The sequence below is a fragment of the Pan troglodytes genome, chromosome 14, assembly GCF_028858775.2.
Source record: "Pan troglodytes isolate AG18354 chromosome 14, NHGRI_mPanTro3-v2.0_pri, whole genome shotgun sequence".
Lineage (NCBI taxonomy): Eukaryota > Metazoa > Chordata > Mammalia > Primates > Hominidae > Pan > Pan troglodytes.
The window spans coordinates 112087626-112143588 of NC_072412.2; the positions used below are offsets into that span (position 1 = coordinate 112087626).

The 55963-nt window shown below is 41.5% G+C and overlaps 1 protein-coding gene across 2 annotated transcripts; it reads right to left on the reverse strand.

Annotated features, from left to right (window-relative positions):
* Nucleotides 1-6477: 6477 nt before the first annotated feature.
* Nucleotides 6478-52289, reverse strand: EFNB2 (ephrin B2). 2 transcript variants are annotated; one of them, XM_001134800.8, is made up of 5 exons: nt 51470-52289; nt 29171-29454; nt 12444-12536; nt 11612-11725; nt 6478-10159 (listed from the first exon to the last, which is right to left on the reverse strand). In XM_001134800.8, exons 1-5 carry the CDS (start codon nt 51589-51591, stop codon nt 9771-9773), a joined length of 1002 nt encoding a protein of 333 aa, XP_001134800.1. In that variant the 5' UTR covers nt 51592-52289; the 3' UTR covers nt 6478-9770. The 2 variants fall into 2 exon arrangements, with proteins under 2 accessions (XP_001134800.1, XP_054521517.1); XM_054665542.2 differs by lacking the exons at nt 6478-10159; nt 11612-11725; nt 12444-12536 and adding an exon at nt 23524-23721.
* Between the last annotated feature and the right edge of the window lie 3674 nt (nt 52290-55963).

A 55963-nucleotide genomic window follows, 5' to 3' on the forward strand; every position in this document is an offset into this window, starting at 1 on the left:
ACTTACCAAAAATACATGGCATAAAACAGTATTTCTGATGTGATCTCTATAGAGATCATTTAGAAACACTATTTATATGCAAGTGTGTGCATATATCATTTTTCTGAACAGATAGACAAGACTGATTATGCCAGTGCTTACTTTGAGAAATGGAGGAGGGGATGGAAAAGGAATCATAATTTTTAATCAGATAAAGTTATAGTGTTATTTTTACCCACATTTTTAAAAAAACCTAAAAAGATAAATTTAATAGATTAGATAGTAGATTATATTATGAAATGCTTGTACATTTTCTCAAGACTGATAATGGCATTGTGGTTATACAAGAGGGTTTCATCTTCCGAGATGCTGAAATGTGGGAAGAAAGTATTGTGAGATCTGAAAATTCTTCAGCCAAAGAATGTGTGTACACATCCATATACACACATACACACATACTGATGTATATAGAAACACACAGAGCATGCGCATATGTACAAAGTGCTGATTATTGACTCTACATAGAAGACAGCTGGGAGTTCATTGTTCTGTCTTTCAACTTTCCTGTATATCTGAAAATTTCCAAAGTAAAATACTAGGAAAAATAAAAAGAACCAAAGGGATAAAAAGCACATCACCTGCAAACAGAAAGCTCCACAGATCTCCAGTCTCCCTACCTTAGGGCTCTGCAGAGTTCATAGGTAGACATACTTGAATGTCAGAAATCAGATATTGATATCCAAAACCAAGAAGCATCACAGAACACGCGGGTGCCGATGGTCTGCAGTAGAAAAGTTTTCCAAAAGGATTTCTGTTTGCTGCTATAAAAAGCTGGGGTGACCTTATAAAGCATTGCCAGACTCTTCGAACTGCCTAATCACTGTTGTAATAGTAGTACCTGCTTGGCCGGCGGTGCTGGTTAAAAAATTCTATTGCCATATTTCAAACACTTTTCTGGAATCTGTTCTTAAAGTTAGCATAATTGAGACTCAAAAACAATGCACAGGGGATGAAAAGCCATGTGGCTTTAATCCATGTTCTCGTGGTCCCTGAGGCGATGGTGACTCAGGGAGAGAGCATGTCCCACCAGGCCATCTTTAGGAGGTCAGGACTTGCTATGCCACCTTTCCGATGGACAGCTGCCTCTCCCTGTGGTTAACGTCCACAACACACGAGGCTTTATGGGCTCCACTCATTGTGTTGCACACAAACGTTAATGCCTCCCACTTTTTCAGCAACTGTTTGCAGCAAAAAACCCAGTCCCGGCAGCGCGGCCTCAGTGGGAGCTTCAGAGACCAAACTATCAAGGTATATTTTCCATTGTTTAGCAAAGTACCCGATAGTTTTGGAGACGGAGAATGGTGCTTCCACCATGCTTAAGCAGACTTTTTTTTTTTTTTTTTATAAGCCCATGTGTGACTGCTACACAGAATACGAACTTCTGACACAGGCACTCCTGGAAAATGTTTTTCATCTTTTCCTGACACCCAGCCAACAGTGTGGAGGAATAAACTGGTGTAAGTTGAAGTGTAATTAATGCCGTCATTATTTTTATCTGAAATATTTAAGGGAGTTGGTAGGAGACCCTTATCTTTTCCCTCCCCTTTTACAAAGACGGAAGTTAAGAGGCAGGGACCTGGGTTTATGCAGGAGGAGCCCCGCGTCTGCTCGTCTGAAATGCTTATGCTGCACGTAGCTTGTAGGTCACTTTGACAAACACCCCAGATACTCAGACTTCCTTTTTTTCCCTACTGTTTTTGGGTCCAGGGCTAACTACTGTTAGCGGACATAAAGTTCTCTGCAATTCTTTCCTCAGAACCAGCTACCAGAAAACTACCAATTATAGCCAAGAAACAGTCTTTCAAATACACATACACATTGTAATGTGGGCTGGAAACCAGTTGGAAACTTTTTGATTTGCCCTTTAAGGCTGGAGGCAGGCACTTGAGGCAAACTCCTAAGACGTTCTGAAGAGCAGAACAGCGATTCTAAATTTAGCATCTTAACCAGCCAGTCGGCATATATGTAATGAAAGATTTAAAAGGAAAGAAATTGAACTGGCAGTAACAGAAGATACAGGTGGATGAAAAGACAGCTACAAATAGACAAACACCTTCCTAAAACAATGCCCAAGGAATTCAGACCTAGAGCAGCTGTAAGCCTTCTTCCTTCCTTTCTCACCTGCATCCAAGATGCCTAATTGCTATTCATGAGGTTTTAAAATTGCTAACTGGACCGTGAGTTCCCTCATAGGAGGAATCCTGTCTTTCATGTTATAATCTCTAATATTCAGCACACTGCCTGGTAGATAGTAAGTGCTAAATAAATGATGTTATATGAGTGGACAAATTAATGTGTGTGTGTGTGTATGCATGCATGCATATGTGTGTGTGTATGCATGCATGCACATGTGTGTGTGTTCATTATATGAAGCTTCTAGACTTATCAATAAGCAAGAATCTGCTTAGGTGAGCTCATTTTGAGTGTCTCAGGCCCATCTAATAAAAAGGTGCTAGCTGAGGGTGACTGAAACCAGTGCTGGCTCTGCCTCTCCCCACGGCTCCCTACTAACCTGTGTGTTCTCTGCTGAATACAGAGATGAGATTTTTGGATTTGTTGTGTTTTATGAGCTACACTTCAACATTAGATGCATGTAATTGAGCTAAGTCTTAGGAAGTCTCAATGAGTATCCAAGGGAGTCCACGTTGCAGATGGCTGGCCTAAGTCAAGGACCTGCTATGTGGTTTGCCTTGGGTCACATGAAGAAACAGCAGTTCCAGACAGAGGTGCCCCAGATTCCACAGGTTCTATGCTTTCTTAGCATGTAAAGGAATCTAAGCTATACTAGTTATTCATGTAAAACAAACAAACAAAAAAGTTGGAGTTATGTGTATAGAAACCTGTCTCACATCTTTTTTGTCATCTTGAACATCATGCAGGTCACTCAGTTGATGAAGAACTAAGAGATCAAATACTTCTAGACCCAATGGAAGATAGAGCAAGCTGTGAGCTCTTCCTGGAGCATTTTTTCCCACTTGATGAATCCCAGAGATAGAAATGAATTTTGACTACTTTTTTTCTTCGTTTAGTGTTGTGTTAATGAAGCCACTGCACAAAAATGATATACCTGAAGAGGATTCTTGGAGTATTCAGTTTAAGATTTTAGGTAATTTTAAGCAATTTGCTTTGAGGAAATTTATCTCCCCTACTGTTCTTGGACTTTTTAAGATAAGAGTCGTCATGTCTTTTAAAACACCACACACACACACACATACACACACACATACACACACACACACACACACACCCCTGTAATCTCTTTATTAAGCATGAATGGCACTTAGCTAAGAAATAATAGCTCTATTATCAACTAAAAGATGTTTCTCAATTCTACAGTTTTCTGTCACAGACTACAGAATTAGAGGTGTAAATAATAAAGGAGGGATAAGGATGTGTTCCAGATACCAGCATGAACAATATTCAACAGGAAGTTAAATTAATCTTGAGTCTACAAGGAAAACAAAGTCAAGTTGGGCTAAGTTCACTGGTGGAAGGGGACACCGTGACCACCCGACACGTTGCCTGGCTCGTGGTGAGTCTTTATCAGACATTCACGTAGAAGAGTGTAGCGAATGTGCTCGGACCCCGCCTGCAGTGGCCTGAAAATGTTTTTAAATAGAGATAAATGATTCCACTTAACAATTAGGGGGAAGGGCTGACAACACCAGCTCAATCCGTACGTATACATCGCTGGTTCTGAAGTCTTTTTGGATTTTGATTCTAGGGAGGAGTGAAGAGCCGCAGAGTCCTGGACCCCAGGCCCCGGGCAGCGGGTTCTTGTTGGAGGCAGTGGGTGGATGGGCATGCCCAGCTAAGAGGTGGGGCCGACTGGGCACCACCTCCGCAGACTTCAGAGCTGTGTCTGCAGCACACTAGGACACGGAGAAGCTTGCATGGAGATACTTTTGTACAGCTGAAAATGGTGATGGCTTTTTGCTGCAAATCCTGCAAAAAGGCAAAAGCGACCTTCGGTATCTTAGAATCAATCCATCCCTCTCATTTTACAGGTGAGGCTCTGAGGCACAGAACATAAAAGGATCTGCTGAAGGTCACAGCATGAGTCAGTAGCAGAAATACAGCCAGAAACCAGGTGCCTCTTTCATGATTTTACACCTTTGTTAACTGTCTACAACTGGCCAGAAAGTGTGCTGCTATAATTAGTATTATTTTCCTTGTGCCGTATGCCTGTGTACCTGGTGTATACCTGGAGGATTCTTGAGGGGGTTGGTTGTTTTTAAAGATATGGTTGACTTCATATGAACACTGTTTTAAAGAGATTCCACTAATCAAGTTATCAAAGTATAAAAATCTTAAGCTGCATGTATCGTTAGCTTTTGGGACATATCTAAAAATGGATTAACCTACCTGGTTTGCTATATTTTGTTACAAATAATGCAATATTTTAGTACCCCCCTTCAAATCACTGACGAATGATTCTCTACCTGGAATAATGAATTGGAGTAGGAAATACTCTTTTCCATGACAACACTGAAAATTTGCCTTCAAGTAAGTGTATAGTGTAAATATCACAAACGTAATTCAAAAATCCATCCAAAGTAAAAACCAAAGCAGTAGCACATCCAGGCTAGTGTCCTTGGTGCTGCAGTAGCTACTGTGTCTCCTGAGCCACCTGAGACCTATTTGCTACCCAACCAAAAAGTAGGGTAATGGTCCTTTTTCTTTCTTTTTTTTTTTTTTACCTACATTAGGAAAGTGAGTTTTACTACTCTGGAGTTTACTTTTTCTCTTGCTAATTCTTCTCTGGGTTGGGTTCAGAGACTGACAGTAAGCTGGACAGCAGTTACCCAGAAAGGAATACTTTATTTTTTCTCATTTCCATTGCGAACCTTTATCCCAGGGTTTGAATGGCCATCTGCTTTGCCAAAAAGGGAGTTGATAAGAAAGAGAGCTGGCTGCTGGCTGAGGGACGCTTGCCTGTGCAGAGAAGTAACGTGCTCAGAGCAGGCTGGGCTCACCTTTGAGACAGAACAAAGGGCATCTGGTTATACGCCCTCTGCAAGGAGCTTCTGCGTGTGTTCCTTCTTCCCAGGTGAAAAGAACAAGTGGACAAATCTTGTTTCTTAGCTGAGCTTGGCTTATTCAGAAAACGTGGTTTAAAAACAGGGTCCAAACCATGACATTGTGTATTCGGTAATTTATGTTGTAATAGGTACCACAAAGTAAAGGTTGAAAATGCATGATTCCACTTTGGTTCTTTTCTTTTGCCCAAACTAACCAGAAATGACCTTGGTGCATATGATCGAGGGTTCAGCTTAGTGGCTTGGCCATAAAATTGCATCCATCAACTTGGATCTGCAACTGAAGGCAGGTGGGTGCAGCAGGAGAAAATCCTGGAACAGATGAAACTACGATTCTACCATCCACGAAAACCCTGGGCCTCCAGGGATTGTTGTTGTTGCTGATGAAGGGAGGCATTTATTTAACAAACATTTCTCTAGTACAAGTACTATGCTAAGCTGTGTAGATCCCTGTGTCCAAACCAGCCTTTCTTCATCACCTGTGGACTTTTGAAACATATGGTTTCTCCCACTGACTGGGGTGTGGTCCTGGGCAAGTCAGTCCGGCCTGGGAACTCTTCTGGCTTGCTTCCTGACTCCAGGGGCCTTTTCCTATTCTCCCTGCCTAAAATGTCTCACTCTTATGGCAGGGATTAACCTGAGATCATGTAAAGATCTTAGCACTCAGATCTCAAGGGTGTGAAGTTCTCTGCCATGGGTGGGGACTCTTGGTTGTTTAAAAAGCTACCCAGGAAGTATAATGATCAGTCTTAATACCCAGGACTACAAGAGGCCTGAAAAACAATCACACCCCTCAGGGTACATAGTTACCTTCCCCAGGAAGATGACCACTGAAAGTGTGTTTTAAACTCACAGCTGGCCTCTGGCTTGCCTTCAACCAGTATCTCCAAATGTGCTCTCATCAATGTTAAGTTTTTACAAAAACATTTGACTTTTTCCTTCTCCCTAGGATCATTCTGTTAAGAAAAATGAAGCGATAGACCGCTGCTTTGCTTCTACGGACACTAGATCAATCTGGAATTAAGTGTAAGATAAGAGTACATTTCCCTCTTTTTCCTGAGACAGCTAACTTTGTAGGTAACTATTCTGACTGTGCAATTCAGGTGCCACTAGAGAGATTTTCTGTTGAGGATTATTAGGATTTTATACAATTGCATATTATTTTTGAAATGAGAGTTCGTGGTTTTATGGGGAATAACGAGCTCACGGCTCTTAGCAAAATTAATATTTGTGTGATGTGCACATCCCGATTTGAAAAGTGGGCACACAGTGTCCATAGACAGAAGTCTCTGGATTAACTGTAATTTTGGGGGAAATAGAGTAAAGGAAGGCAAATTAAAATAACAAACAAAAAAGAAAGAAAAATGAAAAGAAAAGAAGAAAAGTACTTTGAAGGCACTTTTTCCATAGGAAAAAAATATTTTATTTTTTTAAGAACAAATTCAGTTTGAAACAGATGTGGAATGTGACTTCACGGATTTCATTTTCTGGGGCTAACTGCAATGTGAAACTAAAGCAGATTTAAAACCTATGACAGGCTATTAAAATAAAACAAAGAAAGAAAAAAATATTTATAACTCAGGCATAATACTGTGTTACTTACAAATTGGACAACGAAATTTTAAATAAATATTCATGGTACATAATTACGGCACAAATATGCAGCAATTTGGCAACCTTTTATACCATTTTTTCCTCATTACAGTGCAAAGGGGAATGACACTGCCGTTAAACAAGCTGTAGCTAAATACATTGCAAAATTCAGATTTTATACAAAACATCTTGCTTAGACTTTATAAAAAACCAACATTGCTCTATGTACACAATCTGGGTAAGAAAAGCCATTTCTTTCTTGTTTTCATGTGTATTTTTATTAAAAAGGTGAATAAGGCTACTGTAACACCCCAAATCCATAGACAGTAAAATCTGAACCTATTTACAGCATCTTCACTGAAACATGATGGTGCAAATTCCAAAGTCGGGTGACCAGGGACGATCATACAAGCAAGGCATTTACAGTAACTTTCCAAAGCTAAACCAACTTCAAATAAAGGGACAGTTGGTAGATTGTCATATTCTGCACCAGACACAAAACAGACGCACAGAACACTTTTCAATTGGTTGCAGGGAACTCTTTTATCAATTCATCTGATTTTTCAGTTTAGCATGGAGCCAAAACGTAGCCAACTGATGATACATACATTTGATTTCATTAAAATCAGACTATTTCCCATTTTTCCCCTTCTCGCCCCTCTCCCCCATCCTAAAAGTAACTTCTGATGGCTTACAAGAAACTCTTGCACGAATGCACAGAAAGGAGAGGTTGGGGTGATGGAAAGAATTACATATGTACTGTGGCTGGTTACCATGGCAACCCTCCACAGAAATATGATATAGATATATATAATATATATTGTAGATATATATTATACATATATGTACACATGTATACCACGCACCCACTCACACATACACACACGCACTTTGGACCAACATCATTTCCAGGTTCAGGAAATAGGGGATCATAATTTCTGTGACAACTCATTTTTGCAGGTACTCACTGGAGGTCTGAGAACCTTAAAATGCTGTCGCTACATTTTTTTTCCCTTCCAATTCAGAAAGCAAAGTGTTACCATAGTAACAGGACTATGTTAAAGATGTCTATTTTGCATAGCACATAAAAAGTAGGTTTCCTGTTTACTCTTCTTGTTTCCCAGAAGGGAGGGGGTGCGGGGGAGGACAGGAGGAGGGAGCCACAGCTAAATCGTCACCTGAAGCCCCCAGTGTGACCTGCTGCATTCTAGAGAACACTTCAGCCCATAAGGCAAGGGAAAACCCAACGCAGAAATAAACGCCGGAACATCTTGTCATTGTTAAATATATGATGCAGTCACATCGGCTTCCTGCTCTGTGGGGCTCGTACTTCCTAGTCTACGGTTCCGTGAGATGCCTTCGGAGGACTTGGTTATTTTTGCATTTGCTCTCGTTATTGTTCTTTTTGGAATGATGTTGTTTTTCCCAGAAGTAGCTGTCCAATTTGTTTTTTTAAGCGCTGAGCATTGGGACCACTTAATTGCCACAAATGAATTTCACATCTTCTGGTGTGTACTGTGTGCAACCTTAAAATATATATTAGTAAAAATCTTTCATTTTATATCCCTTGTGTTCTATATACCTATTATAAATACGTCCTATCTTCCTTCTCCCCCTGGACATCATAATTTACTTCCGTCTTAAGGACTCTAAGAGGTTTGCCGTATGTGCTTCACCTTGACACAGAGCACCGGGCGCTGCAGCCTCCATCAGTACCGACCCTGCAGCCCTGGCACCCGGACAGCACCGCATAAACCAAAGTGTCGTAAGGCTCAATCGGGAGGGGAAGGAGGAACCTGGGGGGAGGTGGATCTGACCTACCTTTTATAGATGAGAATTCTTTAATAACAACGATGATGATGGAATTACAGCCTGTTTGACCTTTGGCTTTTCAACTTTTAGGTCAGATTTGGCTCTCTGCTATTCTCCTAAATGCTTTCCCTGTGTTTAATAAAATGTGATAAGTATAGCAGCTGAGTCTGCTTAAAAAAATCATCCAAAGCAGACCGACTCTCCTACAGCTCGGAGCTGTATATCTTATTGCCAGTACCACAACAGTCCTGCCCGAATATATCATCAGCGGCCTACTTTCTCCCTTCCCTCCAAGCCTGTTCCTTTCCCCACAATACCCGTCTTTGTTCCCCAGAATGAAGAGGGGCTTTTCTTCCTGCACATCGCTATTTGATAACAGCGAGTGCCTCCCCATGCACTGGAATCCACTGTGTGTGCTGTCGTGTCTCCTACTGGCCTCTTCGATCTCAGCAAAACCAAAGTGCTGTGCTACCTAATTGCTTTTTTCTTTTTTCCTTTCCAACTTTCTGTTTCAGAGGCAGCAGCAGTGAGCTGCAATTGCAGCCAGCCCTTTCCCCAGCCCCACTCCCTTCTACGAACTCCTAGCCTTCTTCGCAGACAGCCTAGCATCTGGCTAAAGGGCACCTTGTTAGCAAACACAATTTCTATGAACGGATTACCCATGGACTGAAGCTGTTGTTGCCAACGGCTGGAGGAGGGGACTCCAGACATGAGTGTTCCATGAGTGATGCAGATGTGGAGTGGAGGTCTCAGGTGAGGTGCTGCAGAGCCCTGGGTAACAGAACGAGTGAGACAGTAAGGACTAAACTCTAGAGATCTTCGCACGCCTTAACTAGCCCGAGGTCCGTGTGACAAGTCCGGTATGCACTGCGGGGGAAATGCACCCCAGGCAGAAGCCGGCCCTTCCAGGCGTGGCGTCCTGGGGCACCTGCCAGGATGCTCACAGCCCTCTCGTCCACAAGCCACTGTCTTCCCTTGGCTTCTGCAGAGGCCTGAGTGACCGCAGCACATGCTTCGAGGAGGAGACGTGGGACGTGGCACAGCAGTCCGAATGGGCGTCTTCTGCACAGTCTTCCAGCTTCCAGGGAGCGTGTGTGTTCACCAAGGCCGAATGCTACAAGACTAGGTAAGCTGTCCAGCGCGACGGGCTCTTCCGAGGAGGAGTGTCCCTCTCCCCCGGTGCTGGGCTTTAGTCAATTCTCCAGCACGCGGGCTCTCAAACCCTCAAGGGAGGCATCGGGACATTAGGTGTCCTCTGGGAAAGCACAGGTACCACCAGGGTCCCTCTCAGACCTTGTAGTAAATGTTCGCCGGGCTCTGCGGGGGCATCTCCTGGACGATGTACACCGGGTGCCCGTAGTCCCCGCTGACCTTCTCGTAGTGAGGGCAGAAGACGCTGTCCGCAGTCCTTAGCGGGATGATAATGTCACTGGGCTCTGAGCCGTTGTTGTTGCCGCTGCGCTTGGGTGTGGCCAGCGTGCTGAGCGACAGCGTGGTCGTGTGCTGCGGCGAGTGCTTCCTGTGTCTCCTCCGGTACTTCAGCAAGAGGACCACCAGCGTGATGATGATGACGATGAAGATGATGCATCCTGAAGCAATCCCTGCAAATAAGGCCACTTCGGAACCGAGGATGTTGTTCCCCGAATGTCCGGCGCTGTTGCCGTCTGTGCTAGAACCTGCAGACGCGGAGACAGAAAAGGTCAGAGATAGTTACTGCTGTCCCAGTGCTGACGGACTGCATTTATGACCCTTAAAAATGTGAAAAATAAGCCAGGCTTATTACTAACTAGAAGCTGGACTTCGCCTCGCCAATACCTCGTCTAAGAGCTCAACGCAAAAGGAAATGAGAGGTATCTCTAGGAGGGACTTCCCTACCCTCCCAAGCCACAGGGTTTCCTTTGTATCATTATCCAGCAAGAGCACAGACTGTCGGTGACAGCCAGCCCTTGATCTTGCTTCATCTTCTAACCCGTGTCAGCCAGCCTGGGGCAGCGGCAGGGAGGAAAAAGGGAAGTGGCCAATTCTCCAGGTCAGCGGTGAGCGTTTATGTGGTATTGCTCTTCCACCTCCTTTGAGAAAGGGAGTTTCATGCGAACCTTCAAAGGGCCTGCCTTCTAAAGAAGAGCCCTGCCTCCTGGCAGAACAGAACAGCTCGGGAACGCGGAAGGAGTGAGGGGGCCTGGGAAAATGTTCAGCTCGTAACTCGTCTGTATTATTTGATTTACACTTAAAATATATTTGGAAGGCAGCAGAAACTCTCACACCGAACAGACTGCCAGCCCAAATGTTAAGCACTAAAAAACTGCCTGGCATCATTATATTATCCATTTATCAGTTTGTCACAAGAATTTGACACATCTTGTCATTGAAAGTTAGAAATAACAACTTCCCTCCTTGACTCTTGGAAAGAGATGGAATATTGCTGCAGACGATAAATTCGCACAACGACCAAGCAAGCACACAACAATCCTAATACAAAACTGCTGATGTCTGCTCAACAGCTACTCTATAAAACCTTCATTAGCATGGTAACAAATACAGAACTATTTGTTCCAAGACTGTTAAGAAAACGAAGGTCAACGACGGACAATTTTATCTGGTATTCTACACTTTTGTCAGGGACCTGTTTAATATTTTCTTTTACATGGAAAATGTGAAACAAAATAACGATAACCACCTGAAAAAATACTATTATGCAATATTTAAAAATGTTACCATTTAACATTTAGAAGAGGATCAATGAAACCCTCTGTGGATTAGATATAATTAGATGAGGGATTAGCACATTAATTACATATACATTAACATCAGCTTTAAGCTGGAGTTGACAACCAGCTTGATAAAATGTCAGCCAATGAAACCTCTGGCCTGACAGAGTAGTTCTAATAACTGGCACTTACAGCTCATGAATTCTACTCCTTTGAATATATGACTTTCATTGGAATGAGTTATTTTGTTCTTATTGAGTGTAATTAATAATGACTCACTGACAGCAAAGATTCCTGATCACTGTAACTTCCAGCTAATCCTAACTGGTTAGAAGTCTTTAGACTCTGCCCTACCTTTTAAGATACTACTAAGAATGTGGTACCCACAGACCTCCATACACACAGATCATGCTGTTATACCTGGATTTGGTTTTACAAAGGGACTTGTTGTCGAACTTCTTCCATTTGTACCAGCTTCTAGTTCTGGACGTCTTGTTGGATCTTTATTCCTGGTTGATCCAGCAGAACTTGCATCTATATGAAAAACAAATGATTAATTACGGCACAGAACTCTGACAATATCTAGCTTGAGGAGCTGCATATATATTTCAACAGGCATGAATAGCAATGAACATAAGAGTCTTTATGCAAAGTACTGTGAAATACAAGAATATAATTTTTCTTTTAAAACAAAATGGTTATACTAGTTATTTCAGAGGTTTAGAACGTGAGGCCATCTGTGGGAACTATAGGGATTCTTGCATTTGGCAGGCAAAGCATTGCAGATGACATTTCGATTTAACTGAGCAAGTTGATTGACTACTATACCAATTTTTAATTAGAAGAATAATTATTTCTTTCTGCACAATAGGTTATCTATATTGGAAAAGTCACAATGAACAAAACTCTTCTGTAGTCAAGATTCAGAAATGAGCAAAACTGCACAAGCTTTTAGTTTTCATTCTGGATATTTTGATTTTGAACCAAAGTGTTTTGCTTTTTAAAAAGAAATATCTGTCTATCTATCTATGGCAACAGACATTCTACCTTGCTGATCTTAACTCTTAGATCTCCAATAAAAGCTTAGTACATTGACTTGAGGAAATCTGTCAGTGGCTCAAAGTGCAGAAGGGTTTGCTTTGAAAACTAAAAAGAAGAGCGAATGAAGGTGGGCATCGGCAACATTAGCACCACACTAGCTGGGGGCTACACCAGGTCACAGTGGCGTCATGAAGCAGCAGATGGTCTTTACCTTGTCCAACTTTCATGAGGATCTTCATGGCTCTTGTCTGGCACACCCCTCCCTCCTGGTTATCCAGGCCCTCCAAAGACCCATTTGATGTAGCTGATTAAAAATAAAATGGACAAAACAAAAAAATAAAGAAAAATCAGGAAATCAATAAGCCAAGTTTACATGAACATGAAATGTCTGAAAACAATTTGAAAAATAAGAATTCACTCTTAGTCACAAGTTTTCTGAAAGTATGGGGATGCTGAAAGCCAAAAAGAAAAAGAAAAAGAAATAAAGAGAAATGGATATCGGAAACACTGCCGCAAGTATGCTATCTGACTCCAAATTTATTTAGGCACTTTCTCCTTCCTTCACAAATGACTGATTTAATGTTAGTTTATAAATAAAAGGGATGGCATCCTTCAAAAAGTCTATGGACTCTTTTGGGGCCAAACTCAGAAGAGCAAAATAGTTAATGCAGCCATTTCCAAACGTGGTAATCATCCCCCTACACCTGCTTCCTCCACTGCAGATTTCCTGCTTCAAGAACAATTAGCTTGACGCTCTGTTTGTCAAGCTTCCAAGTTCTGTAAACACTAGACCAGGAGCCTCCCACAAGCCTTGTCTTCTTTTTTCAGCCTTATGCATGCTTAAGAAGTATACCAGAAATCAGGTCTTCAAAATCTCCCCTTTTTCCTCCATCGTTTTGTAAATCAGAAGAACATACGTGTTATTACTGCCAATGCCAACCTTAGTCAACCTCTTCAACCAAACTACCTGTTGTGGGAAAACTCTGGCTGAATAGAGGGTTCACACACATGCCCCCCACTCATTCTGGGTCCTGTGGCAGCCCTGGAGAGAAAGTGGGGACTTTTACCAGCCACTTGCTGGTGTTCACCAACTGAATTCCCTCTCCACCTCAGCAGTGAGGAGTGGAAGGAAAGACAGAATCATTTTACCATTTTCAGCATTTTTTTTTTCAACAGCCTATGCTCTATTTAAACACATCCTTGTTCTGTCTCTTTAGACCAGCGAGGTCTCTGAATAGCTTTGTAACTCAAGCTGTAAAGAGATAGGCTGCCAGGTACTTTAATGAGAAACAGGCTTTGAATTACAGTTCAAGTTCCAGGAGAGAAAAGAAGGTGGAGAGTGCTAGACATTTTCATTCCCCTAAAGTTCAAGGGACAAGGAACAAAAGTGTTTCATATACATTTCTGCAATTTAAATCCATTTTCTACCTGATTATCAAAGTCTTGGCTTGTAACACTGTACTTTGCAAGGGACTGAAAAAAGGATTGATTTTCTGGTAAAAATAAATCCCAAAGACATTCTTCTAATGGGATTGTTTGTTTTCCAAACAGTAGGTCAGCAAACAAGTTCTATATGCATTTATGGTAGAAATATGCATTCCACTGAAATTATATTAACTACAAAAATAAGGCACTTATTTACTTGTCTTTGTGGTCTTGAATTAACTTTACTTTCACTGTTTTCCTCAAAACAAAGGCTGCCTCTTCTGTGCATACATATCACTGTGCTTCTCTGAGTGCTTGCTTAAACTTCACAGTCTCACAATTGCATCTCATTCTTCTGTAACTGTGGATAAATTTTTCCCGGGAAACTGGGCAATAATTGCCATAATAATACTTGTCTTGGAAGGGTAGTAAGAAGCAGACAGTATCTGTTTGTAGATACAGACATTGTAGACCATTAAGAAACTATTCAGCAGACAGCTTAAAAAAAAAAAACCTAAAAATTTTGTACACTTCTGTGAATCTAAAAAAAATCTTTTTTTAAAATTATTTAATGGGGCTATTAAAAATTTTTTTTATTATACTTTAAGTTCTAGGGTACATGTGCACAACGTGCAGGTTTGTTACATATGTATACATGTGCCATGTTGGTGTGCTGCACCTGTTAACTCGTCATTTACATTAGGTATATCTCCTAATGCTATCCCTCCCCCAGTCCCCCACCTCACGACAGGCCCCGGTGTGTGATTTTTTTCAGTTCTTCATTCTGCTCTTTCCCTTTTCCCTCCTCCAAATATGTGACTAAATTTTAAAGTATCCTTTCCTCCCAGAGGCTTCAAACTATGAGTTTCTATGAACAGACCCTATTTCTGGACCATTTCAGAGCAGAGCTATAATCTTCAATTAATTGTTGAGAATTTTCCTATTTGATTTTTCTAAAAAATTAGGATATGTCTGCATATAGAAAGAAGTGAAAGGCTGATGTCTCTATCTGGCTGATAGTTTAAAATGTTTGGTTTACTTCATTCAGGTGGAATCCCAATGTTTTTAAATTCACAAGCACATAAATGAACCTACATGCAAAAGTGCACTCAAACTCAAAGTTAAATGACTTACTTTTTGTTGCTAAAAGTTTCAACGCTAAGCTGAAAAATGACAAAATGAGATCTGAAGGGCAGTGCACAGAAAGAAAGGGGAGGAATATAGATGTATTTATTTTAATCTTGAGGGGGAAAAGACAGTCAAAGATTCAGATCCAAAAGAAAAACAATTAAATGAGTATCAGCAAGAGAAAAACAGGCACAGTAGAGCAGTTACTTGTAAATAGAATTGAGAACTGCGTCTGCAGAGGGAGAAACTGCTGATGACTTCTGCTTTGTCAAACTGGAAGCACAAGAGGTGCACATTATTTGATTTTTTTTCTTTTAATTTGTAGGTCAGTGCCTTTTCTGAATATCAATGCTTTTGTGCGGAGCTCCCTAGGTTTACCAAAACGGGGTCTTGACAACCACAAGTGTAAAATCTGTAGAGTATTAAAATTCAATTGGAATCTATAATTTAACATCCACAGACTATAAGACAGTAGGAGGAAGGCTGTGTTGCATAAGAATGAAACTGCTTTGCACCTTTAAGAGTGAAAACTTTTTTATTTCTTGGTTTAAAAAAAAAGTGTGTGGGGAAGAGGGAAACGTTCAAGTCTTAGAGTTGAAGAAGGAAAAATCTACAGATGCTGCCTTTGTAGGTTCCTCTGAAGCCACAGGCTATTGCTTGTTTGGGGGAGTGTGCTTGCTGCGTGGTGAGCAAAAGTGGGCTGAACAGTCTGAATGCAGACAGTTTTTCTGCTACATTCAGCATTTTGCTTCTTTTCCTTTTAAGTCAACCTGTGACTTGCAAAGGGTACTGGAAGATACTGAAAAATTCACTACTAATATCAAAATAACATCCCAAATACTTGGTTGCTTATAAAGGGGCATTTAAAATACAGTTACACGTTCCACCAGGAAAGATTTTTGCCATGAGTTAGAAATGATCTAAGGTGCTATGAACTGTTTTAACCCAGTTAGTACACTGGTACTAACGGAAACTCCAGGAGGTAAACTTCACAAGTATAACGTAATTCAAAATGACTTCAGTCTATTTTATACTTGATGTAAGCATAGCTTCCCATAGTGAAAATCACCTTTCGTCTCCCCTGCTACATCCTCATCACAGAGTGTAATTCTTACGCTGAGGTTCCAAACCCCCTCCTTGAACAGTCACACAGCTAAAAAAAAAAGTCTCCTATCCCAATTATACCTCCTTCCTGGCAGCGAACTCTGAAATAAAACCACAAGATTAATATTCTGATTTCTCCTGCAATAGTCACCAAGAAGCTCTGAAAGGCTTAGTGGCTGATTTTGAAAAATAACAAGAAATTGCTAATGCTTGGGGAAAAAAATCTATTTCCATTTCAGGAGACAATTCTGCAATTATTTTCATTGTTCATTTGAATGTACTGGGAATTTTTAACTTAGAGAAAGAGTGAAAATAAATTGTTAGTTCATTATACTTAGTTTTTCTTTGTATCTTTCTATCAGCGTGATCTAATGCAGCCACAATCATAGTATTGCTACATAAATGAAATCACATTTAATCATTCAGAGAGAGAAAAAATAACATTGTTATAACTAAGCTTTTAGGGCCCAGATATTTTTTTTCTCTTGGCTCAGGAAAAAAATAGACTTTACAGATTTAAAAATTACCAGAAAATTTCTCTATCCAGTTGGAAAATAGGCTTAATAAAGATACATGGGCATTTTACAGCCTGTTTTTAAAAGCTTTTGCTTCAGGGGTCTAACTGCATGTAGTAAGTATATAGAAGTCACTACATTGTTCCCCCCAGGGCCTAATTTCCAGTGGGTAGAGATTACTGCTCAGCAAAAAAGTTTCTTGAGTTCACATCGTCTAAAAGTTCTGCAGCACATCTGAAACCACACAGCTGCCATCTGCGGTTTGCCATCTATTTGCACCTATACTTATCTGCAGTTCTTAGTCACTGTGAAGAGTATACTGGTTATCTGAGTAGGAAAAAAAAGAGAACCAGTGAGTAACTGTAAAGCAGACTGGAAGGGCAAGAATATTTCTGGCTGTGCTTTTTAGCCCATCCTCACGAAGAGGAAGTAGTACTCCATTTTCACATGTCTTCATCTGATGTTCACCGCTCTGCTCCCAGGAGGCTAAGCTCCAGCCCCACATCTTGGCTGTGTTTAGTCCACCACATTGCTAACAGTGTGCTAATCAGATGGACAATCAAACTTCTGGATTTGCACCGATATATGGGTCTCACTGGCACAGAGATTTGAAATGGGGAAGCACAAAAAAATCCTACAGAATAATGGTCTCACAGTTCTTATGGAAAGAATGAAGCACCAGGAAATATAAATACTATTGAGGGTATTTCAAATTATTTAAAAATGTAGCGTATTTGTATGGGGCCAGGATGGAGGAGAGGGCAGATGGACACTTGAAAGCAAGTATTTGTATCAACTCCGTTGAAGAAGTCCAACAGAGAGACATGATAAGCATCCAGGGTCATGAAAACCACAGAGTCGTCAGAATAAAAACGTTGCCCTTACATACAGCTGCACTGGACACAACCCACTCTCATGTAACCACAAAACAAGTAGCATTTTATGAACATTCTCTGTCAATATCTATGGGAACTATTCTTTTCCAGCATGTCCTCACATGCTAGCCTTGCTAATTTGGACTTCTTAGGCGAGTCTTCCTACACATCAGTTTCCTTAAGCTCGATACAGACTTCTGAAGATCGGAAGACTGTTATCTTGGCAAACTGAGGAACTAAAAAAAGCATAATCCAATAACAACATGGAAAGCAAAGCCGTGACTTTAAAATAAACACAAACACAACAACATACCAAACTGTATTACTGTTTTCTTCTACCACAGGGCTATCAAATCAGAGTGTCAAAAAAACAAAAAGAATAAGGTAAGTTGAAAAATAAGAAGGCTGATAAAAAAATAATTAGTGTGAATATACAACCTAGGAAGCTAAGATTTATCTATTTAACACCCTGACATCAATTCAAACTATGTACTCTAGAAACAAGAATTCAATTTCTGAAACTCAAATTAATGTAGTTGAATGCCTTGAGTTTCACAGTTATCTTTTAAGATGCTAACTTAGAAGAAAAGTTCTAAACATGGAAATGATAATGTTCACTGAATGCCAAAAATAAATGACTGTTTCTTTAAAGTTAATTAATAAAATCTTCTGAAACAGAAACATCTATTTAATTTGCCAAAAGGAAAAAAAGAATTTCATTCATTTTTTTTCTAACTTCTTCCTTTTATGTGTTTTTCACTGTGGCTTTAAAATGAGAAAAATGAGAAATATAATCATGACTTTCCGAGGGCCTCATTATTCTTGTTTAGTTTAATATATTTAAAAAATTCGGCATTACTTCAAATCACATAGCACTTCATCCTATAATACCAAATTTGCCTTATCTTAGAGCAAGTTTTATGGTATACTTTCCCCTAAATGGCCTCACTTGAAGAAAGAAAAATACAGAAGAATTTCTTTTCTTTTTTTTTTTTTTGAGACGGAGTCTCGCGCTGTCACCCAGGCTAGAGTGCAGTGGTGTGATCTCGGCTCACTGCAAGCTCTGCCTCCCAGGTTCACGCCATTCTCCTGCCTCAGCCTCCCGAGTAGCTGGGACTACAGGCGCCCGCCACCACACCCGGCTCATTTTTTGTATTTTTAGTAGAGACGGGGTTTCACAGTGTTAGCCAGTTTGGTCTCGATCTCCTGACCTCGTGATCCGCCTGCTTCGGCCTCCCAAAGTGCTAGGATTACAGGCGTGAGCCACCGTGCCCGGCCCAGAATTTATTTTCAAGAAGAAATTTATACTTAGCAAAGTTAATTTAAACAAAACAAGCCCTCTACTTGATGAGATGGTTCTCACTGACATTTGATTAACTCTTATTTTGCATGCAGGGAGCCACAGCTAAAACACTGTATAAACTATCAGTGATGTAGGATGTGTGAGTTTTTCACCCGTGAAAATATCGTTCAATATGATAGGAAGAATCACTTGAATTAATACCACATTGCTATGGTTGTGTTTTGAAAACTTAAAGCAGTAAATCATGCATTAAGAAGTAATAACTGGCTTAGCTTCAGTGACTTTTCTATGCAACACTATTAATTAGTTTTCTGCACTAAACAGAATAATTTGGAAAAAGTAGATTCTAAAATTGAGTCACAATTTAGACCTCCCCTCCTGTTTGCCAGCATTGAAATATGACTGAAGATGTTATCAAGTACAAATGGATGCTCTTAAAGAAAATGGTACAGTTTTATTTCTTTAATTTCAAATATTCATGATGAACAATAATAGGACATTCTACCCAGAGCTCAGAAATAAGAGTGTTAAACATGGAACAACTTTGAAGCAGTTTGGTAAGTTGATTTTGTTTGTATGTGCACTTAAAAGGTTTTGATGACATATATTACTTAATTGCTTCTACTTGGGAAGAGAAAGGATACCAGGATACAGAACTGAGTTTACAGGTGCCATCATGCTATGCGAGGCTTGGACACTGAGGGAGAAGGTCAATCTACTGAGAGAAAAGTCACAAAATAAAGCAATAAACACCACATCTAGAACAGGAGAAATTCTATCACAGCTTTCGCATAAAGCCTTTTAACCATTAAAAACCGTATGAATGTCAAATAGCTATCAGTGAAGACATTCAGGGCCACAGGTATCTTTGACAATACAGACCTGGAAAGCTACTGGCTACAGACACTCAAGAGTGAAAAGACGGAAGAGCAGAAAGCAGTGATGGCAGGTGCACATGTGTGCGTGTCTACGTGTGTGCATGCAAGCACATGTACACATAGGGGGTATAGATCAAGAAAACATACCGTCCAGGCTCAGTGATGTACACTGACGCTTTTCTGAGAAAGACCAGACAGTACTGGCAATAAACTGCACCTCCCCCAACCCCCGACTTTTTTGTTTGTTTGTTTTGCTAGAGACATGTTTAACCACATAAGATTATTTATGGAGTTGTTTATTTTATTTCCCCTCAAAATATTGTTTGGAACAGCTTGGTGTCTTGATTTTCAATAAATTCTGTTGAGGAAAAACATCACTTTCTAAGTCTAAGATCTTACTGTTAAAAGTTATGACGATTTATGCAGGTGGAATCTCTCAGTTAAGAAAAAAAATTTAACGTAATTTCAAAATAAAAAACAAAACAAACAAAAAGCTTTTCTTCTAGTATAATTTAAGGGACCATTTCTTATTGCCACAGTAATTCAGAAAAACTTAATATAGTGGGAACATGAGAGTCAATGGTAAAAGAATAAGTAACTTCACATAGAAGAGCCAGCCTTAGACACACCTGAATATGTGTCCTGAGCTAGGGAATCCGGGAGTGGCCAATGTGGAGAGTCATTCCTTGTCTATGAGGAACAGCTGAGCCCTCGGCCCATCCTGTGGAACATGGGCCGTACAGGGACTCGAGGTCCTAAGTTCTGGATTAAATGAAGGTTGCCAGGTGGAAGTCATTAGCTGGGTGGTGTTAAGTGAAAATGCTATAGATGAACTACATGCTGTTTGCAAGCAGTTGCAGTTTTCCTGCCCAGCTCACTGCCACAGGGCCATGTGGATATCTTGTCCAGCCCACTGCCACTGGACTCTCTCTTTCCTTGTATATAAGCCCCCAATAAAACCCCATGTCTTGAAAAAAAAAAGTCATTCTTGATATGCTTAATATGGGCCAAAATCTACTAAGATAGAGGAATTGTGTTTTAAAAATAGACGGCCAGATGACCACTGCAATAGCAATGACTCAGCTCACATTTTTAAAGAAAAGAATAATGTAAGAGTTCTAAAGATAAAACATAATTCCCTATTGTCTATATTAGCTGTACTTAAGCATCAGATTTTTAAAAATGAAACTTCCCAGGGAAGGGATAGTGATAATATCTAATGAAAATATTCTGAACCATGAAGAAGCATGTGTTTGAGTGAATTATTTCCAGCACATAATCCAGTGCCTGCTCTGAAGATTCTGACAGTCTCAATCATTAAAATATCCTTGCCAAGATACGAAAAGGTCTAGCTGGGAAAGGGTCAGAGTAAAAAGTTCATGGTGGGGCGGGTGCACATCCCACAACCCTCTAGCTCTTTCTACTGTCACTAATTGCATGCAATGATATTAATGACCCAGTAATTGCGAGACGAGTGGCACTGAAGTGGAAAACATCCATCGGAGGCAGAGTTCATCTCTAGGCGGTGGGACTTCACCAGCGACCGAATTAATGTCTGCTGACAGTTGAGAATATAGCACTGCAGAGGAGAAAATGCGTCACTCTCATGGACACACACAGCTTAGATGGACATCACAGCTTAGATGGACGTGTTGTTTGCTTTGACCATCTAGAGACCAGTAGTAACCCCAATAAGGTGCCCCTATCTAAATTTGCCCTACACATGAACCTTATTCCGTCCAGGGGACATGTTCTATCCTCTAAGAATCCAGAGCAATTTCCCACGTTTGTGCCAATAAAAGAATACCTTCATCTCCTGTTTAACATCAGGAACAACAAAATGGGCTACTTCACCAATGCAAAAAGCCACTTGCAAAGCAGAACTGTCACCCAGCCTGGCTCCTCTGTAATGAGATCAATTACACTCCAGCTTGAGGGTCTGCCAATCCATCAGTCCTTCTATGCAGCCAGCCAGCCAACAAAACTGCTGCACTTGTACTTGGCTAAGGAAATTTGAAGTCTCATACCACCTCTACTTGTATGTTTGAGGGATTTTTATTTTTAATAACTATATTATGTAGCAACTTTCTATTGAGGGGCTCAAAGTACTTGCTAACATAAAAACACAAAATAGTATAGACTTATTGAAAAAATGGAATTAAGAGTATGTCTAAAAAGAAAAAGAAAATTCATAAGAGCTAACAAATTGCCACTATAACCACCTTTTCCCAATGGCCTTCCTTTCCTAGTACCCTGTAGGATTTTCTTAGTTCAACTTTGGGGGCAGATGATTGCAAGCTGGTTATATGTTACACAATATATGACAAAGCGTCAGTACCAAAATGTCTGATACAAGCATACAGTCCATCCTTTATAGTTCATGAGCTTCTCTGCTGTTGCTATGTATGCAACATGTGTGTACGTATACTCTGCTGTCTCTACATATGTGTTATGTATGCATACATACTATCTTTACTATTGCTACATGTGCACTTAGATGTTTGGACCCAGGAGGCACTGTTGTAAACTAACAACGCCGGCCTAAGGGTCCAGCGGCCCTGGATTGAGTTTTGTTTCTGACATTTGATGGCCAACTGAATTGTACTAAGCTACTCACACTAAGTTTCAGCTTTCTCACAGTGATAAAAATTGCTCTAAGACCTGTGTTTCTAGACTTCAAAGTGAGACAAGAGTATGTGAAGGCCACAACACTTCCCTAAGTGATCAAACACTCAGCCCGAGATTTTGAAACTTCAGGAACAAATGTGACTCTTAAGAACTATACAAATAAGTTAAAGTAGTATTTGCTTGTCTGGTCTGTGCATCTTGGCTATTTTCATGTGTTTTATTTTGCTTTAAAGTTTTATCTTCCTGATGAATGTTTAAAGGTTATTAAGAAAGAAGCCTGTCCTCTTTCATTCTTGTACTAGGTCTCTAGCATTGTCCAATTATTTATAAATCCCAGTGAACCTTTAAAAAGCCATAAATAAGGTGCTAAAGATACCAAGATACATTTTATGAAATAATGAAGGCAGTTTTATTCTGAGCAATTCCTAAATAATTCTTGCTGTCATGATGGCTTAGGTGATGTCATTTAATGTGAACAGAGTCTCCGTCCACAGCAGCTTTTTCTTCTTACACACACAGCCATATGGGACAGACATCCCCAGGTCGTGACTCCACTATACCTGAGAGCCAGGAGTTTCTCAGTGCACTCTCAAGTTAAGCAGAAGCTGAGACTTTAATCCTTAAGTGTAAAGAATTTATCTTTATTCATATTAAATTCAATCAGGAGTCTCACTGACACACACTGGGAAAACCTTTAATACACCCAGAAAAGGAGTTCACATGATGTTCAGAAATAACAGAAACAACGCTTCGAATTATCAGACTAATGGGCTGATCTACCTTCCCAGCTAGCCTCAATGATAACGCAACCCTGACACATTTTCTTCTCTGGAAGACGATTTATACCACATTAGGATGCTACTAAAATTATCAATAAAGAGACACTATTTTCATTGTGTAACAGGGAACTGAGAAAAAGTCCTGGCAAGGCTGGTAACATGGAAATTGGGAAAAATGATTATATGTATCTGAAGACTCCTCCCCTGTCTGTCTCTTTTGGGTCTTACAAAGGATCTGCTAACAAGCTTGGGCAATTCCATGAACAAAAAGATACATAAATGCATGTTTCTTGGTAAAGGAAGCTCAAGGACAAAAGAGCTTTTATAACACTCAAAGAAGACAAAGAGAGAAGATCTTATAATTAAGTTATGCAGCATTACTGAAACGTGTAAACTCTCTGGAGTTCCATTTTATGGATGGACTTCAAATCAGCCAAGCTTTTGGGGTCCATCCTCTCCAGCTTGCAGCCGAACACAGGTCTGCCTCCAGCCTGGAGCCTCATACTTCCTCCCCTGCTCCAAAGTTAACTCTTAGTTATATGTATTTGGTGTCAAAGGTGGAAGTAATAAGCATTTTATATATCCCACCACATCTGGATTCCCATCAACCCTGTGAAGCAGGTGCTGTCATTATCCCCACTTTACAGATGAAGAGACTGAGGCAGACAGGGGTTAAGTTACTTGTCAAAGGGCACTCAGGAACTCGGGTCTTCCAGACCCCAGACTCTCAACCTAAGATGTTGATCTGTTTCTCTTGGACAGGGGGAGGGTGGTGGTGGTGCTGTATCCCCCAAGATCCCAAATGCACAGTCTCTGGCAAGATTCTGATGAATATCCTATTACAAAGATGACAGCTGTAGGTTAGAAATAAAAATGAGTTTAAATGCTTGAACTCAGCCATTATGCACAAGGTATCAAACAGAAATCCTTACCCCTCAATCAGAGGACCCAAATGACAGGCTGATGTTGCTGTATCACCAAATGGGATTACATTTAATGATGGAAATGTGGCTTTTGCTACATTTATCGTACATAAATAATTCATCAAATAAAGCACATAATCGCTTTATACAGCCCACACATTATTCTATATTCTAAAAGAAATCTATATGTTAAGAGGACATTTGAAAGCTCCTGTAACTATCTTGCTAAAGAACAGTGCATTCAGTATGTTTCAGTGCTACTTGCCAAACCTACACCCCAGAAATAAGTAAATCAAAAGCAGAGAAGAAAACAAATATATGCTCAACATAAGCAACAGACTCTGAAGTTCTTCTGCTTTGATTCTTTAAGAATATTGTTTCATTATATTTGTGCAAGCATTTTACTTTATTTTGTGATTTTGCTTAGAAGTGGAGTACATGTCTAAAAAATAGCAAAGCTGTTTGTGAAGCTTTCCAATTTTACATACTCTTTATTAAAAAAATAAATAAATAAATAAAAAGCTACAGACAACTGAACCAATGAGGGCCCTAAGAAATGGCAGCTTCTCCAGACTTGTTCAGTGTTCCTTAAGGAAGACTTTGCCAAGGCATGGAGAGTGAGGGAGGCCTCCAAGAGGATGCCATGAACACCACAGGGTGGATCTCACAGAACAACCTTTAATCAAACAGTCCTTAGGAAAGATGACTTATGGACTATGCCACAAGATGTGTCTTAGCTATGGATTTGCAGCAAAATAATGCAAAAGCCATATGAAGCTAAATTGGGAGGCGCTTCATTAATACGGTTTTCTTTATCTAACAGCTCTGCTGTAGCTACTGTTCACTGGAAAAGTATGAACACAATGGCATTCATTTTTCATCCATCTCTGACTCACATGATTTTGGTAGTGTGACGAAAACCTCTTTGTGGGTTATTTTGCAAGGTTTTATGCGAAGGTAGAATAACCAGCCCACAGAACCTTCGTAAGGACAGCTGTTGCAAAGGGCCAACACACCAAACCTGCTGACTCATTCAGCTCTGGGTGTCGCCTCTGAAAAGAAACTAAACCAGGCACAGAAAATGCTGCAAAGAAAACTCTATGGATAAAGGCTACGAACACAAGAAGGCTTTCCCAGTATCAACTGGAGCATTTAGTAAGTCTAAGACACAGCTTCCCTTGAAAATGGGCAATTTCAGAACAGTTATTTCATGAACATTAAAAAAAACTTTAAAGACAATAATAAAATAACTATAGGTTAGGTAAATTAGCTACTCTATTTTTAAGGCAATTAAAGATCTGAACATAATAAAGAAAAGGTCTCTTCAGACCACATGGCCATAATATCTCCATCTTTGCATTACTTGAAGATTAGGAGATCTCATTATGCAAATCAGGCCCAGGGCTAATTACTGAAATAGGTCACTTGAAAAAGTCAATTCTAAACAAGAATAAAAACCCATATACAGATGCTCCGTGACTTAGGTGGGGCTATGTCTTGATACTTGATAAGCACAAGGTAAGCTGAAAATATCATTAAATTGAAAATACATTTAATACTCCAATAAACCCATCAGAAAGTTGAAAAATTTAAGTGGAACTATTGTAAGTCGGTGACCATTCGTATATAATTTTGCCGCAAGTTAAAAAACAAATAACCATCTATGAGAAGAATGAATGAGGATGCATATCAGTTTGCCACATATCTCCTAAGGGGACTTAGTGAATACTTAGTGTGTTTAAAAATACAGTTCAAATTAAAAATTCATATTCACGTCTGAAACTCACAAGTGTGATGACTATATTTTAAAGCAGGTAACACCACAAATCAAATTAAATGTTTTTAAAGAATTTACAGAGGATCATGTCCATTTGAAACCACACTAACAAGTGATCCTATATTGGATTTGTATGCCCAGCCCTAAGGTGGCTTGAAACTGGAGGAGACCGCCATCATTAGCCAGAACAATGACAATACTGAAAGTGTTTTTTAGGGAAATAAATTAAAGTTCAAAGAAATAAAACTGACTTTCTCATTAAGCTTAGGAAGCAGGACTAGCAAGTAGGACTCTAGGTTCCTGGTTTAATTCTTCTGAAATGCTGTTCATGTAGGGTACTCCCCAATGCAAGTCAGTCCCTCTGGACTACTCCTCACTGGGGAAAAGTCAAGCACTCCTCCAAAGCATCAGGTCTCTTTTTCCTCTCCATAGAAAGAAACCAGCACACAATAACATATTTATTATAACACTGCTCGTTCTGAAGGCGCTTACCAACTAGACACTCAGATTTGGGGTTAAACCCATGTAGAATTTATTAAAGCTGAACTCAAATGCTAATATTATTTACTGTCTCAAAGTGAACCAACGATTTGAAGTGTTAAAAATATACATGTAAATTTTAATACTTTCCGTCATGCTACCTAGCACTATTTATAAACGTACTGATATAAAAATTACTAACTTCAAACACTTTCCTTCTCAAAAAAGCCAGTACAGAGCTTGACTGTGTGTGTGTGTGTGTGTGCATTTGTCTGATATGCAAAGTAGTGACTTTTTAAAATCCATTCATTGTTTTGGTGTCTTGGAACTTATGCAGAAGCAATACAAAGTCAATATTAATTTCTAAAACTATTTTAACATTTGTTCTCTGCATTTCCCATTTCCTTTCTAGGGAAACTTGTAGATCAATGAGCTTTACTGTAGGGTGGGTGAGAAATTGGCTTCTATATTTTCCCAAGTATCTGAAACGCCTTCCTCTGCCTACGCCATCGTGGAAGTCTTTCAACTCTGCTGAAAGTCTCAACTGGACTTCCTGGCAAACTTCTGAGCCCTGAGTCCTCCACCCAGCCCTTATGACAGTCCCCCAAAGCAACATTCAAATAGCCTCTCGTAGTTTCAAACTTGAGACCCTCAATTCTGTATTAAGAAAGATTCATTTATCCCAGGCTACCATATGCTTTTGCATGGTAAATCGTAACTCTAAGGAGAGCTCTGATGGCCAGAGTAGTTCAGTAACTGCAATGAACCTGTTAGTGTGGTATGAAGAGTTTCAAAAAAAGAAAATAATAGATGTCATTATTGTGTAGATTAATATTATAATTATAAATTAAACTGCTTCTAAATACAAATCTCTCATGTATTAATAAAAAGCAATTATTAAATGCTCACCACATTAAGCAAAGAGATGTTGGTAAACAATTATTTGCATATCTTGCATATTATTTCACACTAAAGGTTAAACTCTTAATGTTTACTAAAATTCCACTTGCGCCCAGTGCGAACTTAGAATTTGCAAAGCATTCTTCATGAAGTCATAAGCTAAAGTAAGAAGAGAGACTCTGGGTGTGTTGGCATTATCAGTGGACTTGGGCTGCATCCACGCGTTAGGGACATGCGTTCACTGCCCTAGGGCATCTCATCTCTAGTGTGTCCACTCTTCCCGTACCACTACCTTCTTTCTCCCACCCCACCCAGGGGCATTAACCTTCTTAATAAATGCATCTGATCAGTTTCAGTTCCCTGTAAATGTCATGCTTAACAGTAGCTTTCACTGAAAAAGTCTTACTTTAAAAGTCTTTACTAAGGCCAGGTGCGGTGGCTCACGCCTGGAATCCCACTACTTTGGGAGGCCAAGGCGGAAGGATCATGAGGTCAAGAGATCCAGATGATCCTGGCCAACATGGTGAAACCCCGTCTTGACTAAAAATACAAAAATTAGCGCACACCTGTAGTCCCAGCTACTTGGGAGGCTGAGGCAGGAGAATCACTTGAACCCAGGAGGTGGAGGTTGCAGTGAGCCGAGATCACGCCACTGCACTCCAGCCTGACGAAAGAGAGAGACTCCGTCTCAAAAAAAAAAAAATAATAAAATAAAAAAATAAAGTCTTTACTAATATAAATACATTGTTAGGCTTCCAAAAGCTTAAAGTTTCCATTTATTTTACCTGGTAACTATTTTACATTTTCAAAGATTTCCCTACTATTCTGCATACTTGGCCACCCCATCTACCTGTTTCATTTCAGAATGCTTTTATTTTATAATAATTACTCCTTACTAAGTATATACTCTACCACTTTCTCTCTTTTTTTTCTTGTTGTTGTTGTTACTAATTCTTGGTAAGCTATTCCATGTATCAAGTTGGCTTTAAAAATAGGTTTTCATTCTGTGCTTTGAAGTGTAGCTCTTGAGCTGGGTGCAGTGGCACATGCCTGTAGTCCAAGCTACTTGGAGGCTGAGGTGGGAGGATCACTTGAGCCCTGGAGTTCAAGGCTACAGTGAGCTGTGATCATGCCACTGCACGCCAGCCTCGGCAACAAAGCTAGACCCTGTCTCTAAAAAAATAAAATAACAATAAAGTGCGGCTCATAGGTTGAGATGCAAGAGTTTCAGTTTGATCACCAAGAGTCTCCTACCTAAAGTTTTAGAGTCCACCTTGGGGCAAATAATAAACCAGTGGCAGATAGCAGTTCCCTAATAAACTGAAGTCTATGGTAACCAAGCCACTGGAAAATTCAACCCAATTAATTATGAGTATAATTTTAAACCAAAGAAATTAAGAAAAAAGACTTCATTGCTTGAATGATGCGAACAGCTGTCTGAGTCACCTAGACTTTAACAACACCTGGGGCCCTGGGAATGACGCTGACGAGAGATCTGCACATAGTAGGCGTGGGCTCCAAATGTGCTCATCAGCTGACTTCACATCCTCACAAGTTAGCCTCAGATATAACCCAAGGGATACGTACCATCTCTTCCTGAAACAGTGTGTCAAATTATATATATGTATGCAAAAAAGAGTAATGCACTAAGCAAACCAAGTTTCGTCTTTTTCTTCTGAATCTGGTTTTAATGTGACCTGTCATCCCCATCTTTCTAATTTATGAGCTCCATCTTCTCTAGACTGTTAACTTCTTGAGGAAAACATGCTGTTTTACCACCTTTCACTGCTGAATCCCTAGCCCTTAAGCACAGTCTCTGGCACAGAATAAATACGAAATGAATGAGTGAATGAATGGATGGATGGGTGAAGAGAAAAGGCAATGCACAAGATTTACCTATCAAAATCTACCAATGGTCCTTAAAAATGGTTTTGTCAGTAGAGATGCTGAATATATTCATATAATACATTTATTTCAATACTATTAAGAATTCTAGTGTTTTTTTTTTTTCTCTTTGGGTATGTATACTTAATGAATACTGGTAGCACAGGGTCCCAAATTCAATGAAGTTTTCTTTGGAAAAAAAAGGGGGGGGGGACAATTTTTCCACAAAGATTTTCATCAAATTATTTGTCACAATAATTTTAAGGAAACAAAAAATTGATACAAACCTATATAGCTTATCTTAATTTCTATAAAATAAATGAATAAAATTATACTTACATATAATGTAATAATCTTTGTTCTTCTGAAATTCTAGACCCCAGAGGTTAGGGCTGAATTCTTGAAACTTGATGGTGAATTTGATATCTTGGTCTGGTTTGGCACAGTTGAGGAGAGGGGTATTTTCCTTCTTAATAGTGCATCTGTCTGCTTGGTCTTTATCAACCATATAAACTTTATAATATTCATACTGGCCAACAGTTTTAGAGTCCACTTTGGGGCAAATAATATCCAATTTGTCTCCTATCTGTGGGTATAGTACCAGTCCTTGTCCAGGTAGAAATCTAAAAGCATAAGAAAAAAAAGCCATTGAGTTGATAAAAATTAACAGTATTAATGACAGCTACAAGATAGCCAGGCAATGCCCATAATCCCAAACTACACATTTTCAGATTCACACTTTTATTTATCAAAAGTCTCTTACTTCAGATCAATATGGGATGAATGTATTTTGGAATTAAGCTTTAAAAGAAAAAGGAAAGACAGAAGCCACTTTCCTTACTCTAAGCTGTAGGGTCAGGCTACCTGCTGACATTTCTTTACCACCCCCTCGCTTGTAATATTTCAGTACTCCTTTGTGTAACTTTACCATAACTCTTCCTCCATGGTGAGTCAGATCTCCCACATGTTTGTTATTTTTTAACCATTGGCAGCTTTAGTTTATTGGGCATGCCACAGAGAAAGCTCATCAATTGGAGGGAACAGTGGATCCACTAATACTTTGTTGTCCTGTTAGTTTCCCTGTGCTGTTGATGTTAATTAACAGACAAGTTTCATCAAGAATGTTTCAAATTACTTATCATAATTAGTCAGTCACTGATCAAACAATGGGTTTTTTATTACACTGAACAAAAGCAATGTCTTACAAATGCGTAAAAGATAACCAGAAATAATTAGTTGTGGTATTGATTCAGCTGCAAAATGAAGAGTCCTCTACTTGCAAGGACAACTACTGTCCCTGCTCTACAAATCTTTTTTTTTCTTCCCTTGAGATGTATTTGCTCCAATTAATTCTCAGAAGCAAATCTTTAGAACTAAGACTACTGATACAATATCCCCTTAATGCTTATAGCTGAAAGCCTCCCTCCTCCCTTTCCTCTTTCTTGGTAGCCATGTTCCTGAATGATCTTTCTTAATGGGGAGTTTCTCTGAAAAACTGAAACAAGAACTTCCTAATGAACATCCTTCTACAAGTGCTAACACTAACAACACACTTAGAAATCCCAGCTCGTTCGGAAGCAGCCAAGCCTGCAGGCTCATTAAAATATTAAAGCCTAAGAACAAAGAATCGCCTCTGAATCCTTCCAATCCAACCCTTTCTTTAACCAGAGACGCCCACCAGCCATGATGACTACAGGGTCATAATTCACTAAGAGATAAAGCAAGGATGATAGGGCACCCCCAATTTCAAACCCATACCAAGGGAATAGTTTATGATTTATGCTAATGAATGGTATTAATTTTCTGAAAAGTGCATGAGTGTGGTTATGAAGCAGCACAAAACATAACAGAAATCATACTATGGATTCATATTAAAAACCCGCACTCTTTATTGGGAGGAAAAATGTATGTGGCTGTTACCTCTTTCTTGGGAATGTGTTACTGTACAACCCCCAAAAGAGAAGGATGGTCCCTTTTTTTTTAACTGAGCTCCTTTAGCAAGGACATATGACATTCATTCATTCAAAAAAACTTTCTGTGAAACAGAACTCAAAACAAATTTTTATAACAATGATATATTTAAAACAACCATGTGTGTACTGTTGAAGAATTCTCTAGAACTTTTGACAAATGCAAATCACAGTGGGAGCCTCTCTGTGGTATCCCCTCAACCTTGTGAATGGCAATGTGTTCTCTGTAGACAATTTCATCTTCTTTATGGACAAAACACAATTCAGTTTCTCAAGTAACAGACTGAATCAGAATGTTTGTGGATGAGGCTGATTTCTTTATCTCCCCCAGCCCCTCCAATACACACACAGTAATTCTGATGTGCTGCTGAGGTTAAAAATCTCAGGCAAGATGCCGGGCAGTAAGTACAAACTAAATTCCATAAACATTAAATTGATCATCTTCCTGACATTTCCTTTTTCTCCTGTCTTATTCCTTGACCTTTTTAGGACATCTTTAAGGTTTACAAACACCAGGAGTCAATTCCTGCCTAGGGTTTCTCATACACTCCAAACCTTTTCTATCCTTAATCTGCTCCTTTTGTAGCCTGCACAGACAGCACTGTATAAGGGTTAGCTACTATTAGGGGAAGTATTCCTAAATTACAAGCCCTGGGGGCATCCCAGGCTTCAGAGATTAGGATCCTTAACCAAGCCAGATGTACCCATTTCCTCAACCATTCATTCAGCTCTTTTAAGAAAATGCATTACACCCCCTCCCAAGCTGTACATCTCTGCAAATCTTAAAACTCTCCCACATTACACCCTATGTCTCAAGTTTGGCTCACTAAGCTCTTTCTTCATTCAAAATGCACCCAAGATCCTGTTTCCTTCATGAGGATTTTTTTTTTTCCTGCTTAACTAAAGATTCACAGGAGGTTTCCTCCCAGGCCATGCAAGTCACTCCTCTTGACTCTCATCACTCACCGTCTCAGCGACAGCTCTTGCTGGTGCTGATGCGGTGAGGTCGAGAACATGGGACGCAGGGGTCGGTGTGGCTTTGGGGATCTCTGTGTTTGAGGCCATATTTTCAGAAGGCGTAAGTCATATAAATCATTTAATGAGCCTTTTAATTCATTTTACAAACACGCCAGGCCTTCCTTGATGTAAAGTTTTCATTCAGTGTGTACTGTCCAACTTTGTTAAAAATCTATAATGGTCAGTGACGGCAATCCGGGGGATGCTTATCAAAGCAGAAGTGTGGCGGGGAGGCTCACATTTCAATATGCATATTAGATACGCTTGTAAAAAGTAAATCGTGACAAAACTCACTATTCCCGATGATTCCAAAAGCATTAATTCACCTTTCAGAACACACTGTGGCAAAATGTGAGGCAAGAATTTGATCCTCGGCTCTTCAAAAGTAATTGTTTCTAGAGCTCATTAAAACAATGATTGTTCCTTTAATTAAATCAATACAAAAGGCCCCAATCCTTGAGTGGTTTAGCAGCTTTTACTTTTTAAGCGTATACATAAACAGCCATAGCACACAGTCACTTTAATTGAAGAAATTATGGCTTCTCAGTGGACAGAGTGCAGTTGAGCTGAGAGCCTGAACTACAGCTCTCCTGGCCATGTTTTCACTACGTGCAGTCTGCATTATTGACTCTGCCTCCCAGGAACTCTCACACTTCCTAAAGCACCATGGCAGCAAACAACAGTACTGTGAGTGTAACAACTCAAGTAACCTATGTTGTGCCAGACATTATGAGTGACAGAAAAGTGGAGACCACTGATAATTAGGAATTTATAGTCTAGCTCCCTGAGGGCAGGCAAGTCCCACATGTGACTAATTCAGCATTAAACACCCACGGGGCTGACACAGAGTAGATGCTCAATAAATAATGTATTAGTTGAACAAAAAATAGGAATGAACAAATAGAAGCTAACATTTATACAAATTGAAGTCAAATTAAATACCACTATTTGCAGATCACAGACATGATAGGAATTCTGAAGACAGAATCACTGAGTCGGGACAGGACACACTGAGGAGGAGAGACTGGATTTCTGCAGATGCCCTCCCAGGCACACTGGCATTTCTGGAGAGCAAGGAGCCCTGCAGATGCAGTTTCTGACCCTTTCTCTCTGGAAAAAGTTGTAAGTATTGGCAGTCTTCTACAATCCCTCTCTACTTAAAATGCAAGGCAATCAGCCACCTCCAGAACCACTAATAATACAAACACAGCTGCTTTTGAGCACTTGCTTTTGGCCCAGCACTGTCCAAAGCCCCATACATCCCATGTTCTTCATTTCAGCATGACGCATGGACCTAACACACAAAACAGGTGAAGACACACTAGTGCCCAATGAGCATGACAGGAAAAGCCCCCTTTCTCTGCACACATTTCAGTTTTGACTGCAGCACATTCAATTATAACTCTGGCGTTGGGAAACACATTTTTTTTCCCCCAAATCAAGCTGTTCATAGATAAGCCATGAAGTTAAGGGAAATCAAGACACGCACATGTGAGCATCACATGGAGAGCCAGGGAAAGTCTAGCTCCACACCAAGAACACATCAGTGGTGCCTGAAGGGAAGACGCTTCTTCCGAGGCAGTCATCTGAGACCACGGCTCAGATGTGCAACCCTTCCCCAGGAGGCCAGGAACCAAAAGGTGAGGAAGAAACAGACCAGCTACATGGCATTTGTGTTTTACATTTAATATTACATATGGACTCCAGACAGTTATGCAAATAGCAGAATATATATGAAAAGAAAATGGGGTGAGTTTCCTAATAGTATCATTTTTAATGGAAAACAATTGAGTTCCATATGTTATAATCAAGTCAGTAAACAGAGTTCCTATTTTGGAAGTGATGGGGTTTATATTTGAATTCTGTTACTTTGATTGCTTAGACACATTAACAAATCAAACTACACAGCACATCTATCTATGCCCTAAATATTTTGTAATATTCAACATACACTTTTCCTATGCTGACTTTGAAAGTGTTAAAAAGAATTATGATGATGATAACTGGCTAAGTTTAAATTACTAAACTGACTTTCCATTATGGATGCCAAATACAGATTTCTTTCTGTGTGTTCAGATAATGTTCATCTTGTAACCAAAAACAGCAGAGGGAAACCGCCAGTTACAACCCATACCACATGGGGGGAGGCTGTCCTTGTTAAACTTCGCCCAGACAGAGAGTGGTTAGAGAGAGGTGTCATTTAATAAAGTCTGCTGATTTTAAGCCCAAATAAAAAGCAAAGACCACCAAGAGTGACTGATGTCCCACACAGGAGAGAGAACTGAGCCAGACCCGTTCCATCCCTGAGTGAAGTCAGAGCAGGCTCTCTACTATCTTCCTGGGAGGGGAAGGCTGCCTCTTCCTTTCCATCAAGACAATCTCCAGGTTCAGGACTGCTTCCCAGGCCATGGCGTGTGGCTTGGTGCATTCTCACTGGAGGGCCTGCCTGGGAACCATGGGAAGCTGCTTTAAGAGTGAGGCATACTGAGTGGAAATAGGCAACTCCAGTGGTTTTTCCCAGTGAATCAGTCCTAAGCAAGACAATAGATGCCCTGCCTTTGAATCAAATATAGACACAATATAATGTGGAAAAAACTGGAAACACTCAAGTAGGGCTTCCAAACTTAACATGAGTATGGTGAAAAGATCTGATATTGGAATCTATTTTTACTTTTGGATTACCTATTGAACTTAATTCAAGCTTTTTCAAGTTTTTCACCAATCTAGACTCTAATACTTCTACATGGATACTCTAAGTCTAATCATCTCAATTAGACATAAATATTTAGTAATCTAAACTGGATCTCTAATAATTTAGACATTTCAGCTTCACAGTCATAATTGTAAAAACTTTAAAAAATAGTCATTATGTTGCCAGGCGTGGTGGCTCACGCCTATAATCCCAGCACTTTGGGAGGCTGAGGCGGGTGGATCACGAGGTCAGGAGTTCAAGGCCAGCCTGGCCAAGATGGTAAAACCCTGTCTCTATTAAAAATACAACACTTAGCTGGGCATGGTGGCGGGCGCCTGTAATCCTAGTTACTCGGAGGCCGAGACAGAGAATTGCTTGAATCCGGGAGGCGGAGGTTGCAGTGAGCCGAGATCGCACTACTGCACTCCAGCCTGGGCGACAGAGCAAGACTCCGTCTCCAAAAAATAAAAAAAATAGTCATTATGCAACACAATATTCTTTAATATTAATAGACTAGAACACAGCATAATTAATGAAGACAACAGAAAGTTTTAACCTACACTACGAGCACATGCTTGTTTAAAACACGGGCCTAATACACTGAAAACATAAACCAGCCACTTAGAGTTCAGAGGTCACCTCATGTGATTTTCATTCACAGACCAGACCATGGCACGCTGGGATGTCAAGTCTGGACTTTTCTGCGGACCTGTATTGCATTATCGGGTCTCACAGGGTGCCTGGGAAATGGACGGAGGCAGTGGTCGCCTGATCTATTTCTGCACTTTGCCCAATGTAATAGGAGGATCCGTGGGAAGCCAGCAGTGGAGAAGTTTATGGAGAGCTGTGTAGTGAACCCGAAATTGCACTCCCTGCTTCCCCTCCCACCCACGGCCACTCCATTTTCCCTGCTTCTTTCTTCCTCTGACCATACTACACGCACCTTAGCACAAACATCTGATGCCTTCTTACAAGTTTTCTCAAGGTTGGCCAAAGAGTGTAGATTAACCGAGAAGAAAACCCAAATCGCTGGGGGGCCACTTGATGCTGATGTAGTCTCTGAAAATACAGGCGAAATGTGTGACAATATACCTGGTGGCTCTCCTGAGAGACGCGACAGATCCACGGAAGGAAACCATGGAAGGATATGCCAAAGTTTCCAAACAAGGATGAGTTAATATGTTAGTAACTGACTGCAAGAATATTTAGCTGACACAGAATAAAGAGATCAGAACAAAAAAGATACAAACAGGAACTACCAGTTTCTACACCCAGACAGATAACTAGGCCAGGTAAACCCCAAATTGAGACAGACACGATGACAGTGCTTGGAAATGTTGTGGGAAAGCTTCTACTTAATTAAAAAGCATCAGATTCGATCCAGAGCCACTTCTACCTAATATTACACACGTAAAGATCTATTTAAATATTTAATATTTATGTGTAATTATGGCAGTTATCATGCACTTGAGAATCAGGGCCATGTTACTCATGGAACAGGACAAGGTGAGTCCTGACATGGACGCTGGTGCACGTGTGAGCAGAATAAATGTGTGTGGGGGTGGGGAGGCCCACACATCAAGCTCTTCTACCTCTAGAGCAAACTGCCAAGCAGGGCGAGATTCATAAGTCAATTCGCATTACTCTCCACAAAGAATTATTTTATTTTTCTTTTCATTTCAAAATTATATCATTAGTGTATATGATCATTGTAAGCAGATGGCTAATTTCAGTTGAAAATATACACATCAATAATATATGGCATGTTGTTCTGTTTATTTTGCTGACTGCACGGAGACAACCATAAACAAATGGTCACACACACCGCCTTTACCTGAGACCACTTTGGGCTACTGAATGGTGGACTTAGAATGATTTTTAGCTTTCTGTGTTTTCTTTGCAATAAATAGTCAATGCTTTTGTGATAAGATTAAAACATTATTTTTTAATGTAGTTTCAGAAAAACTTTGTGCTATCTTTCACAACTGACTTTAAAAATAAGCATTTAAAATATTTAATGCCTACAGACTTAAACTTTTGATGCAATTCCCTAGCAAGCAGATGAACAAAATTATCCTAGTTGAAGTTGTGGCCTATTTAATACATAAATCTCTGAGTCCACAGAAGCTGTAGTAACAAACTTGTTTACTCAAATAAGTGAAAAATAGAGAATATATACAATTTACGCTTAATCATTGAACTGTACAAACATTTCAAAGATTCTAAATCCCAGCTTTACAAAGAGGCTCAGCCTAGCAGTTGCAAACCAAAAGTCATGTAATATCACAGGTTTATTCCCAAGCCAGTGTTCTGTATCAAGTATACTTCGAATTTACCCCATTTTGGAAAACATGTACTTTTTCCATAAAACGCTTTAATTTTTAATTAAATGTCAAAGCCTACAGTGAAGAAGAGAAGTCGAGTGCAAACTGGTTCATCTGCAATTCCGAATGCGGATGAGCAGTCTGCAGTTCTGCTGTAATTGGCTGGTGTTTCCAGTCACCTCCTGACAAAGGATGCACGCTGCTCTGGATAAGCCCAAACCCTTGACCCTTCACCCCACCATGTACTTTGGGCCTGCCACGTCTATACGGAGCTAGGAGAGCATTAACACCAAAGACCAAGGCTCCTTTCCGAAGTGCTCTGTGCACTTGGGAATACGAATACTCCCAAAGAAGGACTCTGCATCATGAGCATGTGAATTTGATGGCACACTTCATAAACAGGCAGGATCTTCAGTCTTGCATGTCTTCCATTTAATGCTAGATTGCTGCAACAGCTTAATAAGGTATTCTCTGAATGCCCCAAACATAAGAGTTTTGTTATAAAATGAATAAATAAAGGCAGGGCCTACGAAAGACACAGGCAGTAATAAGAAATACTTGGAAAATGTTTTTCCTTTTTTGTGGATAGCACTTTACTGCCCCCTTTTGCACTTTAACATCAGAACAAGTTTCTACGCAGACTTATTCTGAAATCAGAGAAATACTGGGGTGTAGCGATAGGGTGTCAGGTTTATACGGAATTAGGTTACCAGATACCACTGCTTAGAGTAAAAAGTAATTACCTTAAAACTTCCAGGGAGGGCACCACTATCTTCTCAGCGGCTTTAAACCTCCAAGAAATAAGGTAGTAATTGGAGGCTTTAATTGACATTTTCTGCTTTAATTTGAATGTATATGTGTGTTGGAACAATTGCGTGTTTTCACAGGTGCCCCTTCTTTCACACTTTCCTAAAACAAATATCATCTGCAACATGAACCTGATTTATTCAAGGAAAGAAAAGGGGTCTAAGAGCAGGCTATACAATTTGGAACCATTAAAGTGTTATAAATCTGAGAGCAAAGACTAGATGGGTGGGGGTGGGGGGGTACAATTCACACCAATGACAAGCAAAATCTTTTCAAGAAAAGGAAAGATGAGAAGCACAGAAATTCAAACACATGGTGAACTGATAGGCACACAAACCAGTTTAGCAACTCTTCAAGGTGAGGTGTATTTGTGCCTCTTCATCATGCATACCTTTGAAAAAAAGTAATTAAACTACAGTCTAAAGGAAAGTTTTATTTGTCAAACTTGAATCTGCAATAACAGAGCTAGAGGGTCCCCAGTTCCTGGCCCAAAGACCTCAACTTGTATTTGATACAGCTGCGTGTGATGCTGTGTATCCTTTTATTTAAACACAATCCATTTTCCTCTGTCAGTCTACAATTAGCATATGAGTCAAAATAATATTAAATTTCACAGCCCACAGTGCTGCACAATTGAATGAAAACTGACTCCTTTTGATGTTAATCTTGTTTTTTATTTGTGATGTAATGCTCAAAATCCTGCTGGCTGAAGTCAATTTTATTTTAAAGTGCTCCAAGACAGTATTCTCATAGTTTAAGCTTTTTATTTTTTTCTTCAGGAAAATAACAGAAGTATTTATTTAATTTTTATCTGTGCCATGATTTTCACTGTCATAAAAAATTCACAGAAGGGCATACCTATAAATGGCTGAGGCTAAAAAATCATCTACTTTGGTATTAATCATCTAGAAGTCTAACTTTAAGTGTGTGATCCCCAAATATCATTGTTGTCTTTTCAAAAGTTGAGACTAGTTAAATCTCTGTCATGAAATCAAAGACAAAACTCAACCACCTATATCAAAATAAAAATGCAGGTCTTTATTTACCAAAAACAAAAACAAAAAAAAAACCACACACACACCCCAAAAAAAATCAGCCTATGAATTTTGTAGCTAGATAAGAAAAAATGTGGAGATTTGAAGAGTAAGGCTGGGATGCTATGTACAGTGGGCAAGTGAGAAGGGGGGTGATCTCACAAATGCCAAATTTCATCCTGCTGGCTTGATCACGCCAGCTCCATTACTAAAAGGAGGATTTCATAACCCTCAGAGACAAGATGCACTGCAGGCTTCTTTCCCAACTGTAATTTGTGTGCACCTGTACGGTCTTGTTCCAAACCATGCTTTTAGCAAGAGTCTATAAAGGAAGGTGGAACTCCTGTTATTTATAGGTGAGGCACCAGAAAGAAAAATGGTTTTCATAGAGAAAGAAATTCAAAGGGCATTTCCAGCTGGTTCTCTCTTGTTTTAGATATGAGTGTTCAAATCCATTTGCTCATTTACCTGAGTGGGAAAAATCGCGGAGATGAAAGGCTCACGTAAATCATACAGGGAATGCCTTGGCATTGAAAAAACTCAAAGAAATGGAATTCAGCTACAGTGACAAGCATAACAATACTACAATCTAGAGTTAGGGAGAGCATATCTTTTGTTTTAACCCTCTGCCCATCCCTTTCCTTCCTACCATCATATATTTTTTTTAACTACAAAGAATTTTGCCTATTGACAAAAATGATTCACCCATGTATTATTAAAATGAAACCTTTCCCTTTTGGTGGGGCCAACAGCTCAGCGAGGGGCTGCCATTCCTGCTCCTCCAGGATTGAGTCTGTCTCGTTTACCATGGGACCCTCCCTCTGACCCCCGACCAGGTACCTTGCATAAATAGGGTGCTCAATAGGTGTCTGTGTAATTAAAGAATGAACAAATTAATAAGGCATAAGATGAGATAAAACTCTCCAAGTTCTCTTTTGCTATAAGAGATTCACCTTGCCAATCAAGCATAATCAGCCCAGTAACACAGTTTACAAGGCTGTGTGCAATTGCTTTACAAGCAGGCTGCTTCACAGATACCTCCTTCCTGGGCTTCAGAGGAGAGTCAGGGCTAGGTCTGCTGTGGGCGTATGACAGGAGACATTTTCCTGCACGTCTCAGGGCTTTGCCACAGCCCGTGAAGTTAGGGAAGAAAAGGAAGAAAAACAAAGCAGGCTACAAAACAGCCAGGTCTGTACTGCTAACATCAAAAGGAAGCAAAATCAGACTGGGTTCCTGACTTCCATACGGATCACCCCCACAACTGTGTACCTTAGGAAAATAGAAACAGCGCTCCACTGTAACTTTGAGGACGACCCATTTATTTCCTGCTTAGTCACCACATTCAGCCTGGAATTACCTTGACCAAAACCCAAAAACACCCCAGAAGTTAAATACTATAAGTGATTCAAACAAGCAGCTACTGAGAACTGCATGAAAGTAATTGGACAAGGAGGAGGAAGGAGGATGTGCTGGGGACCCTGAGTTCTAAACGGCATGAAGATTTGGTTGCTGGAGACCCCTGGCCGGCGGCTGCATGGTCTCCAGGTAAGCAGATGCTAAGCATGGTGAAAACGCAAACCAAGGGGCACCACTTGGAGTCAAGAGAACCCCAGGCCCACCAATATTCACCGCCTGGCTTCCTTCAACAAATGGCTCCAAACTTGCAGAACATCAAAAGCCAGATGGGCTGTACTGAATGAATCCACCGGCAAGAAGCCAGAATCCCAGTTTGCTGTAGAAATAAGCCTGGACTTGATTTGAGTCTTCTCAGCTCTGACAAGCTGGAAGCTGGCACGGATCCCAAAATCCAAAATAAAATGGCATTTAATTGTGACTAGACTCTAAAAAAGATGTCATACTATCTCCTTAGCTTGACACACACTCAGCATCTCACCAAATGGATCTCCCCTCAAAAATCTGACCTCCTTTTCTCCCAACAAGGAACAATCAAATGTTACAATTTTTAAAAGGAAAATGTTACCAAAGGAATACTACTCAATATATGCATGACTATTATGTATTGTAATAACTCTCCAGTCATCCTTTAAATGGGCTGATCATTATTCTGTTTCCATTGGGTATAACCTTATTATACCCAAGATTTGACATAACCTTATTATATCAAAGATTCAAAGGTTCCATTTAAAACTACACGACCATCATAAGAAAGTGACTATAAATCAAAATGGATAATGACAGAATTAAACCAATTATACCACAAACTTTTTGATCCATCATGTATGCACTGCTTTAAGCAAATGCATGCTTAATTTAGTTATATGATGAAGACTACTCCATGCAACAGCATAAGCAGGAGGCAGAGGATTAAAAGAGGGACCCTGGCCCCAGACTAGCTGGGTTTAAATCCACTTATTAGTTCAATATGACTTTGGCTAAGTTAATTAACCAATTTGGCCACAGTCTCCCCGTTGGTATTATGGATATATTAAAAGTGCTTCCCTCATATGGTTACCATGAAGGTTTCAGGAGTACTTGTCAGGCAGTTAGAATAGCAGCTGGCACATAGTGAGTGCTATACACAAAATGCTGTTAATAAAACAACGTCCACCAGTTAAGCAGTTTTCTAAATATCATGTAATATCAATGTAAAAAATGCAATACTGCCCATCCCTCCAGGTTGAATTAATGTATTCATTCAACAACCCAACTGCTCACAGTACTCTCTACTAGAATATACAAAATGAATTCAAAGAGCCTCCTCTCAGTCCACAGTTGCACAGCTGAATGAGAAAGTCCAGGGTTAAAAGTGTTATTAGAAAGCACCAAAAGCAGGAAAGCAGAGGAGAGAGAACTTAATTTAATAGGACAAAAGAAATACAAAGGGTATTTCATGTAGCAGAAAGTCATAAGGAATGAGTAGAAGTTTGGCAGGTAAACAAAATAAATTAACATCAAGGAGTTTAAGGTGAAAGTATTATGCTATAGTCTTTATTAACAGAGTATTTTAATTTTTTCCTTGTATGCAAAGGCAAATTGAACCACGGCCAGGCACACAGTACATATTCAACTGACTTTTATTAATAATAACTGGTGTTTTATTGATTGGTTCATTGTGCCAATCACGGAGCTTAGCTCTTTAAATACATTAAATGTTGACCAAAATTTTGTTACTCTTTTATTCAGCACTATTATGTTATTGTCCCTATTATAGAGACGGGACAACTGAGAGACACTAAGGCTACTGCTCCTAAAGCTACCCAGCTAATAAATGGCTAAACTGGGATTGGACTCACATAGCCAAACTCTAACGCATGTGCCCTTAACTAAACTACAATGGCACTTGCCCTACTGTCTCTGCGAAACTGAATTGCCTCACCTATCCATGATCATACTCATTTTGAAAAGCAGTAGGTACTGATAATTCTCACGTGAACAGGTAGCTGAAATCAGTGGCTTAGCTGTTCCTGTGAGGGATCTGTCTTGAGCAATGGCCTGATGCAGGGAATCCTAGGACGTGTTCACAGGTGGACGTGATAGACACACGCTGCCCTTGGCTGAAATACTGTTTCTTTGGCTTGCTTACTATTTTCTTTATTTCAGCTGTCTACTGTGACTTTGCTTAAAGACGCCCACAGTATTTCAAGACTCAAGCTCCTCCTCCCTGGGTTGCTTCCGGACCCCTCCAGAGGCAAATGCCATTCCCTTCTTCTGTGTCCCCACCTTGCACCAAGCACCTAACTCTAAATGTGCTTGCTCCCACCTGGGCTTCTCTCTACTGGACTTAGACTTTAAATCTCGAGGGTACAGGTCACTCTGCCTTGTATTGTTAGAGCCGAGTAACAGGCCTAACACTTAATAGTTGCTTGCTGAATTAACAACAAATACTCCACCATCAATGGTTAGATCCCTGATGCTCCCCCAACAAGGCAAGGACTACAGATTTCTTCAGAGATCCCCAAACAGCTTTAATGTTGAGTTGTTTTCCCAGAAAGGTTGGTGTAGGGCGAGGGTTCTCAGCATGGCCCTGAGGCAGCAGTTGCCAGCGTCACCTGGGAGCTTGTTAAACATGTCCATCTTCAAGCCCCACCCCAGACCTCAGGAATCAGGAACTCTGGGGGTGGGGCCCAGAAACCCCTGTTTTCTCAAGCCCTGCAGGGGATTCTGGTGCCCTAAAGTTCAAGAGCCAGGGACCTCTGAGCAGTCCCATCGTCTCAGGTCTCATCCATGTCTAGTAGCAGAAGGATGACAGTTAAAACAGGGTAAACTGCCATCAGCACAAATTCGGGTTGTCTGTCCATTCCACTAATACTTACTGGATGCCAATGCTGGACAGAAGTAGGGACTGATGAAATGAAGAAGGTGTGTCCCTGACTTTTAGGACAGGTAGAGTGGTGAAGGCTTGCATATCAATCATGACGTACCGTGTATATTGTTCTTTCTAAGTACATCTAAGTACAAAGTGCTGTGGGATTATGAAGAAAAGACTTAAAGAGATCACTCTTGATCTATGTCATAAAGAGAGAGAACATGTCTAGGAGAAATCATGACCTTTACTGGACAGTCCATTATAATAATGATCCATTTTCCCATAGAAAGGGGGGATTCAAGGCCTACAAGAACTTGCTTTTTTTTAAAATCTAAAATGTACCTCGAATATAGTTCTGGTAGATAAGTAAAAGATGACACTTTCTAACTTCTTCTGCAGCTAGCTACATTCTCAGCTGGTCTGGAACAGGATTTGCCTTGCCCCACTCACTCATGAGACAATTCTGATTCTGGGCAAATGTTTTAGGGCCATGGTAAGCCCAGGTAAAGGTGTGGAAAGAGCAAGGATTATAATTCATCAGTATAACCCTAGGCTGGAAGAGATCAATTGAGAAACACTCCTGGCTCTGAAGGTCGGAAATTCTTTGCTATGCACACAGGTTAGGTGCCCCGCAGGGAATGTGGATTGGGAACAACAGTAGAATAGGCAGACAATAAGGAGCTGCACCCACCCCACTTAAACACACATCCACCCCTGCCAAAAATGCTAAAGCATCACTGGCTTTCCTCAAAGACAAACATGTTGACTCTACTGGTTTCAAAAGTCTGGGTAGCACTCATAATTATTCTGGGGTGATACGAGAGTGGTGTACACGGAAAACATGGATAAGGCCGCAGTGGCAATGGGGACGTGGGTAGCAAGTATGGGAAGGCAGATACAAATACTGTAATTAAAATTGGATGCAACAGGATTTAAATTGAGAAAATAAACTCGTAATATAAATAAATAATTATAATAATACATAAAAACAACAATAAAATAATAAAAATAATAATATAAATAAATTAATTAAGTATGGCAGAACAGCAGTGGTTCATTCACAGCGCTCTAAATGTATGCCCACCACAGAGTAGTTTGAACGCTTACTTACTCGTGCTTTAGAGAATGAAAAGAGCACAATATTAATACTCCACTACTGTCCACTTTTTCTTCCTATCTTGTTTAGAGAATTACTAAGGGCAGAAACAACTTGTTTAATGGAGCTTTCCCTTGCTATGTTTTCTTATTTGAAATCAGCAAGTATGTGCTTACCAGCCACAGAATGCTTTGGACTAGAATTACATATTTGAATTTATACATGAAAGGAAAATATGTTAATAATCTAGAGCCACTGCTGATTCTCTGCTGGAATAACAGAAATAGGTTCGCCTGGCATTCAATGTGCATGGAAAGGATTTTATAACTGGTCACCTACTCTTTTCACTGGTTTGCTAGATCCTTCTTTCTTATCTCTAATACTTCTGAAATATCTTCTCACAGGTAGACTGCAAAGCTAAATGTTGGATGAAGGTTAGTAAACAAACGGCAGGGCTTTCTTGAATGATTGCTTTAATCACTTTAACCCTGTTTCTGATAGAAAGCTGGAGGCCAGGGCAATTCAGCTTTTTCTTTTGTCATTTGCCTGCCATAAATATGCACCAGTCTGCGTTTGAAAAGCTGAAGGAGGCGGCAAGCTTGCTGGACATTTATCATGTTCTGTTCCCTGTTAACAAGCAAATACTTTAGTTGAATGGGCCATTAGCAATCATTGTCAAGTGTAGAATGCAAGGTGCTTGGATGTGAGCAGCCTGTGAATCAGGGGGTAGCCTCTCTCTGACGAAGCTAGACAAATGAAATGGATCTATTAATACAGTTTGCTGCATTAAGTTAGAAAAAGAAGGTAAAGTAACAGGCACTGGATATGGCCAGCCTATATGCAATACTTTAAAAATGTTTTGAGTCTATGAAAGCTACATAGTAATGGCTACAGTAATTCCCATAGAAACCAGAAAAACAGTCAACAAGGGCAACAGCCCCAAACAGATGCTCAAGTCAGTTGAGAATTTGGAACAAAATCAGTGAAATGGGTCTAAATTAAAATATTGCTCATTTAATGACCATTTTTGTCAGACACAGAATCCAAGAGTCTAGAAGGGCCCTATGCTGCTGTTTAAAAAAAAAAACAGCACTGAATTCCCCTTTGTAAAACACACCAAGATGCACTCCATCAAGAAAGACACAGGGTGTTTGCAGCCTTTGGCATTTTCAATGTCTTGAGAGTTCAGACTCTTCCAAAGTGTGGAGACTTTCCTGTAATGCCAAATAGGGGGCAATCGAGCAAGTATTTCCTTCTGGCTTGACCTGATTGCGGATGTTACTCTGCATGGAACCCAATCGTGGTTTCAATGGCTTATTTTGTTTAATGGCTGAAATGGAAAGTATGGAAGGCAAAAACAAAAGTCTAGCTTACTTACAAGGTTGTTCAGGAGAGAGGGCGGGAAGACTCAACAGCACAGAGATTTTTCTGTTTTTGACTTTAAGGCTGGGCAGCACTAACATTTTTATAATCCTGTAATTTACACCACCTCTAACAGCCTACCCCATTCAACTCAAAGTTTAAGACTCACATTTACGAGTAAAATTACATCTAGGTAGAGCCCACTGCTTTTGGCATATTGGATTACTACTCATTTGAATTAAAACTAAATTCCTCCCTCCCCTTTTAAAAATTGTATTTTATCTTTTTTTCCAGGGTGGGAAAGACAAAACTCACAGAAGAGCTCTGTGGCTGAGGGAGAGGGACAATGTGTCCTGTTTACCTTTGCTTCTCCCATGCAGCGGGAGAGGGAGCTGGGTCTGAAAAGATGGCTGAAATCAAAAGGTCTCTGTTTTCTTTTCAGATAACCCCAGCCCTACCTATCCCCTCTGGTCTCTGTTCCTTCCCAGCATGTCGCTGCCTGAAGCCCAAATAGATTAAGGCAACGACCGCGAAGTGCAGTTAATCCTACAGAACGGCTGCCGCTGTTAGGCCAGGAGTTAAAAAGGAAAATCTCCCAGGCCCTAACAACTGCAGTGATCTGAAGTTTTAATCAGCCCCAATCTCAATCTATAAAAAAGGCAGTCAATGAAATCTACCTTTGCCATATTATCCACCACCAATGAGCAAGAACTGAGCAGCTTTTCTTTACCGCCTCAGCCATCCCAGACCACAAGTAGAGCTTTCATACTTCCTAATCCCAGTTTCCAAGTCTGTGTGGTTCTCACATAATGCCCAACAGCCTGGAGGCAAGGGCCTTCGTCCCGCGCCCTTTTCAGAGACGTGTCATTTCTAACATCAAGCTAATCTATATGTTGCCATGGCTTCACCCTTTATCTGCCTTTACATCTTATGAACTGCATGGATTTACCACATTATTTTTATCTGAAAGACAGAAAATGGTGGTTTTATTGCCATACAATCAGATTACTGCTGCTAGTTTCTCTATGCCTTTTTACTATACTTCAATCAAAAGGGATCAGTTTCTTTATACTCTGCCCTTGATTTACATCACATCTGTAAAGACCTAGTCTGAGTTGTAATCCCCTTATTAACTATGACCAGGGTTGATTTGCCTAAAAATAAAAGCAAATTGTGTCAGACCCTTTCACTTTGTTTTTGATTCGGAACTACAAAATGGATTACTAAAGAAATCTTCAGAGTTCACACGGCTAGTATCGTGCTGAATTTAAAATGAGAATTAAACAAGTTAAACAGGGGAGGCATGTCAACGGTTTACATCTTCCATCATGGGAGAAGGGCCGAATTGCTTATGTCTTTGTATTCTTTGGCTTTATAGAGACAATGAAGCCACAGGAGTTTTTCCAAGCTGTTCGGAACATGCCCCATTTGCTATCCTTCCTTCTTTGCTGTTCTTATATTCCTCCCCCAGCCTCCTTCTAATTCCCCCCTTAAAAAGAAGGGGGGAGCTCTTCCCTGAAAGAGCTCATTCCTGACTAGAAGCTTATAGTTCTATGGGTTCTGCATATTTTAATCAAAATATTTTAAACAGTTGAGCACTCCTCTTTAAGGCTCTACTCCGCTACACAAAGGGTGAGCTCATAAGCAAATCTATGTAGATGTATATTAAGTGACCTGAAAAACAGGTTCTTTATGTCAGCAGCAAAGGCAGGCAGAGATTAGGCTGATAGGAGGACCAGTTTAATCACCTTCCTTAGAAGAGCACTTCTATTTGTCTAATTTGCAATTAAGTATTTTAAGAATGAAGTTCTCATAAAATGTTAAAGAAATATCTTTCCTAAAAATTTTTGTATTAGGGTCTACAATCTGTATTTCCTTTTCCCCTGCCACTCCCATTCCTATGACGCATTACTGCAGTCACGCTGGGATCTCGAATAGTTTCCCATTAGGTGAACGCACTCTAAAACGTCGCCCGAAGTTTGGTGTCATACTGAAGCTCTCGGGAGCTACCTGGAAGATTTCAGAGGAAGGAAAGACAGCAAGGATTTAGTTGCTCCAGTTGCAATGTCCATCTGAAGGCAATTATCTCACTGATCCACCAACCAAAGGATGCACCTCACTAAGTTTACAGACAAGAGGTTTTAATATAAATCCACCAATTGTTCTTCAGCTGACTCTGTCTGGAGGAACCATTCAAACACATAGTTTTTAGCTGGTCTCCAGGCCCATGGCTAATTCACCTGTCCACACACTTTAGCTTAAGTCAGAAGCCTTTGGAAATGTTGGAGTCACTTGCATTTCTTTGCGTCGGTAGAACCAGCGTCAACAGCTTATGCTTTGTAAAAGATTTAGAACCAGGTGCTTAGCAAATCATCTTAACCTCCAGCTCCTGTTTCTGGGGCTTGAAGCTGTAACTGTTGAGGTTAAGATGTGCAGTCCCTAGACACATGATTCTCAAATAAATTCTCATCTGAAAACAAGGCTACCAAGCATGTTTTGAGGTATCGCTTTAGCTTGGTCTTTGTGCTCTGCCTGGCTCAGTTGTCCTGCAGAACAACGACAGTCCATTACCTACAGTTTATCATCCTGACAAAATGTGAGGAATGTAGATGTGAAAGCACTAACAATTCCACCCCTGGTGCTTTGAGCTTTTTTCTCTCTATATTAAAACCGACAAGATTAACCCAAACGCAAACTGTGGAGCATAGTTCAAGGGGCTATTCAATCAGTGCTGAATGTGCATTTGTTTACCTACAAAAATAAGAATTTCAGACACAATGGAAGGCAGGCTGGCTTATATATGTTATTGAATGGACTGTTTAAACAGCACTATCCATTGTAGTTTATTTTATCAATCTCTGACAGGTCTGTATTTATTCAGAGCCTGATTGTGGTGAAGCCCATGTATTATACGTTATCTGGATATCATCCAGCCATTCTTTTGTATCAAGTCAATTAGTATCAGGAATCCAGTATTATATAGGGAAAAAAATTACATGGGAAAAGCAAAATGCTATGTTAACTAACTAGTATGTGATGCATAGGGAATGGTAACCCCAGACATAAGGCATTAGTACTCGAAATTTTCAACAAAGTCAGTGTAATGCATTGCAGAACACCATACCAATACAGATTTGCTCACATTAAAGTAAAATTAATTTTTTTTTTTTAAAAAAAGAGCCCACTACTTTACTTAGGCCAAAATCTCCCTCTTGGAAAAAAATGTTCTACTGAAGTGTTAAGTTAAAAACGGAAGCTAGGCATTACTGTTCTCTGCTGAATTAAAAAAAAAAAAAAAAACTTTAAACAACCAAAATGGCTACAACGGACCCAACTCTACCAGAACGTATCAAAGCAATGTGAATAACCTAACAGGGCAGCTACTGTTTCAGCACGCAGGACATCTTTCCATTATTACATACAGTCAGGGACGGGAGAGCCGACAATGTGATTAAAGTAGTTACGGAGACGCTGAATTTACAAAGGGTTTTCTGGACCCTGTATCCAAACAGCTGCTGCATGCTCCCTGTGTCGACCACCTGCTAAAAAAGCTGACCTCTGAATGAAACAAATCTAATTACTGATGGCGGCTTCATTACAAATGAATTGTTCCACAGTTCACAGGAACTGATGTGAAACTTCAATGCATTTGATTACCTTCCTGCCATATCGTATTTACCGATTGAAACTTTCCTCTGGAAATAAATATAAAACTTCCCCAAGGAAAGCGACCCCCTGGCATCAGGGTGTTGTATGCATTCTCAAAAACTTAGAGAGGGCTCTTTCCTATGGCTCCTACAGGAAGAAATCTTTCTGATCTCTGGAGCTAGCATTCAGCTACAAGGGAGACCTTTTCCAGGCACACATTACCCAGTCATCCAGGCAAGCCGTTATCAGGAGAATTTTAAAAGAAATGCTGCTGTGGAGGACAAGACAGCAGCAGCAACCTCAACCGCGCAAACGGCAGGCTTCCAGAAACGCAGGGCCCTCGCAGGTCTGGACATAGCTAGAAAGACAGACTCATCTTCATCATCAGAATGGGGGGGGGGGGTTGGTAAATACCTGTCACCTCCCCCCAGGACCCCCCATCTCGACACATTACAAAAAGAAGTTATTAATGTCTAAACCTTAGGTTGAAATAACTATTGTTCTACTTTTCTTTTTCTCCCAACTAGGTATTTGTAATTCTCCTACCGGATACACACAAACTAATAGTTAATATGGCGCAAAGATAAAGATACACACACCGAACTAAACGCTGAAGAGGCTAACGGAATTGCTTTCAACTAGATTTAAACAGAAATATTAAATCCTCATAAGAAAAAAAAAAAAAAAACAGCCTCAAAGAGAACCGGTCAGTGAAAGTGCAGAGTGGCTGGAGCAGGCGGCCTGGGGGAGGGGCGAGGCCTGGCGCTGCGCGATTCCGCATGGAAGAGTGACCTCTGGAGGCACCGGGCGGGCAGCGGCGCCGCGGGCTCCCCCCGACCGCCTCGCCCGCCCGCCCGCCTCTCCCGGACTCCGGGACCCGCTGCTGCGCGAGGTCCTAGCCCGGCTCCTTCCGGCACCACCTGGCGCCTCCCGAGCCGGCATCGATGCAAAGATGCCGCCGCCAGTACTTCATCAGCAAATCCAACAATTTACATTAAAAATATAATCCATGCAAGAGCAGACTACATGGAAGGAGGCAGAGCTAAGTAACTTCTCCGTATGAGCGGTGTTGAAAGTGCCTTCTAGCATCATACAAACATTTGTTTAAACCGATTTGTAACCGACGTTTTTGCCCTTTTCATGAAGGGATTCTTGGTTAACATGTTACTGAATTTGCAATTTGACACTTTTAAGAGAATGGACACACTCCTTTAATTAACACGTGATTTCTAAATCAATCCCCCATTTCTTTTCTCCTAAAACCAGGCCCAACTTGCTCAACTTCAATTAGGCCATTGATTTTGCTTCTGATCTCAAACGTTTTCTCCAGACACCAGCTAATGTCTGCATACTTCTTCTCCAAGTTTCCCGAGACTACAATTCCAAGATTCTGTAAAATATGTTTTGGCTGTGATTCGAAATAAGGGGATATACAGTACTGAATACCCAGATGACTACGACTTATGACCACACAGATTTAGGGATGGATGGGATTTTCTAAATTCTGAATGCACTCTGGTGGCCCAAACTGAAAGTTACTCTCCACAAGGCCTGGCTCGCTCCCGGCTGTAGAGTCCGGTAAGAGCAAATCTGATCCTAAGGATCCCATTCCTACCAGGGTCCCGCGGGAGAAGGCTTCAGGAGCAGTGTCGACTGGGCAGGGCCCTAAGCTTTTATAGGAAGTGCATTACAATCAGGTCGGCCATCGAGACCGCATACTCCGGGGCTACCGGCTTATGAACGAAGCGGGAGGCCGAGGTGCGGCGGGCCCTCAGGGAGAAGCCTAAGGCCCGTCTCCCCGGCGCGGAGGAAAGGGTTCGACGCCCGAGTTCTCCTGCGAAGCAGGCGAGCTCCCCGCGCACCCTCGGGCTGGCGGCGCGGTGCCAAGGCGCCCCGGCTCCAGGGCTCTGCGGGCAGCGTAGCGACTCCAGGCTCCCCTCTCCAGAACGCGCTTCGCTGCCAGCGTCCTGCCACCCCGGTCGCCCGCCCGCGGGCCCCGGACCACGCCGCCCGCGCTCCCCGCGAATGCAGCATCTCCGCCTCTCTCCAGAGCCCAGCAGTCCCCGCGTGCCGGCCAGCCTAGATTGTGGCCATGTCCTTCGTCCTCGAAAACAGGAGAGGGTCAGGTATCGCCATCGGACACCTTCCCGGACGTGACACCCGAGCCGATAGTAGCTTTTAGCGCCTGGGAGCGTTCGGGGGAGGAAAGGCGGGGAGACCGTCCGTTCCAGCGGCGCTCGGGTTGGAAAGCCGAGCAAGGAGTCTCCACCTAGTGAAATGGGGCGGGGGTTGGGGGTGGGGGACGGGGAACCGAGGTTCCAGAAACAGGCTCCGAGGCCCCGCGGATTGACCCCTCCTCCCGCCCGGACGGCGCGGCGGACCCCGGGGCGGGGACATACGGGGATCGCGGACGCCACTTACTTGGAGTTCGAGGAATTCCAATAGATAGGCTCTAAAACTATCGATTTGGAAATCGCAGTTCTGCATAAAACCATCAAAACTCCCCAGCAGTACTTCCACACGGAGTCCCTCCTCACAGCCATGGCGAAGCCACTCCCAGCTCCGCGCACTCTGGGCCAAGAAGGGACCGACGGGACGCAGGCTGGGACCCCCAATCCTCCGGGGCAGACTGGCGGGGAAGACGGCGTGCGCCCGCAGGCAGCTCCGAGGCGCGCTGCGCAGCTCCAGCGGTCGCCGGGCCAGGTGCGCTCGCCCTCCGGGGCCCTCAGGGCGCGGGGCCGGAGCGCACGCGCGGGGCGCGGCGGCGCGGCGGACTCGGGGTTCCGGGGCGCCGCGCCGGACGCAGCTCGGACGGCCGACTCCCGTGCGGCTCCAGGGTGCCGGGCCGGCCGCGGCTGGCGGGTGGGCGCGGGGCGGGTGCGGGCTGGGACACAAAGACCCGGAGCGGAGACGACCGGCGCGGGCGGCGGGCGCTGCGCCCCGAGCGGGGCCGCCTGTGACTATAGATCCAGTGCAGCGGGCAGCGGCCCGAGCGCGCGGGCGCCGCGTCGGCGCGGTTCCATGTCCCGGAGCACGGAGCGGAGTAGGGCGCCTCCGGGCGCGCAGGAGCCTTCTCAGTCCGCGCGGCTCCCGGCCCCCAGGGCAGGAAAGAGGGAGCTCGGTCCCCGCCGCGGGCTCCGGACGCGCGCGGGCCTTTGTGTGCGGGGAGGGCGCCGGGACCCGCTGCGTGCGCAGCTCCTCGCTCCGGCCGGCGCCGCGGTCCCCGCCGAGGAGAGTCAGCTCGGCCGGCGCGCTGTCAGAGCGCTATAAACGCGGGTCCCCGCCCCGCCGCGCGAAGCCCATTGGCCCGCGGCTCCGCGGCCGTGCGCTGGTTGGACGGCCGGTCCGTCCGTCCGCCATCCCCGCCCGACATTGGGTGCCGCGAGGCGGGGCTCGGGCTGACAGGTGAGCCCCGCCCCTGGCTCCCGCGGGCGGCGGGAGCGGAGCAGACGCCGGGCAGGAGAAGCGCTCAGCGCGTGCACAGGGCGCCCCCGGGGCGGCTAGAGGCCTTCTGGGCGCGGTGCAGACGTGGAAATAGCGACGGCCGAGTAGCGGGCCACCTGTCTCCGCGCCCGGGGGCGCCTTCCCCCTCGGCGGAATCAGAGGGCGCGGCTTTCCCTCGCGCAGTGCGGAAGGCAACAGGCTCCGCTCGGCGTCCCTTCTCCGCAGATGCGGCGCTGCCCCGCGTGCAAGACTTGCACTCCGCGCGCTCCCTTAGAGCTCCCGGCTTCTGCGCGCTTCTCCCGACGCCGCTCGGCGAGGGCTTCTCACTTGATTTTGGTACCAATCACCTACGGCTCAGTTTCAGTCAGTGGGGCCGGGAATTGCAAGACGATTCCCGCGACGTGGCGCCGGAATTTGCAGCTCTAATCAGGGCCTGAGCGTCGTCGCCTCCCGCCTTCTCTGCGGGCGTCTCCCTTCCCTCCTGGCCCCCCGGGAAGGTGGCGCCCCTGGAGCTTTCCCCGCGTGTCGCCGGCACAGGCACGACGCGGGGACCGTCTCACTAGCCTCTAGGAGACACGCGCGCTTCCCAAAGTGACCAGAGATTTAGAGGGTGTGAGATGGAAAAGTCAAGGCATGTGCTTCTCACTCGGCGTCTGCAAGACCCCAGAGCAGAGCTGGCAGGAACTCCTCGCTACTTTCCCGGTCGAGCGCCGGTGCTGACGCTCGTCCGTGACTTCCACGGAGCCACAGCGCCCACTAGCGGCCAGCTTTGCTTCTCCGCATCTCGAGCGCTCTGCGGTCCACCGACCCGGATCCAGCATACTGCAGCATCTAATCAAGTCACAGTTCCAAGGAAAATCTTTTTATATGCCCAACAGTAGGAAGAACACGGTAGAAATAAGGCACAGTGCAAATGTACGATTCAGTATGAAAAATTAAAATATACTGTATGCCCACGTTTTTTTTCAATTTAATGCCGTCCACCCCAGGATTTATGTTTCAAACACAAACTGGGCAGTAATTCTACAAATTATGTATTTTTAAAACAAAGTATCCACTACGCTAAATTTAAAACAGAAAATGCATATGGTAAAACACCTTGTTTTCTTTCACTCTTCTTTGTAACAATTTCTGAAGATTTTTATGGTACGTTGCCTTTAAGTATCCGTTTTTGAAACATTAGTCTAAGTTAACATATACATCTCAGTTGGAGTGGTAAAAGCTTGTGAAGACTAGTTTAAGATAGAAAACACATTAAGGCATACAAAGTACTGAATACACTTACTCTTCCAAACAGATCTTTGATAGCAGAAAAGTTTCATAATTTATTTTCATTTTAAATAAGCCTTCAAACTAAATATATATATACACACACATATATACGTATATATACACACATATACACATATTTATACGTATATACACATATGTACGTATATATATACACATATATACGCATATACACACACACACACACATATATATATATATATATATAATTTATTTTAAAAAGGCTCCACCACGGTATGACGATTTGAACAGCGGATTCCCAGGAAGCACCAACAACCCAGGAAGCAGCAGACACTATGACTCCTACCTTGACAAGGGTGAGAAAGGGCTAGTTTTTAGTATGCTAAAATATCATTTAAGGAACTCATTGAAATTGAATATAAAGTTAGCTTAATGATCTTTTAAAGGAACACTGGGTACTCAGTACCTTTTGACAAACTTATATTGGGAAATTGAAGTTGTGACCTCTTAGCTCACTACATCCTCCTCTCCAAGTAAACTAGAGGAAATACAGGAAATTTGCATTGTCTGAAAATAAGCCAGCTTCCAAAAATAACATTTTCAGTAAATCAGAGAGTCTCACATCCAAAGCGTTTTACCTTGGGACAAATGTAAATATACACTTTAAAATCGCTTCCTTTTCAAAACAAAGTGCATATTTGACTGAAAAGGAATCCTACACACACACACACACAAAATCTATAGTATAGTGTGAGAATATACAGCTTAGTTTCAGTCAACAGAGATTCAATGTAGACAATGTGAAAAGCATCAGCAGTAGCAACTCACTTCGAAGATGTCAACATTCTACTATTTAATGGTAATTTTGGTAATTAAAAGCATCACCTCAAAGCCATTTATATCTACTATTGTATAACATGCCAGGCAAAAAGTAGGTCGTACTGGCATGCACAAGGCAAAGTAGAATTTCCAAAGCATGCCAAACCAAGAACCAATCACATCAGTGTCGTATCTCTTGGTATTTGAACTTCATTTTACAATTATTGGGAAAACTTGGTTTTTTTCTTTACCACACTTTGAATCATGATCAATGTATTTCGAGAAATCTATACTTTTAGCAGATGTATTTAAACCCTCATCAAATGAGATTTTATTTCAGCAGAGGAAGTTACTTCACTGTGTTCTAGAGTTAAGTTTTGAAGGCCGGGCGCAGTGGCTCACGCCTGTAATCCCATCACTTTGGGAGGCCGAGGTGGGCGGGTCACGAGGTAAGGAGATTGAGACCATCCTCGCTAACACGGTGAAACCCCGTCTCTACTAAAAATATAAAAAATTATCCGGGCGTATGTCGGGCGCCTGTAGTCCCAGCTACTCGGGAGGCTGAGACAGGAGAATGGCGTGAACCCAGGTGGCGGAGCTTGCAGTGAAGCCGAGTTCACGCCACTGCACTCCAGCCTGGGCGGCAGAGTGAGACTCAGTCTCAAAACAAACAAACAAAAAAAAAGTTTTGATAAGTCAAATAAATAAGGATTTGGGAATTTCAAAGGATACCATAGTTATAAAAGTTAACACAAAGCTGAATAAATGTAAAATGAGATGACAAATAGATAATCGCAGCTTAAAAAAAGTGCAATCCCCCACCTCCAACAAAAAAAATGCAAGTAATTATGTTCCTACCCCTTTGAATTCCTAGGCATGTTTTGGTCTTCAGAACTTATGGTTGTTTCTTATATATTCCTTATATAGTATTCCATCATTTCTAGGACATATTTCAAAAGATATATGTAACAGAACTTCTGCAAAAACAAAAGCTTATCTAAATAACATTACAGAAAAATAAATTTGGTATGTGTTGACTAAGTGTTGTCCAAGCCATACATTCTCTATGTAGCTTGTAAGCCTCTCGTAAAATCATACCCTTTGTTTCCTGGCATTGTATGCTGTTTATTTCATACAAGTCACTGATGCTTTCAGCACTCTCTAGCAAATCACATTTTCCCCCATTTATCCTTGAGGGAAAGATCTGACAGGAGAAAATAAAACCCTTTCTTAAAATCAACTTTGCTCAACACCCTTCTCCCATCTGCTTCTGAAATTCAGATTGTTAAAACACTGAAACATTTTATATTAGAGTCTATTTGGCAGGAAAAATACTACATTAGGCTCTTGGTCAAAAGAGAATCATTCTTCTCTCTGGGAAGTTTAGAGAAAACTCATACC

Coding starts and splice junctions, on each gene's coding strand:
- EFNB2 (XM_001134800.8), bottom strand. CDS start 51,591: ATGGCTGTGAGGAGGGACTCCGTGTGGAAGTACTGCTGGGGAGTTTTG. Junction 29,455..51,469: donor TGGAATTCCTCGAACTCCAA/GTAAGTGGCGTC, acceptor TTATGCTTTTAG/ATTTCTACCTGGACAAGGAC. Junction 10,160..11,611: donor CTTTGTAAAACCAAATCCAG/GTATAACAGCAT, acceptor CCGCGTCTGCAG/GTTCTAGCACAGACGGCAAC.